At 47.7% G+C, this 70016-nt stretch overlaps 3 protein-coding genes across 9 annotated transcripts in view; 1 reads left to right on the forward strand and 2 right to left on the reverse strand.

Annotated features, from left to right (window-relative positions):
* Positions 1-4184: 4184 nt before the first annotated feature.
* Positions 4185-26977, reverse strand: FXYD1 (FXYD domain containing ion transport regulator 1). Of its 3 annotated transcripts, none has more exons than XM_081869887.1 (8): positions 26764-26977; positions 13462-13526; positions 12436-12480; positions 11244-11318; positions 9490-9526; positions 7340-7389; positions 6490-6528; positions 4185-5391 (listed from the first exon to the last, which is right to left on the reverse strand). In XM_081869887.1, exons 2-7 carry the CDS (start codon positions 13517-13519, stop codon positions 6506-6508), a joined length of 288 nt encoding a protein of 95 aa, XP_081726013.1. In that variant the 5' UTR covers positions 13520-13526; positions 26764-26977; the 3' UTR covers positions 4185-5391; positions 6490-6505. The 3 variants fall into 3 exon arrangements, with proteins under 3 accessions (XP_081726013.1, XP_081726015.1, XP_081726014.1); XM_081869889.1 differs by lacking the exon at positions 26764-26977 and adding an exon at positions 19373-19482; XM_081869888.1 differs by lacking the exon at positions 26764-26977 and adding an exon at positions 19273-19404.
* Positions 26978-41629: 14652 nt separating this feature from the next.
* Positions 41630-57208, forward strand: LOC309345756 (leucine-rich glioma-inactivated protein 1-like). Of its 3 annotated transcripts, none has more exons than XM_081869108.1 (9): positions 41632-42398; positions 44012-44083; positions 46720-46791; positions 47930-48001; positions 48660-48731; positions 50136-50305; positions 52200-52364; positions 53430-54004; positions 55451-57208. In XM_081869108.1, exons 1-9 carry the CDS (start codon positions 42205-42207, stop codon positions 55754-55756), a joined length of 1698 nt encoding a protein of 565 aa, XP_081725234.1. In that variant the 5' UTR covers positions 41632-42204; the 3' UTR covers positions 55757-57208. The 3 variants fall into 3 exon arrangements, with proteins under 3 accessions (XP_081725236.1, XP_081725234.1, XP_081725235.1); XM_081869109.1 differs by having other exon boundaries at positions 53496-54004; XM_081869110.1 differs by lacking the exon at positions 46720-46791 and having other exon boundaries at positions 41630-42398.
* A 2508-nt stretch (positions 57209-59716) lies between these two features.
* Positions 59717-70016, reverse strand: part of LOC309346153 (FXYD domain-containing ion transport regulator 3-like) — a 14217-nt gene continuing 3917 nt past the window's right edge. For 2 of the 3 annotated variants that reach the window (XM_081869882.1, XM_081869883.1), the window contains exons 2-8: positions 65002-65068; positions 64716-64748; positions 64364-64387; positions 63858-63932; positions 61883-61919; positions 61646-61677; positions 59717-59905 (exon numbers count right to left, since the gene is read on the reverse strand). In XM_081869882.1, coding sequence (XP_081726008.1) covers positions 59886-59905; positions 61646-61677; positions 61883-61919; positions 63858-63932; positions 64364-64387; positions 64716-64748; positions 65002-65044 — 264 coding nt within the window. In that variant the 5' untranslated portion in view covers positions 65045-65068 and the 3' untranslated portion in view covers positions 59717-59885. Of the gene's footprint in view, positions 59906-61645; positions 61678-61882; positions 61920-63857; positions 63933-64363; positions 64388-64715; positions 64749-65001; positions 65069-67178; positions 67260-70016 lie in introns of those variants that run through there. The other variant, XM_081869881.1, reaches the window with a different exon arrangement.

A 70016-nucleotide genomic window follows, 5' to 3' on the forward strand; every position in this document is an offset into this window, starting at 1 on the left:
GGGGTCCCTTCCAACTCTATGGTTCTGTGATTCCATGTGAGTGCTGTTATGCTCATATCCTGCTTTGTAGGCTTCACAGAAGCATCTGATTGGTCACGATGAGAACAAGATGTGAGACTAGTTAGGCCACTGGCCTGATCCAACTCTTATACACAGGCGTCCCCCACTTACACGCAATTAATTCACATGCAACCACATATACACACAGCGCCCGGAAATAGATAGAATCAAACCAGGAAATGGCAGGAGACAGCTGGAGAGTCCTCATGGCTTGAGAGGAGACCCTCTCCAGGCCCTGAAAAGAGCTTTAGTTAGGGCAGAGCAAGCCCCAAAGAGACCTGAAGTGCAGAGAGGCTTTGTTTAGGCTGCTCAGCCACCCCACCTAGCAGCTGACATGAGCAGTAGTGCAGCAGCTGTTTTCCTGTGCATCCTCCAGCTAGCTTCAAGTCTAGTTGAAGAGAGAGTTGTGTGGAGAGAGAGAGAGAGAGCAGGAGAGAGCTGGAGAGCAGGAGGGGGCAAAATGGGCATTGAGAGGTTTTTCAGAGGCTGCTCCCCACTTGCCCAATTTTCCTAAAGCATGTAGACCCAGAACGTAGCCCCCACATAAATGGGGGACGCCTGTACACACATACACAGCTGAGGACAATGCTTTATATTGGCTTAATGGTGGAGTTAGATCCACAGCAGCTTTGCCACACCTAATCTATTAGCTTTTCAGGCATCAAAAACCTCTGTTGTTTCTGCTGCGGCAGATTAACACGATTACCTCTTTGGAAGCTGAAACCCAGCTTCGGAGATCCGAGCCCCGGGGAAATGGAAACCTTACATTCCCCTGGAGATTTTTGTTATTTTCCACTCAAGTCACAGAGACAAAGCAGCGTTCAAGGAAGCTGTACAGGGAGCCCCCGAGGGGCAGCTTATTTAAGACTTTGGGGACTTGCGCCAGTCCCTGAGCAAGGCCTAGAGGGACAAGTGGAAGGCAGAGAAGAAAACAGTAAGACACGTGCTTGTTTGATGAAACCGTCTCCCTGTCAACCATCAAGCCTTGTGTGCAAGCTCATGTAGGACTCCTGCCTTCACCATCCTGGTGCCCTCTACTTGTCTGGAACTACAGCTCCCATCGCCATGCTGGCTTGGGTTGATGGGAATTGTAGTCAGAAACATCAAGAAGGCATCAGTATGGGGGAGGTGGCATTAATCAATCCCTTACTTGCAGGCACTTGTGGCCTGGCCTTGTCACATTTGTGCCTTGCAGATTGCTAGTGAATAGTCCCACATGACCACCTGAGGTTTCGTCAACGAGAGCTCATGGTTTAGAGATGGTCTCCTGCCAGCTGAGGCTCTCTCCACGTTTTTGAATGAGATACCCAACGGGCCTCAGCAAAGGTGATGCCATTCCAGCCGAGGAAGCTGGCGCGTGTCAGTGCACACACAAGTGTGGAAGGCAGGAAGCGAGCGAAAGCTTGGGAAGAGACAAAAGAAGTGGAGCTTCCCCCAAAACTTCTCATTGCTCATGGAAGTAGGGGGTACACAACAGTTGCACATCTGTGAGGCTCAGTGTGTTTTTTACATGCAAACCATCTGTCATTTGGATGAAGCAGGCACCTTTGGAACTGGAATCAATAGATGGTACAGATAACAGAGGAAATACTTGGATCCGAACCTAGGGCACTCTTTCCTTACACTGACTCTTTCTCAGCAGGTCGTGCTTTTAACTAAGGCTATGTGCACATTACCAGCTCAAAACACAGCTAGGCATTTCTTTTCCCCCAATAAGCCCACCCTCAGCTGATCCATAGGAAGAACAGGAACTGCGAAAGCTCTGTTGGTAGCACATGAGCCTCTTCATCTTAGGGTCATGGGTTCAAACCCCACTTTAGGCAAAAATATTCCTGTGTTTCAGAGGGACGGACTAGATGGTCCTTGGGGGTCCCTTCTAATTCTACAGTTTTGTGATTCTGGAACACAGAAGTCACGCTATACTGAGTCAGGGACAACGGGTCCATCTAGCTCAGCACCGTCTACAGTGCCTGGCAGACACTTTCCAGCTTTTCACGTAGGGCGTCTCATCTAGCCTTGCTTGGAGTAGGTGAGGAATGAGCCAGAAAAATTCTGCATGCAAAACAGGGGCTCTGGTCAGCAGAGGAGCGGGGTTATTGTTCATCAAATGATCAAAGTGATGACCACAGTGGGAGTGACTTGCAGTCCTATGATGGCACTCATAGAATCAGAGAATTGTAGAGCTGGAAGGGGCCACAAATGTCATCTAGGCCAACCCCCTGCAATGCGGGAACCTTTCAGCTAATGTGGGGCTCAAATCCATGACTCTAGGATCAAATCTCATGCTCTACCGACTGAGCTATCCAGGCTGTGAACCCTAATTTATATTACAGTGGACGCTCGGGTTATGAACGTGATCCATGCAGGAGGCACGTTCGAAACCTGCAGCGTTCTCAACCCACAGCGCCACATCTGCGCATGTGCAGGTTGCGATTCAGCGCATGCACAAAGCGCGATTTAGCACTTCTGCACATGCACAACCACCAAAACCCAGAAGTAACCTGTTCCGGTACTTCCAGGTGTCGGCGCGTCCGTAACCGAAAAAAACACAACCTGAAGCATCTGTAACCCAAGGTATGGCTGTATTTTTGTTGCTGCTGTCAAAATTGAAGGTGTGTGTGTGTGTGTGGAATTGCTCCAGGACCTGAATTAAGCCCCCAACCTAGGTGGCAAGTCACTCCTGCCTTAGGGGAAGCAAAGGCAATTAAACTCACAATGGGGAAATGTGCAGCTCTCCTCCGATCCCTCCACAGCTGTTTGGTACAGCTGTTATTTGGTGAAGGAGATAGGTCTATGTCCGAGCAAGGCGTCTGGGAGTTTGTGTGTGGAAATTCCCGAAAATTCCTGTCTTACTGCTCTCAAGCTTGTTCATGCACATGCACACAGACACACAGAGAGAGCAAAGTCTGACATTTCACCGCAGCTGGAGAAAGTAGCATTTTAATGTCGTGGAAGAGACTTGGCAGACATAAAAGGTCAGAAACGTAGAAAGGGGTCAGCGAAACCAGGGGAACGGGGCTCAGTGGAGAGCTTTCCTAAGGGCCAGCAGCACAAAGAGCATCAGGCATTAAGCTTTGACAGGTGCCACCCACACCTGCTCCTCCTATGCAGCCTAGACAGAACAGAAGCAGGTGGATGTTATGGCACTGCCCTCTGCTGGAAAGAAACCACACTGCGACAGAATACAGGTAACCTCAAATGATACCACAAGCAAGGTTAGCCTATAACTGAGAGTCATTTTTCCAAGCAGGTGAAGGCGGTATAACAGGAGAACTAGCGTACACACTCATTTATTGCATCCTACACACCCAACACTCAGGGCAAAGGCGGGAATTACTTTCTGCCTCCGGGTTTTGTTGTCTGAAGCATCGGCACCTGGGAGTAGATTTCCAGTTCTGGTCTGGATTTTCAGAGCCAGGTTGCATTGCTATGCCACAGGCAAAGATTTAGGCTAAGGATGGGGAAGCCGTGGTCCTCTAATTTGGTGCTGGACTCCCATCAGCCCCAGTTACCATAGGCAATTGAGTTGAGAGTCCTATCACATCTGGAAGGGCTACGGCTTCTGCATCCCTAGTTGGTTAGATCCAGCCAGCTTGCTGGATATTCTGCACTGACTGTAGGAAGTTCTTGGCAAAAAAGCAAGCTTGTAATAAGGCCAGAACTACTTCTTCCTGTCGAAACTGTCACTATTTTTTGTTCAAGAAAGAAAGGCCTCAATTTACTCTCATAAAAGAAAGATCTCATACTCCCTTCCCATTTATAAGAGTGCATTATTGTGCATTTGGCAGGGCTGGGAACTTGCACTCCACCAGACAGGAACAAAATGAACATTCCCCGCTACGTCTTGTGGCTGCAGCTGCTAAATACAACAAATAGGCTCTGGGGGAATTGCAAAATCCTGTTTAGGGAGTCTCACGGTTAGGGCTGCATTACTCATCACCCTCTTCCTGGGGGTAGGGCGGGGTGTTAGGAGAGGGGTAGTACCTCTGATGGGGGACACATTGTGCTCCTTCTGGGGTAGTTTGTTCAGCTTTGGGCCCCACCCTGCACTCAGCTCTCACCTGTGGCTCCTAGAAGCTGTCAGCATATGACAGCAGCCACACTCTGGGAAGTGGCTTAAAGTGGCCGGGTCTCAAACCCTCGGTGAGTTAAGGACTTCCCCTGTATATGAAGACAGGCTCCAGCAGATGGAGTGGATGAGACCAATAGTGGGTCCAATGGTCAAGAAGGCGATTTCTGCACATCCTGCAGAGGGAAGCGAGGGGCAAATGGGGCTCCTCGTCAGCTTGGGAAGACAGCCCATCTAGGAGAAGGAAGACTCAGATCCTAGACATCTGCTGCCTTGAGGGATATCTTCAGGAGAAGACAAGGCTAAGGAGAAAACCCTATGCAAATCTGCAGTTCCCAAGGTGGTTGGATGGTGCCTTGTATGCCTCCGTCCAGCAACTCCTACAGCCAAGCTGCTGTCGAACATATTGCTCTACTTTCCTTTGGGCCACATCAGCAAGGCCGAGAGAGGGGTCTTGCCATCTGGGCAGCCTGGGACCTCCATACACACTGCCCAGGCTTGCGCCTTGGGGAGGTAACTCTGGTGCTCCAAACACAGCAATTAGACTTCACCCCCCCGAGGCGCACTCCATTGTCTCTCGAGACAGACAGGTGTCAACAACTTCTGGAGACAGTGCTCGCCTTCAGCTTTCCCCAAAACAGTGCCATCCAAATGTCGTCGGGACTGCAACTCCCTTCATCCCTGGCCATTGGGCACGCTGGCCAGGTTTGATGGGAATTGGGAGTCCGACGAGATCTGGAACGCACCGAGTCAGAAAAGGCTGCCTTGCACTCTGCACTTGCACCGAGTAACTGAGATTGCACCAAGTGACAATCTGGAAGGCCAAGGAAGCAACCCCCCACTTTGGATGAGCTCCTAGCTTCTCTGGAAGAAGAACACCCCTTCTGTTTTCTTTTCAAGGGCAGAGCTGCCAGCCTTTATGCCTAGATATGTCTGAAAAGCATTTCTACCACCGCTCTTGGGAAGTCTCATCGTAACCGTTTGAGCACCAGGAAGGCAGATTTAGTACCCCCCATTGCCTAGGATGAGGACTAAGCTTGAGCAAAATGTGCCGGACGACAACCCCTTTGTCTCGGAGTCTCGCAGCAAGCTAAGCACTTCCAAGTTAGGCTGGGATCACCACGAAGACAGCAGGCCTGGCATTTTGCCAGGTTTGGTGCAAAAGGCAGGCGGCTTGCTGGGGAGCAGGGAGGCGAGGGCTGTGTGCAGTGCAGAGACAGGAACACTCTGGATCATGGGGGGAACGACATGTCAGGAGCAGCCTGGGAGGAGAAAAAGAAAAGTCAGGCACAGAAGGAGTTAAGTTCAAAATAAATCCAGAAAGGCAGAAGGCCAACAGATGCCCCCCAAAAGCCTCGATAAGGTCACAGTTTCTCCAGATGGTTCTCCATGACATACTGCTCTGTGAGGTGTCCCACAGTCAATTTAGAGGAAAGGACTGTAGCTCAGTAGGAGAGCATGTGTTTGGCATGTAGAAGGTCTCAAGGTGAATCCCATCAGCGCCAGATAGGTCTGGGAGAGACTCTTGCCTGAATCCTGGAGAGCTGACGACTTAGGATAAGGCAGCTTCTTGTGTACTTGCCTTCCAGGCCTCTCTGTAATTGCAAGCCTGGAGGTGCCTGGCTAAATTAAAAGGGACAGGGTTCAACTTTAAAAGCCCTAGGCAGCTCAGGCCCTGGGTACCTCAAGGACTGCCTCTGCCAGGCCCAGAGTTGGCACCCAGGATTCCTGGGTAGCTCCAAGTAGTGGTTGGCCGGTGCCTCTTGGAACTGGTAGGTTTTAAGGCAGGGAGACCGACAGTAGGTGGCGCTAGAGACAATGTCTGGCAGAGGCAACTAATTATTGTTTTCTCTCCATTGGCCTCTTCCCTGCTGAGGATAGGGGGCAGGAAGATGGCAGGTAGTGCCCTGGCTGGAAGTAAGAAGGCAGGCAGGCTGAGTTGATTGAGTTTGGCAAGGGAATGCCCGTTCACCCCAATGGATGAGCCTCCACCGGCTGCCAGGGGTCCCACAGACCCTGCCCTACTGATGGCTACCCCACAGCCCCCTCTTTAACCCCTCCGGGGTTCCAGTCAGCACTATTGGCAGGGTGTGCGAGCCGCCATTCAGCGTTTCCCACAATACCCCTGGATTGAACCCTGGCCACACAGGTCCTAGTCCCAAAGTCTAACCACTGTGACATACTGCCCATTCAGTAGTGTTCACTGGAAAGTTCTATCATCACTTTCAATTTCAATATAGTGTAAACTATGAGCAAAGCTGTTGACTTGATTTTCAGAGCATGCTAGCGGGACCCGGAGCCCAACCAGTCTGTCCAAACCAGTGGTCCATCTCCCCAGTCCTGCGGTATATGCAACTCACCCGTTTCAGGCTTCTTCTATCTCATCCTTGTGGATAAACCTAGCAAGGAGAGTCAGAAAGAGACAGTTTTTAAAAGCGGTTGTTTCCTTAAAAGGCTTTAAGCTTTCTTTCCTTCTTTTTTCCTAATCCACCCCAGGCAGGAACAGTTTGCCCCAGCAGTGTGTCCTGTTACATGACAAATCAAAGCAGTCCCAAAACACATTTTGCCTCACAGCGCAGGATCTAGCAGACGGGTGCGGAAACCTGAGGCCTGTGGATGGAATGAGGCCCTCCAGACATCTTAGTCTGGCCCTTCTCAGGCCACAGGCTCCTCACAGGCCTTTCTTTGTGCCTCAAGTATTTTTGCCTGGCTGGATCCTGTCAAAGACCTACAATTCCCAAAGTTCCCTGGAAAGAAGAATTGATTCACTCAATTGATCCACTCTGGGAACTGCTGTTCTGTGAGGGGAATAGGGGTCTCCTAACAGCCCTCAGCACCCTTAACAAATTACAGCTCCCAGGATTCTTTGGGGGAGGCTATGAGTGTTTAAAGTGGTATGATACTGCTTTAAATGTGTGGTGCAGATGGGACGCAAGTTGAACACACAGTCCTACCACACAAAAGTCCACTCGCTTTCTTTGTTTCAGCCACTCAATTAAGGTGGGCAAAGTCATATCCTGGTTGCTATTGTTAATCACCTGAGCCAGGAGTCCTCACCAATCTATTCCAATGCACGAAATGAATAAATCTGACGTAGGCACAAGGCTCAGCTCCCCGGTTTTCTTTTTAAAGTTTCTAGTCCTCAAGTATGAGGAAAAGAAGGGGGCAGCAGGGGAAAGTAAAGGATAACTAAAGTAGGCTGGATCTTACGCCGAATCGAGCTGCGCAGGGGCCCCTCCTCCTCGTCAGGTTCACCCGTCCTGTAAATAGAAAAAAATATTTGTCATGCTGCGCTTAACAAAAATGCCTTGCTCTCTTCATATCCTGCAGCGATTTCTGTTTTTTAAAAACCACGGTGTTTTGTACAAGAGCAAAGCAATAGCTCCTCCTGTTGACAGATAAAATAACTACTCAGGGCACCAACAGAAATGGTTAATTAAGGTGATGCGAGCCAATGAGCCTTGCCAACTATGGATTTATTCACATTTCCATGGGTCCAAAAGGGTTGACTACCCGTGTTTTGGATTGTGACAGGCTCTGCTCTGCTGTTTGGAGGGCTGGTGGTCTAACTCCTACTGCCAAGGACCCCTCCTTCCAACCCAACTATTGTTGTGGGGGAGCAGGGAGCAGTGGCGTAGCGTGGGGAGGGCCACAGGGGTGACTGCCCCGGGTGCAAAATTGTTAAGGCTGCCAAATTTCAACACCTGGTGCTGTCTCAATACAGTTGCGCAATTCCATTGCTGGGCTCTGTTGAAAACGGCCTCTCCATGAGAACCTGTCCGGGCAATAGAACGACTCTTCTTTTCTTATCTCTACAGCTGCAATCTCTTGGGTGCCGCAGATGCTGTTAGGCAGCTGAATGCGCATGCGTTCTCGGTCTCTGTCTGTTTCCCTCCTTCTCACCCTCGCTCCTCCAGGTAGCCCGGAGTGCTGGCAACCCACGCTATGCCACTGGCAGGGAAGGAGAAGCTTTGCATTTACTTTTCCAAAGCCCCAAGTTTAACAATTTGCTGTCTTGCTACCAGGCCAGATTCAAGTTACTTGTGTTCATTCATAAAGCCCTAAACAACTTGAGGTCCAAATACCTTAAGGACTGCCTGATTCCTTTTGGTCCACCTCAACCACTAAGACTGTCTGATGGATGACTTCTGGCTGGTTCCCAATGCTCCTAAGGTTGGGTTGGTCTAAACTAGGGATTGAGCCTTGAGTGGGGTTATGCCCTGCCCTGCGGAACTCCCTGCCACTAGAGTTCGGCAGGAACCATCCCTTCCTTCTTTAAGATGTCTTTTGAAAACTATATTGTCACGAACCATCTCTTTTTAAGCAATCACTATGTTTTACTGATGTATTTATGGATGCTTTTGGCTGATTTTATCCTTATATGTTGCATACCACCTGGATATGTTTTTATGAAAGTGCCGGCTATAAATATATATATAAAGAAATAAATAAACAAAATCTTGTGAAAGCTCCTTAAGAAAACAAAGGAGGCAGCTTAACAACTGTGCAGTCTTAGCACATGGGGAAGCTTTTGGAAATGAGTGAAGCCAAATGTCCAAGTGTAAATAGTTTTTATCTGGAGGAAAGGGTGTGTGGGAAGATCTTTTTCCGATTGTACTTCTGGTTGTTTTGTACCAAACTGTTTTACTGTACACCTTGGCATTGTTTTAATGAGAAGTGGTATACAAATATTTTAAATAATATTAAATAAAGGGAAGGCAACAAAATCATACACAAGACTTGCAAAGAAAAAGAAAAATCAGCCTGACCTAGTTACATTTTACCTGCTTAAGCAAAGTCTTGGATTTCAGAGCATGTCCAGAGTTCCTTATAGAAGAGAATTTCTGAACGAGAGAATATCTTTGGCCTCCTGATTGGATGGTTCCAAGAAGACAAAGACAGAGCGCAAAGCCTGTTTGTTCACAGAGGCAGATCGGTTTGGGGCCTATTTGCGTAACAGACTACTGGCACATGAGATAAAGTATATTTTGCCAATCAGAATTTCTTTAGAGGTTGATTCCACCTCCTTGATGATTCATTAAAACTTTATTATAAGAAGGCTTAGCTGTTTTTTATTAGATGAGGTACTGCAATAAATGATTATCAACCTCAGAATGCATACTGAAGAATAGAAGACAGGATATCAGTTTGTTGCAGACTTCCGGAGGAATGGTCTGATCACAGATGCTCTAGAGGGCGCTGTTGTCCTGTTCAGGTTATAATGTCACATTCTCTAAGACTCATAATTTGAGTGTGCTACTTTTTTCTCTCCTTGCTAGGTCACCTGTCTGCATCTGCTGTATATAATAGCCCCTCCATCCTAGGTCACCCATTTAAGCTTTTCAGGAGAAAGGCATTACCTCTGTTGCTGGTTGAACTTGCAGCGACAACGTCGACCTGGGAAAGAGAGACAGAAATCCCAAACAGTGAAAGAAAATCAGTGCGGGGACAGACGAGAAGCAAAGACTCTGGGATTGCCAGCATTCTTTTGGGAAGGGAGTGTTGCCCAGTGGTTGGAAGAGAAAGCAGCTCACTCTAATTTAAGGTTACCAGACATCCCTGTTTTCCCGGGACAGTCCCGGGATTTACACATCAGTCCCCATACAAAATCCATTGAAGTTGATAAGTGTCCCCAGATTCATTGAAAAAAATCTGGTAATCTTACATTAGAGGGAGCCCACAGGTCAGTGGCAGAATGCATAGAGACAGTCCCAACTCCAATCCACAAAATATCTAAAGACAGGATGGGAAAGACTAAACGTACGAGCACTGAAGCCAGCCAGTCTTGAGCTAAATAGATCAATAGTCTGAGGTCCACATGGGGTCAGAGACTACAAGTGAGACCTGCAACAAAATGTTGCACAGAGTGCCGCTGCTCGGGGTTCTAGCCAGCCATGCCCTCCTCCCGAAAACTCCATTCCACACTTCCTCTCAATGGCATTCTGAGGACACAAGCAGCTTTCATTGGGTTGCTCTTTTGGTTGGAGAAGATACCCCCTACGCATTTCCCCTTGATGTGTTTTCCTTTTGCAAACCTCAAGGTTCCCCCAAGGATGCCAACACACCCTCCTGTATCTCAGAGGCTCCAATTTATCTACAAGCCTGGTGACACTTAGCAGCTGCATGTGCTGTTAACGTGCTGCAGAAGACCACCAGAAGGTGGCAGTAGAAAGTTATGGCAGAGCACGTAACTTTGCCTGTGGAAGGCCCCAAATTCAATCCCCGGTGTCTCCAGGAATGGGAGTGATGGGAAAGACATCTGCTGGGGTCCCTGTAGAGCCACTTCCAGTCAGAGGAAGCAATCATGGACAAGGCAGGCCAAATGCCTGACTCTGTAAAAGACAGCTTCATATATAAAATCATAGAATTCTAGAGTTGGAAGGGACCACAGGGGTCATCAAGTCCAACCACCTACAATGCGGGATTTTTATTTTTATTTTTTCCCAATGTGAGCCTCAAACCCACAACCCTGATATTAAGAGTCTCATGCTCTACTGACTGAGCCATACGTCCACATGGGCTCCTTGATCCATTTCCCTTCAGTAGTTTCCCCCTCCTACCCCGCCCCCACCAGCTGCTTTTCACTCCTCGAGAGAAAAGGTACAAGTATCTGGTGTGTGAGACAGAGTGTGCAACTGAGCCCCGCTGTGTGGGCCTTAAGAGGAGAAAAAATAACAACTGGACAGTGGTGGCTGGTTCCTATTTGGAACTGGTGAGGCAGGAGGCAGGGAGGTCAACAGTAGGTGGGGCCAGAGCACGCTAATTCTAGTTTTGTCCACATCCGCCTCCCTGATGACTCCTATGACACTGAGATTGAGGACAAGGATAGCCAGTAATACCATATATGCTGGATGTAAATAAGAAAGCATGGTTGGGTCTGGCAGAGTGCAGGCTGAGAGTTGGTAGGGCAGTGTCCCTTTCGCCCCGAGCGATCAGCCCTCTACTAAGCAGGTGTGTGAAAGGAGCCCTTCCTCCCCACATCTGAAGCTTCTGGAGCTGCATTTTATTAAAGTCGCAATGTTGGGGAAATTCAGCAGGTGCCATGGCTCAGTTTGGCTCATTATAAGGCAGGGAATTGTGGGGGCTGGGAAAGAGAGGGAGAGAATCTACTCACTGAGCACAATGAGAATGCCAAGCAGGAACAGGACGACAGCAAAAACCAGCCCCCCAATTCTCAGCGAGTGGTAATCTGAGAAGGAAGGAGAAGGAAGAAGTGGTCATTTCCAGCTGGGAACATATCCCTGACTTGGAATGAGGGGACACTCTTGTGATGCTTTGCATCAGTGTTCCCCAACCTGGTGGGGTTCTCTGGATCAGTAGCAGCTGGTGCCCATTGGGATGTGTAGGGTAAAATTCTGGTAGCCCAAACCGTAGGTGGAGCTCCCAAGGTAAAGGTACCCCTGACCGCTAGGTTCAGTCGCAGACGGCTCTGGGGTTGCGGTGCTCATCTTGCTCTATAGGCCGAGGGAGCTGGCGTTTGTCCACAGACAGCTTCCCAGTCATATGGCCAGCATGACTAAGCCGCTTCTGGTGAACCAGAGCAGTGCCCGGAAATGCCGTTTACCTTCCCGCCGGAGCGGTACCTATTTATCTACTTGCACTTTGACGTGATTTAGACCACAGCGCCACCTGTGTCCCCAAGCCAGTGACAGCAAATGCCAACTAAGGAAAGGAGGTCCCATTCTCCTCGCAGAGCTTCAATTCCCACAGTTCCCTATGGAGAGGGATTGACTGCGAAACCGTGAGGGGAATAGGGGTCTTCTAAGAACTCTCAGAACAACAGTTCCCAGGGTTCTTGGGGAGCGGGGAGAGAGACAACTGTTTAAAGCGGTATCACAGTACCTTTAAGGCACGGTGTAAATGTGGCACAGGTTTCCTCCTCCCTGTTGAGTCCTAGAAGGCCAGCACTGAGACTAAGGAATAGAAAGCTGACAGCCAGAGCTGTCTTGTCAGTGAAGAGGTAGGCAGACATGTGAGGGCTGGCTGGGGACAGACTGATCTTGGTGCAGCAGTGCCCCACTTGCTTGAATGGATGGGTCTCCACTGTGGGGAGCAAGGGAGACATAGGCTGAGGAAAATAGCCTCCACAGGTGGTGACGGAAGGTTAAAAAACACAAAAAAATCTCTCCTTTGCATCAGTGCTGCGCTCCAAGTCAGAGTCATCCACACCTCTTTTAAAGTTGTAGTTTCTTTAAGTTCAAAAACGAGGAGATTGGACAACACGTTTTTTGTTTCCAAAAGTCTTTTAGGGGGGTCTCTGCCCTTGCCATCTATCCCCTGACCCCAGGTAGTAACAACTGGCTCACCATAATTGAATGGGTCGTGTGGAATGTCCTTGGGTTGTGGTGGTTCTGAAAGAGGCAAACACACACACACACGTATATATAGAGGAGATTAATAATACAGTTATCCTTCAATCTTCAATCTTCCCTGCCCCATTAATCAATCACTTTATACTGAACTATTTAGCGTTCTAATAACTTCCCATGATCTTGATAAACCCAATGGGGGGGGGGAATTATTTTTATTATTTATTTTTATTTATATCCCACCTTTCCTCCTCTTTAAATTGCATTTCCTATCCCACCTGGCAACTAAGCGGCATATAAATTAAGAAATAACAACAAAAACAACACCGAAAAGGCCTGGATATATGTGGCACTTTCAGACACCTGCTATTTTGGGGTGACATTCAAGCAAATACTGGCAAGTTCAGGTTTATTTATTTGATTTATTATATTTTTATCCTACCGTCTGCCGCCCCTGCCCCCCACAAGAGGTTTGAGGTAGTGTATATGGTTTTCCCCTTCCCCATTTAATCCCCACAACAATCCTGTAAAGTAGGCTGAGAGGCAGTGACTAGACGAGGGGTCAGCAAATTTTTTCCACTGTCCCTCATACCTTGTGGGGGACCGGACTATATTTTTGGGGGGGAAATGAACAAATTCCTATGCCCCACAAATAACCCAGAGATGCATTTTAAATAAAAGGACACATTCTACTCATGTAAAAACACGCTGATTCCCGGACCGTCCACGGGCCGGATTTAGAAGGCGATTGGGCCGGATCCGGCCCCCGGGCCTTAGTTTGCTTACCCATGGACTAGACCAAGGTCACCCAGTGAGTGTGGATTTGAACCCAGGTCTCCCTGGTCTTAGTCCGAGATTCTAACCACTACACCACCTTGGCTCAACAAGATCCTTTTTGACTATAAGGTGCAGTATATATTTGAACTGGATTTTCTTTTTGTGCAGAGTACAAAATGCCCAAATGTCAGCAGATGTTCTCAGCTGTTTCTCCTCCTTCTCCTCCCTGCCCCTCCACAAGCTTACCTGCTACTGCAGATCCTATCAAGATCCCACACAGAGGCAGAAGGAACCACAACTCCATGACTGTTCTGAGAAGATATAAAAGCAACGAATAGTCAGATTCCTGGCTTGAGCAATGTGCAGGATGTAATATGCTTTAGCTGAGATTCCTGCATTGCAAGGGTTGGACTAGATGACTCTTGGAGTCCCTTCCAATTCTATGATTCTGTGGTTCGATCTGCCCACCATTCAGGCAAGCAAGAATCGTAAGAATTCAAGGACGCATTCCAGCAAGGCAAAAACTCCCAGGAAGAGCACAAAGCAAGGCTGGTGAGGTGTGCAGCCTGGAGGGAAAGAGGTGTGGCCTGGTGAAAGGGGGCGTGGCCTGGAGAGAGAGCTGAGGACCACACAGAGAGTCCTGGAAGGTTGCATTCAGCCCTCAGGTTCCCTACTACGGGGTCCAACTACACATTGTGTTAAGCACACTTTCTAAAAAGTGTACTGTGGTACCTCAGGTTACAGACACTTCAGGTTACAGACTCCGCTAATCCAGAAATAGTACCTCGGGTTAAGAACTTTGCTTCAGGATGAGAACAGAAATTGAGTGGCTGTGGCATGGCGGCAGTGGGAGGCCCCATTAGCTAAAGTGGTGCCTCAGGTTAAGAACAGTTTCAAGTTAAGAATGGACCTCCGGAACGAATTAAGTTCTTAACCCAAGGTACCACTGTACTTAGCCCCAGCATGCAAAGAGAACCCTATTAGGGCTAAACCTTTCTCCCCTATCCTGTTTTCCACCAAAAACAGCTGCCATGAGCTACAAATTCCACCTTTTCAGACATGTTCTTCTTCTTCAGGGCATTTCCTGTTAAGTTGTGGGTGAACATATCAGACGACACAGCGATTCTTCAAACAGCTCTTGTTTATTCATAGGCAGGCCAGAACTGAACTGAAGGGTTCAGCCAGCCTGCTTATATAGAGCTCCACTAGAATGCAACAGTAACCATTTTCTGTAACTATCCAATCACTGAATGTCACTTTCAATCCCTTATTTGCATATGTGGACCTGATTGAAAACTATCTACAGTGGTGCCCCACAAGACGAATGCCTCGCAAGATGGAAAACTCGCTAGATGAAAGAGTTTTCCGTTTTGGAGGTGCTTCGCAAAACAAATTTCCTATGGGCTTGCTTCGCGAGTTCTTGCGAGTTCCTGCGGGGGTTTTTTCCTCCCCCCCCCTTTTTCTAAGCCGCTAAGCCGCTTATCCACTTATCCACTAAGCCGATAAGCCGCTAAAAGCCGCTAAACCGCTAATAGCGCTAATCCGCTAAGCCATCAATGGGTTTGCTTCACAAGACGAAAAAACCGCTAGACTAAGAGACTCGCGGAACGGATTCTTTTCGTCTTGCGAGGCACCACTGTACAATATCCCCCTGCTGGCCCAGGGTGAGAACTTCAGTACATAACATTTCCCCTCTTCATTCCCCCTTTCTTCTACCTCCTCCACCTTTTTCTCCCAGCAAGGTTGCTGCCTTTCCCTCTTGAGACGGCTCCTGCGCTGTCAACGGACGCACCAATCTGAGGCAACCAGCAGAAATTCAACAGGTAATGTTTCCCACATCGCTCGGCATTGCCCTGAAGAAAGATCACAGCCTGTTGGGGAATTCCCACTGAACAAGCAGGAACCCTGAGAGAACGCAAAGTCGGCTACTCTTAAGGATGGAAAAGTAAACAGCTAGTCCACCGGGAGCCAGGGGGGTACGGTTAAAAATAGAGCTTTGCTGAGAAACGTTCCAGAATTCGAGAACGTCCCTCAAAACACAAGCAGGAAACAAAGATGGCTGAGAAGTGTCAGCAAGACGGCTGTGGGGAGAGGGGTGGTTTGGGGGGGGGGTTCAGATCAGCCAGGTGGAAAGGGAAACGGACTGGGAGAGGAGAGGAGAGGAAATGGTTCCTCAAACAGCTGGGGCTGGACCCATTATTTCACATCCTGAAATGGCCTCAGTGGCCCTGTGGAAGCGAGGGCAAAGGCCTGTAACTATGGCAATAGGCTTTTTTGCAGCCACCGAAAACTGCTTTGCAATGTTTGCAAATGATAACCTGTCTCTAGGGCGCTCAGGGACGTTTCAGGGTTCCCCTTCTGCCTGCCTGGCAGGCAATTAAGCTAGCAGCCTTCCGGCAGAGAAAGGTCCTGTCGTGCTCTTAACCAGAACATGCGGATCAAAGTGCATTTAACAAGAAAGAGGGAGAATTCAGCTAAAATTCAGAGTCTCTGTTTGCAAGTGCCCATGGCCTCCAATGGCCGAGGAGGCACTTACGGAAAACAACTGAGGCTTGCAATAAAATGCTGCAGTATATATCAGGCCTCCGACCTGCTCAGCCCTGCTCAAGGATACAGTGGTACCTCAGGTTAAGTACTTAATTCATTCTGGAGGTCTGTTCTTAACCTGAAACTGTTCTTAACCTGAAGCACCACTTCAGCTAATGGGGCCTCCTGCTGCCGCTGTGTGATTTCTGTTCTCATCCTGAAGCAAAGTTCTTAACCTGAGGTACTATTTCTGGGTTAGCGGAGTCTGTAACCTGAAACATATGTAACCTGAAGTGTAACTGTACTCCATTCTGTACCCCTCTCACCCACCCGTTCCTCAGGGGTCCCATTTGGCTCAATTTGCGTCGACATTCATCACGTGACTTCGCTGCTCGGCAATGGTTCAAAAACAACCACCACCATCGGACTAATGCTGGAAGGCCGGCCCCTGCTTCCTCACTTCCTACCCCAGCCCCATAGTGCTCAGACAAACAGATCCTTTCCACAAACATCCTTCTGGCTTGCATGTTTGGCTGCTGCTATCACTAACCGAGCAGGAAAGGGGAATAGGGACACTCCCATGCCTTGGCTCACTCTCTGCCAGAAAGGCCACGCTTTCAACTGCAAACGTCAGCCAAGAGATTTCTCAGTGCAACAAAGAACACCCCAGCTCACACATTTGGAGCTGCTCTAAACGTTAGGTACCACTTTGCTCTAAAAAAATGGGTTTTCAAGGTACAGTGCCACGTGTCTGCACTTGCTCTGCCACCGAGCTATAACACTTCCTTCTTGTATTAGCCAGATTTGCAGCTAGGCAATGATGCCGGCATCGACTGAGAGAGGTGTGGCGGGTAGGAGCAGGGACCTGTCAACCACCTGTCAATCAATGGGCGTGGGAGGGGCTGCAAAGAAGCGGGGGACCTCCTCCTCTGCTAGGACGACGCTGGGGACCTCACAACCACGGCACAAGACCAAAAATGTGGAAGCCAGGCTCTGGCAGGGAGCAGAGTGTCGCCAAAGCCTTGTGGAATGTGCAGGAGACGTTTGGGCCTGCCCAGGCAGCTCGTAATTTTGAGGTCCATTGGACAAGCGTACAAAAGCTTCTCTCCATGCTGGGGAGATTGAAACGGGGGGACGCAGACGGTTAGACTGGCTGGACAATCCAGGGACGGCCAGGTTTAGAGCTGCCTGAATGTTCTTTTGTCGGTTCCTTGTAGCCTTAATTTCCCACACATACACACCCTATTGTTTGTTGCTGTAGCTGCAGAGCAACACCCGCCTGCCTTTCCCTGCTGCTCAGTAACCACCCCAGCAGGGAGCACATTCCTGGAAGAAAGCAAGTTGGCGGCTGGGGTTGCCTCCAGCCGGGCTAGCAATGCTACTGGGCAACAGAAGAAACAGTACTGTATGCCTCTGGCAGCCAATTTTGAACCCCACTATGGGGGCAATAGGGACGTGGGTGGAGCTGTGGTCTAAACCACTGAGACTAGGGCTTGCTGATCGGAAGGTCAGCGGTTCGAATCCCTGCGACGGGGTGAGCTCCCGTTGTTTGGTCCCAGCTCCTGCCAACCTAGCAGTTTGAAAGCAAGTCAAAGTGCAAGTAGATAAATAGGTACCGCTCAGGCGGGAAGGTAAACGGCGTTTCCGTGCGCTGCTCTGGTTCGCCAGAAGCGGCTTAGTCATGCTGGCCACATGACCCAGAAAAAAATGTCTGTGGACAAACGTCAGCTCCCTCGGCCAGTAAAGCAAGATGGTCAGGGGTCCCTTTACCTTTTTTATGGGGACAATATATCTGTCGCCTCTAGGCTGCCTGTTTTTTTTCGGGAGGGATTCGGGCACAGAAAGAAATTTAGGCTTGCAGAATTCCAGTGGGTAAAAGTGCCTAGCTGTTGTTCTGCAACTACAAATCCTAGGTGGAGCAGGGCGGACAATAAACCTTTTTTGTGGTTAGGAAAGCGACAGGGAGACCAGGGTTCAAATCCCCAGGCAGACCTGACACTCGCTAGGTGACCTGGGGCCAGCCACAGTCTCCCAACCTAAACAACCTCACAGGGTTGTTGTGAAGTTAAAAATGGGGAAGGGAGAAAACCATGCACACCACCCTGAGCTCCTCGGAGAAAAGGTGGAGTATAAAACCAATAAGATATACATTAAAAATTAAAGCTAGATATTGCTTAACCTCTGTGTAAGCTGTGCGCAAGCAAATCCACATAAATGCTCAAGAAACAGATCTGCAGGAGTCCAATATTTATGTAGGTCATTCTGCCATGCTCTCAAGCTTTGCCACCCTCTAGTATCCGATGGGCCAGAGGGGCTGCAAAAACAGGAGATCCGATGCATGTGCCAATCTGTCTCCATTAATGAAGCCAATTGCATTATTGTTAATTTGCCCTGATGGGAGCATGATGCAGAGAATTTCGGGTTCAAGCACCCAAACGCCTTGGACAATCTCGTCATTGCAATGCTGAGTTTCAGAGGAAAGGGGGCAGAGAGAGAAAAGAGCCCCCTCACACCCACTGGTGGATCCAGTTAACACTGACTGTACCTCAGCTGGATCAGACCTTTCCTTGGGGGCTGCATGCCCACCAGGGCCATTTTCAACCATTTTCATTTGGGGGGTGCGAGTGGGAGGAGATTCCATCACGTAACCATTTTGCTGGCAGAATCTTAGCACTATGTTGAACACAAGCATGTACCCTTAAAGCCCCTTTCCCTCCCCACAAAGAATCCTGGCAACTTTAATTGAGCGAGGGCGCTGGGAACTGTAGTTCCCAGGGTTCTTTGCAAGGCTGCTTTAAATGCAGAAAGGACGGCTGCACCTTCACAGGGTGAGGCTAGACATCATGGGAGCATGTCACATCCACACCAAAGGTTTATTTCATTTATTTGTTTTCATAAGCTTTTATTTATATATTTCAAAGAGAAAGTTGAAGCAACATTTGCCAATGTACAATCATATTTTTCTAATTTATGCTGCATGCTAGTTATTCCATATCTTACCTTTTCCACAGTATTTTCAAATCTGTATTTTACTGCTGTTTTTACTCTAAAGCCACTTGCGTTTTAGCATGTTTACAATAGTTGTTTTTTAAAAAAACAATCTACAAACTTTCTCCAACCCTCCTTGAATTCTGCCTCATCTTGATTTCTGATTTCATGAGATAAACTTGCCATTTCTGCATATTCCATCAATGTGAAAAATCACAACGTTATTTTTAAAGCACGTTAAAAACACATTGCTTGCCCCACAACGACCACCACAGAATCCTGGGAACTGCAGTTTGTTTTAAAAAACTGGCTTTCCAAGCACTGCTACACACCAGAGAAAAACGCTCGCCCCCTGAGTCTGCCATGCCCCATTCCAAAAAGCCAACACAACAACCTCTCTGGGGAGGAACAGGGACAGCTCCATTACAGCCCCTGGCACAGCTGTCCCTGTTCCTCCTCAGAGAGGTGCCCATTCTGCTGGGCTTAGGCACGCAAGGGTGTTATATTATCTCACCCATAGGCTCACCCTTGTAGGAAACTCACCCTGCACAACAGCAGTGCCCTTGGGGTCGTCTTGTCTTTCCCCAGATAAAGAGTGGGGAAATTGCTTCGCTACCTGCCCCGTGCAGCCCCTCACACCTACCCCTCAGGATCTGTACTTCTGGGCCTCCCTGGTCTTTCGCGAGGAGATAAGGGCTGGTTGGAGTTGAGGGAAAGGAACAAACTTCTTTTTTTTTTTTAATAATAAAAAAAAGAGGGAAGGTACTGGCTAGCGGCAGAGAAGGAAAGATTAGGGGAGCTAAATTAAGTCTGCCTTGGCTCCAGGACAAAGGCTGCAGGGGAACAGCAGTGTGTCCTGCTGACCAGAAGGTGCGAAAGAAAAGAAAAAAAAACCCACAGGCAGCACAGCAGAGGAGACAGCCCGGCTGTGCATACACCATTCACTTAAAAGCACATGGCTTTTAAGAAGCCTGGGAACTGTAGTTTGCCCTTCGCAGAACTACAGTTCCCAGTACCCTTAACAAACACTGGTCTCCGGCTGTTTTGGACTACAATTCTGACCATCCCTGACCACTGGTCCTGTTAGCTAAAGATGATGGGAGTTGTAGTCCCAAAACAGCTGGAGACCCAAGTTTGGGAAGCCCTGCTTTGGGGAAAGCAATGTGCTTTAAATGTATGGGATGCACACAGCCATAGAGGGAGAAGGAGCTGGATCAGGCTAGACTGCCACCCCCAAACTATGGGATGGACTACCAAGCAGGTCAGGACGCGGGTGGTGCTGTGGGTTAAACCACAGAGCCTAGGACTTGCCGATCAGAAGGTCAGTGGTTCGAAATCCTGCAGTGGGGTGAGCTCCCGTTGCTCGGTCCCTGCTCCTGCCAACCTAGCAGTTTGAAAGCACGTCAAAGTGCAAGTAGATAAATAGGTACCGCTCAGGCGGGAAGGTAAACGGCGTTTCCGTGCGCTGCTCTGGTTCGCCAGAAGCGGCTTAGCCATGCTGGCCACATGACCCGGAAGCTGTACGCCGGCTCCCTCGGCCAATAAAGCGAGATGAGCACCGCAAACCGAGAGTCGGTCACAACTGGACCTGATGGTCAGGGGTCCCTTTACCTTTACCTTGCAGGTCTACAGAAGAGAGTGGCCCTACAATTCATGCATTTGTATACTGTGTGCGTGTGTGTGTGTTTATTTTCATGTTTTGAGAATATATACCACAGGAAAGCAAGCTACAAGGACATCAAAATACATGCGCCAATGCAGTATTATTGTTCTTTAATGTTGCAACTGACTGAATCTGACATTCTGCCGAGGACAATCTGTTAACCAAGGGTACATCAGGTTTGGAAACCTTGAAATGAAACCAGCCCTTTTGTTTTCCCCTCTGCGGAGATGCCTGCAAGCTTTGCCATGACTCATGATTCATTCCTTTTAAGTAGCTAGATTGCCCACACAAACTGATGCCACGCTCTTTGGAGAGAGAATGAAGCACCTCTCTTCCCTTTTGCAGACTTACCTGGAGGGGATGCACTTGAGGCTAAACCCCTGCATATAATTTATCGCATTTATATCCCACCTTTTCCTCCAAGGAGATCAAGGTAGTGCACATGGTTTTCCCCCTCCCCATTTAATTCCCACAACAACCCTGCAAGGTAGGTTGGGCTGAGAGGCAGTGACTGGCCCAAGTGAGCTTCATCTGGAGAGCGGCAACATGAGATCGGGGCCTTTTCTGCAGTGGCTCCGTTTGTGGAATGCTCTCCCCAGGGAGGCTCAACTGGCACCTTCACTACATATCTTTAGGCGCCAGGTTAAAACAGTCTTCTTCACCCATGCCTTTGACTAATTAATCTATGGCTTTTAAAACTAAGTATAGGATGTGTGTGTTATTGTTTTATTATGCTATATATTTTTGTGTTTATATACTGTAAACCATCCTGTGATCTTCGGATTAAGGGTGGTATATAAATTTAATAAATAATACTGGCCAAATGGCAATTTGAACCCCAGTCTCCCAGGTCCTAGTCTGGCCCTCTAACCGCTACACCACACTGTCTCTCCCCTAGGCTGCCTTTGATTTCCAAGGCAGGAGTGGGATGGGAGGGGTAGGACTGGGAATGGGGAGTGCAAAGGTTTGACCCTTTCTCTGCGTGCTAGTTAACTCACCCCGCCCGCCCGCCCACTCCGTTGCTTCTTGTCCTTATCGCACGCAAACACACACGCCTGCTATCTTAAGAAGAAGAAAATACACAACAGCAGACTACACATTTAATGCAGACTGCAGTTTGTCTGTTCCCTAGCATAGTTAACTAGACTTTTTGCTGTATGGGGCTATTGGGTCAGTGGTTTGATCCAGGTTGGTGCACTGGGTATCAGAAACCAAAAAAATGGCCCCAGAACCAGCTGAGAGGCATCCTTTTATCATTATTTTCGGTGGAAACATCAATGCACATCTCTTTGCACTTGGAATGGGGAGCATACGGCTTTCCTGATATGGATTAACTCCCAGCAGCAGCATGGCCAATGGTCAGAGATGAAAGCCAAAGGTTCTCCAACCTTACTTCGCTTTAATATACTCAAAACAAAGGAGTGAAAGGAAGACAGATCTCTGCCCCAAGAAGCTGGAAATCTCAATTCCAGCAGTAAGGGAGAATAATGAAGGCAGCCAGGGACACCAACTCTATAAGGCCAAGCTGTCTATGCCCCCCACCGCAACATTACCTGTTGGGAGCAGGCCAAGGTCTTTTTCTCCAACCCCCTGCAACAAGGGAATCTCCTTTCTTGTAACTTGAAGCCGTTGGTTCAGGTACTAGCCTCTGGAGCAAGAGAAAACAAGCTGCTTGCTCCATCTTCCATGTGACAGCCTTGTATATATTTGAAAATGGCTATCCTATCTCCTTTCAGTATCCTCTTTTCTAGGCTAAATACTCAGCTCCTTCAACTGTTGTTCATAAGGCTTGGTTTCCAGACCCTTGTTCATCTCAGTTGCCTTCCTCTGCACATGTTCCAGCTTGTCAATATCCTACTTAAATTGCGGCACCCAGAACTGGACACAGTAAGTATTCCCTTGACTTGGACACTATACTTTTGTTGATGCAGCCTAGAATGGCATTAGAATTTTTTTGCTGCTGCATCACACTGCTGTCTCATGTGAAGCTGTAGTTCAAAACATCCAGAGGGCAGCAGGTTGGGGATGCTTAGAAGATATAAACAGAAAGAGAGGCTTGGTTCCTGCCTAGGACTCGGCCATTCATTGACTCATTGCTTTTGTAGGTTAGCATTGTGAGAGCTGGACCATAAAGAAGGCTGATCGCTGAAGAATTGATGCTTTTGAATTAGGTGCTGGAGGAGACTCTTGAGAGTCCCATGGACTGCAAGAAGATCAAACCTCTCCATTCTTAAGGAAATCAGCCCTGAGTGCTCACTGGAAGGACAGATCGTGAAGCTGAGACTCCAATACTTTGGCCACCTCATGAGAAGAGAAGACTCCCTAGAAAAGACCCTGATGTTGGGAAAGATGGAGAGCACAAGGAGAAGGGGAAGACAGAGGACGAGATGGTTGGACAGTGTTCTCAAAGCTACCAACGTGAGTTTGACCAAACTGCGGGAGGCAGTGGAAGACAGGAGGGCCTGGCGTGCTCTGGTCCATGGGGTCACGAAGAGTCAGACATGACTAAACAACAACGACAACAAAACTGCGAGAGGCAGGGAAAGAAGCGACCCAGCAAGGAAAATTCCTCTTGGGTGTAGCACACGGGAGTTCAGTTAAGCCCTTTGGCCAAGCCCTCTCCCCTGACTTGTTGTTTGGCAGCTCTGTCTAAATATACCCAGGCTAGCAGGATGCTGGAGTTATAAATATCCCCCATACTCGACCCCCATGGCATCCAGCTTCACAGCTCTGCTTGGGTTCATTTCAGTACCAAGCCCTTCCAAAGACGATAAGTAGCAACAGCATTCCACCTTTGCCGCAAGCCTGTTCTCCATTTGCACAAAACTCACAGGCCTGGAGAAGATTGTCTTGGGTTTGTGGGTGGGGAGCAGCAGTTAATATCTCCATGCATTTGCACCCTGGCCTTGATCCTGAGAAGGGTTGTCAGAGCGGCTCACAATTAAAACTATCCATTTAAAACAACAGGTAGCTGCATTTTAAAAAAAGAAGCAGAACATTAAAAACTCGGGCAAATTATAAAACTTTAAAACCCACGTCAATAGTGTTATATTGTTTACATTTTTTTTTTTTACTGTTTTAATAGTTAGAACGTTTTGATTAACTTGTCTTACATTTTAATAACAAATGTCTTCAACTTTTGGATGAAATTGCATTATTGTGCATTTTAAACACGTCTGGATATATTTGTTGCCGTTTATACTTGTAAAGTGGTTAGAAGCCCTTTTGGCAACTCAGCGGTATATAAATAAATAAATAGCTAACAACAACTGTGGGAAATTGCAGTCAAATATAACTAGCAAGCCTAGGGCTAGTTAATGCATGAAGGAGTTAAAACCACAGAATTGTATTCCTAGACTCAGTTAGTTCATGCCCCCTCACCTCTGGTGAAGGAGGATATGCTTAACGTACAAGGAAGATCTAGTAGGAAAGGGGAAATTAATTACACTGTCTCCTCCAAGCTGGTCTCGTATGTTAAAGTAATTAAAGAGACTAAGATTTTTCTTGTTCCTGCCTGCAGAGATTAGGAAACTAGGAAATTTCCCGGATTTGGCTAAAGACACCAAGCTAAAGGTAGAAGATAGGTCCACCAGCATGCAACCTTTTAGAACATACACAAGCACTTTAAAAATTGTACTGTGATTTTCGCTCACAATAAAAAAACCCTGAAAAGTAAGTTGCTATTGTTCCCCTTCTACAGATGGAAAAACCGAACAAGGGGAACGTGTGTTACGTGGAGCCAGTGCCTTGATCCATCTGGCTCAGAATCACCTCCACCAACTTCCGCTGCCTGGTGCAGGCTTCTCAGAGGCATCTGGTTGGCCAAGAACAAGAAGCTGGGGTTTTCAGAACCATTGGCCTGATCCTGCAGGTTCTACTTACATTGTGCAGATGCCTGATTATCGTCTTCCAAAGCAACTACTCTATTCCGAACTTAAAAATGGAAATCGTAATGCTGGTGGTCAACAAAAGGGGTTTAAAGGCAAATCTCAAGGCAAATCTAAACAAATGTAGTATAAACACCGACAACTGGGAAACACTGGCCTGCGAGCGATTCAGTTGTAGAACAGCCTTTACCAAAGGGGTCATGGACTTTGAAGACACTCGAACTCAGGACGCAAGGGAGAAACGTGCTAAGAGGAAGACACACTTGGCAAATCCACACCGTGAGGAACTCCCGCCTGGGAACCAATGTCCCCACTGTGGAAGGACGTGTGGGTCCAGAATTGGCCTCCACAGTCACTTACGGACTCATTGTTAAAACCGTGTTTATGGAAGACAATCTTACTCGGCTACAAGCGATCGCCAGAGAAGAAGACTTATGCTATTATGGTGCTCTCCAGATTCCAGTGGTGCCCCGCAAGACGAATGCCTCGCAAGACGGAAAACCCGCTAGACGAAAGGGTTTTCCGTTTTGGAGGTGCTTCGCAAAACGAATTTCCTATGGGCTTGCTTCGCAAGACGAAAATGTCTTGCGAGTTCCTGCGGGGTTTTTTTCCTTTCCCCCCCTTTTTCTAAGCCGCTAAGCCGCTTATCTGCTTATCTGATAAGCCGATAAGCCGCTAATAGCGCTAATAGCACTAATCCGCTAAGCCATCAATGGGCTTGCTTCGCAAGACGAAAAACCCGCTAGACGAAGAGACTCGCGGAACAGATTAATTTCGTCTTGCGAGGCACCACTGTATTTGGACTGCAATCATTCCTGAGTATTACAAACAGGCTGGTAGAAATGAGAACCACAGAGAACATAAGAAGAGCCCTTGGGGGATTAGTTCGAACAGCATCCTGGAAAGGCTCCTTTGCCTGCAAAAGGTCTCAGGGTCAATCCCTGGCATCTCCAGGTAAGGCTGGAAAAAAAACTCCTGCTGGGTGTCAGCTAGATGGTATAAGAAGGCCACTTCCTGCATTTCCCCCAGTGGCCAGCCAGACACGACAGCATTAGCCCCTTCCCCAGGAACTGGTCCTCAAGAGGCAGGCTGCCTTTGACCTGGCAGTTTGCATGTAGCCCTTCATAAGACACACCCTCCATCCATTTGCCTAACGCCCCCTTCCGGGCCATCTCAGCACACCAAGTTCCATGAAGAAATTCTGTAATTTGCAAAACACTAACACAGCATTCTCGCAAGCCCAGAGCATTTCCCTTAGGAATGTTGCTAAAGGCAGTCAAAGAAATGAGCCATTCTTTGTCCCTTAAAGCCAAGCAAATATTTCTAGTCAACATGAGTCGATCAGGTCACTTGCCATGCTCACCTAACACAAGCCTCCCATTCAACCACCTTCCTCTGGAAATATTTCCAAGCCTTTCCCACTTAGGGTTGCCTGCCAGCCACCTCCACCACCAGCACCTAGGCTCCTGTCTCTTTTTCAAACTGAGCGGCATGCAAAACTTCAACAGGAGAAGCCTTCCCTGCCAATAACGTGATGTGGGGGGAGGGAGAGGTTTCCCCTGTTGAACTTGTGCCTGTTTGCACCACTAGGGAAGACACAGAAGCTTTTCTAATAAGAGTCATGCGACTCTTCGGAGTTATCCTCCCAAACCCCTGGGATTATTTCAAAATAGCGGGTCTTTCCCACAGATTTCAAGATCACCCCGATGACCTTTGCAGGAGGACGGCCTCCTTCGTACGCTGTTAAATTTTCAGAGACCACAACTAATGCAGAGAAACCCAGGCACACGCTCTTCCACATTATCCAGCTGTTTCATGGGGCTTGGGGAAGGAAAACTGTTTATTTGCCCTGTCAATTGAGCACCGAGAGGCACGCATACCAGGAGGTAAAGGACCCCAATAACCAGGGGCAGCAAAGTCAAAGAGAAGAGTCCTGGCTCAGCTGTAGAACATCTGCTTTGAGTGCAGAAGGTTCCAGGTCCAATCCTTGGCTTCTGCAAGTTAGGGGTTGGAGAATTCTCCGGATTGAAACCCTGGAGAAACAGCTGTCAATCAGTGTGGGCAATACAGAACTAGAGGGCCAGCTGGTCTGCTTCCACTCTTCTTAAGTTGGCAAAGGTCAGAGCCCAACCCCCAACCCCCACCCCACCCCAGACCCTAGCACACTAACAAGAGCCCTCTAGACCTGCCACAGTGAGGGGAAAGACTCACCAAGAGGAGTGGGGCCATGGAGAGTATCCTGCCCTCCAAAAACCTGGAGCTGACTTTGCTAGTAGCTCCCAACTTAGATTTAATAGTGAACTAAAGACGGGTGACCACCAGTATTAGCACTTTCCAGGAGGCAAACTCACGCACAAAAAGAAACCCGACCTCCAAAAGGAGGCGATTTCGTGCCCCTTATCCAGATTCTGGCGTCTCTGTTCACTCCGGATCGCACCCACCTCGAAATCAACCCACAACAGCAGACCGTTGCCTTGAACTTACTTGGCAAAGCGCTTTCCCAGAAGTTCAGAGACGCACACAAACACCGGTTGCTTTCTGTCGCCCCCACCTCTTCCTACCCGTCCTCGCTGCTTGCCACGCGGTTCCGGGCCCGATCGGTGGTCCCGACCTTGGCGCGCTTCCCTTGCCGAGCGTCGGAAAGCAGCCTCGTCGCCGGCGCGAACCCGGGTGGGTGTGGGAGGCGCCGCGGGGGCCGGCGGGGCCTGGGCGGGGCGCGGAGCTCGGCGGGGCCGGCCGGGGGTCAGCAGCCGGAGGAAAAGGCCGGAGGAGGGAAAGGGAGGCTGGCAGGCTGCCGTCGTGTTGGCGTGCGCGCACAGCTAGCGCGCCTTGCAGTTGCGTGTGGATGGCGCACGCGGCAGATCCGGGCGTGTGGCTGCTTGACGCGCGCGGACACGCGTGTAGTGAATGAGATCCGTGCCGAAGACCGTTCATGGCAGGCGTCGATTTCTCTTCCCCTCCTTTTTTTACGCGTGTTTCTGAAAAGTGACTCTGAGGAATGCGTGGACGCTCCTCTCTGTCGGGCACACACGCCCCGCCCCCTTAATCACGTTTTTTTCTGGCCGCCCCCCACCCACTCATCCCACGATCGTCCTTTTTCTTTGCTTTCTCGCATTCCTGCAGACTTTGCCAACCCTCGGTAACTACACGGTGGTGTGTCCTCGTGGCTTGGCGTGCGCGTGCGCCCATAGCAACGCTGGGAAGTCCGGGATCAAGTTGCAGGGGTTGAACTGGATTACCCTTAAGGTCCCTTCCAATTTTACAGTTCTATTATTCTATGAAATTTCCACGAAGATCACTTGGATGATCTTAGGCCTATCACCGCCTCTCAGCCTAACTTACATCGCAGGGTTGTTGTGAGGAACGATGGATCGGGACAGAACGACATAAGTCAAAGTGAATTTCTTAGAGGAATAGTGGGGATATAAATGTCATAATAAATAAATGCATTGAAGAAAAGCAACATACGTATCGGTCCACGCCTTACTTTCTGGGCAAGCTTTTATATGATCTCACTAACACGCATTCTTGAACTCTGAACGCCACTTGGCAGCTCTTTCATTCCAGAGTTTAGAGCGCACAGAAGCGAGCGCCTATTCACATGGCCAATATACAGACAGGTGTTCCGGGCTATTTAAATGCGACATTGCGACCGCTACACGCAAGGCCAACGCGCTACTCGGCGCTATTCAGACGTTACTTGGAGCGCCACGTCTGCACGTTCCCTTCCCTCCACCCACGCGATCAAAGTAAAAATCTGAACACTGATAAACCGCAGTTTGATAACCCACCGCATTGTTCTGTGCTCCGGATCCTTGCCATGTTTACTCGGGAGGCAGGGTCATCGATGCAATTGCATTGCAGCCTCGCTGGAAGTCGCAAAACGGCTGTGATGGCGAACTTTTTTATTGGGCTAACGAAACCTGAGGTCAGTTGACCTACCTGTGTGAGTGTTTAAGTGCCAAAAATCGCCCCGCCTGCATTGGCATGGATGCAAAACAGCTTCAGAAAAAAAGGTCACATAAGAGTTGCATATCTGTGAGGGGTGAGGAACGCAGAGCCCTCCAGATATGGGTGGACTACAACTCCCATGACCCCTGACCAATAGCTCTGCTGGTTGGGTATGATGGAAGCTAGACTCCTAACATCATCTAGCTGCTCCCCATCTCTGCTATAGGTATCTCCTGTTTCCATGGCAGGAAAAGTCCCAGAGCAGGGTTTCCCAAACATCGTTCTCTTCCAGTTGTTAGACTACAACTCCCATCATCCCTAGCTAGCAGAACCAGTGTTCAGGGATGATGGGAATTGCAGTCCAAAAACAGCTGGAGACCCAAGATTGGTAAACCCGTCCCAGAGCAAGATTTTTATGGGGCATAGAGTCTTAAAAGAACAGGCCCTCTCTGAGTCAATTAACAACCTAAGCTGCATTTTTCTTGGGAGGAATGCAATGACAAACCTAGACAGTATCTTAAAAAACAGATACATCACCTTGCCAACAAAGGTCCGTATAGTTAAAGCTATGGTTTTTCCAGTAGTGATGTATGAAAGTGAGAGCTGGACCATAAAGAAGGCTGATCGCCAAAGAATTAGTTACAGATAGGTAGCCGTGTTGGTCTGCCATAGTCAAAACAAAACAAATTCCTTCCAGTAGCACCTTAAAGACCAACTAAGTCAGTTCTTGGTATGAGCTTTCGTGTGTATCTGAAGAAGTGTGCATGCACACGAAAGCTCATACCAAGAACTGACTTAGTTGGTCTTTAAGGTGCTACTGGAAGGAATTTGTTTTGTTTCGCCAAAGAATTGATGCTTTTGAATTATGGTGCTGGAGGAGACTCTTGAGAGTCCCATGGACTGCAAGAAGATCAAACCTATCCACTTTTAAGGAAATCAGCCCTGAGTGCTCACTGGAAGGACAGATCCTGAAGCTGAGGCTCCAATACTTTGGCCCACCTCATGAGAAGAGAAGACTCCCTGGAAAAGACCCTGATGTTGGGAAAGACTGAGGGCTCAAGAAGAAGGGGATGACAGAGGACAAGATAGTTGGACAGTGTTCTAGAAGCTACCAGCATGAGTTTGACCAAACTGCGGGAGGCAGTGGAAGACAGGAGTGCCTGGCGTGCTCTGGTCCATGGGGTCATGAAGAGTCGGACATGACTAAATGACTAAACAACAACAAAGCTGCATTTTAAGCTGGTGTTGTACACCAAGTCCCTACTCACAGTCATTAAGATGCTAAAAGATGCAGGTGGGGATTGGCCTTTTAAAAACACCCTTTAGCCCCACTGATGGTCAGCATGACAGCAGGGATAAACAGTGTTCAAGGGCTAATTTGTAATATGCATCAAGTGACCTTGATCATGAGCTGGGCATCAGGCTAAATAGCCTACCAATTAACAAGCACATATCGAAGAGTGCTCTGCAGCTTATCAGATTCCCACATCAAATGTGAGCATTCATTTCTTTTGACACATGTTCAAATTTATCTGCAGGGAAAGCAGTGGGGGATGGGTGAAGAAATGTACCAAGCTTATCAGGATGTGAGTCTTTTAACTTCTGTGTCAAGCATGCAGACACAGTCTTAGCTGCTATTATAGTGGCGGACTGGGAAAGTAAATTAGCTCTGGAAAGGAAAATTAACACAGCTTCAGAAAAGGGCAGCCTTTCTCTCATAAGGACTGCACAACATTCAGTAGATATCCTGTACATATCATATGTTTTGTATCTGTAAAGAGAGGAATGTAAGTTGAGCAGTAATGTGCATAACAACCAGCTATTGTGCATATTTCGCGGTCAATACACATAATCTCCAACAGGCCTTTGGAATTATGCATAAATCAGTTAACTTTTATACATTCCCTGGCCAATATGCATAATCTCCAACAGCCAACAGGCCTTGGGGGATGCACATTTCTGCACATTCTGTGGGCAATATGCACATTCTCCAGTCAGTATGTATGGTCTCCATGCCTTTTTTATTTCTCTTATTCAGAAGGGGGGTTATTGTGTTGTTGTTGTTTTTTTTTATTATATATTTTGATTAATAATAATAAATATTATAATAAATATATATTGTGGTTTTCTGTTCTGGTTTTGCTCTGTGAGCCACCCTGAGACCTCCATGTATAGGGCGGTATATAAATTCAATAAATAATAATAAAATAATAATAAAAGTGTGCAATCTAACCAACCAACTAACTGAGTCTTCGGACTCTGTGTCCCCTCTGCTGCCTCTTGTCTACAACATACCCTCCCAGCTCCCACAGAGCAGCAGGAAGAGGGGAGGTGAATTCATATTGACTGGGAAATGTGCACAATTCCCTGTTCAATGAAGGATTGTGTGCACATTCTCCACAAGGCCTGGTGAATGTGCACAAAGACCAGTTATGCACCTCAACCACTCAACTTACGCTCACGTCCACTGGGTGATTTGACAAATTACCAGTAGGGGGCAACCGATTTCCAGCAATGGGACCCTAAAAGGTCTTTCCAGGAGATGGAGGATGAGTCTCTAGAGATGCATTGTTTTCAGGAACAGTTGTAGAGAATTTGCTGGAGTTACTTCTAGAGTTTCCAACTTCCCCCGCCTGCCACCAGTAGTTCTGCTGTCTCTTTAAGGGCAGCCTAGTCCGTAGAAGTAGAGACATCACCTTGCCAACAAAGGTCTGTATAGTAAAAGCTATGGGCATGGAGACCATACATACTGACTGCAAGAAGATCAAACCTCTCCATTCTTAAGGAAATCAGCCCTAAGTGCTCACTGGAAGGACGGATCCTGAAGCTGAGGCTCCAATACTTGGGCCACCTCATGGGACGAGAAGACTCCCTGGAAAAGACCCTGATGTTGGGAGAGATGGAGGGCACAAGGAGAAGGGGATGACAGAGGACGAGATGGTTGGACAGTGTTCTCGAAGCTACCAGCATGAGTCTGACCAAACTGCGGGAGGCAGTGGAAGACAGAAGTGCCTGGCGTGCTCTGGTCCATGGGGTCACGAAGAGTCGAACATGACTAAATGACTAAACAACAACAACAAAGTCCATAGAAACTTAGCATGTGGAACTTTTCCTGACATGAAAAAGAACTCATAAGAAAAGAGTCACCTTCTGAATTTCTGAGTGTCAGGATGTGGGCAAAGGCACTGAAGCAGGGCCAGTCGAAAACCTGGGAACGCTCGCTATTTCTGTGCTGTGACACAAATGCGTGGGAGAACCTGCCTCCCTTTCATCCATCATTCAAGCAGACACGTTCAAAGCACCAGTACAGGATAGTAGCATGATTACATTATTTAAGTTACAGATAGGTAGCCGTGTTGGTCTGCCATGGTCAAAACAAAATAAAAAAATTCCTTCCAGTAGCACCTTAAAGACCAACTGAGTTAGTTCTAGGTATGAGCTTTCGTGTGCATGCATGTATCAGATACATGCTGTGTATCTGAAGAAGTGTGCATGCACACGAAAGCTCATACCTAGAACTAACTCAGTTGGTCTTTAAGGTGCTACTGGAAGGAATTTTTTTACATTATTTAATGTACACTGTATTTCTCCATTCCTGCAACTAGATTCTCTGGAACAATTTGTACTTAAGTACTGCTAAATCTTTGCAACAGGACTATGTTATGAGGCCACAAGAAAACATAAATGACAAAACATACAAAGGCATAACTGCAAAGGCTGATCTGACAGTTGGTAACCCGGAATGGCTCTCTCATACTTGGTTCCAAGTTTTCGATGGTTCTTGGGAAGATACCACACAAACAGACATCGCTTGCAGCACAGACTTCTCCTGTATGGAACACATGTTCTATGGCAGAGCCATTTTTTGGTGCCTGTTTTGGGGTCTGTCGCAACTTGCAACCCTTGCAAGCAGTAAAATTGTCCAGGCTTGGTAGAATGTTTGTGATAAAGATGATGTTTCTACTCATGCTGCCTTTGCTGATTCAGATGCTCCCAGTTGCAACACACAATTGGCAGGGAAAGATGTGGTAGATGTTTGCAGTGAGCTTTTGCAGAAAGGGCTAAAGGCGATGGAGAGAGACAGCACTACAACCATTGGCACCGGAAAGTGGGTGGTGTTGATGGGAGTTGTAGTCAAAAACATCTGGTGGGCGAAGGTCAGTTTAGTATATTGCTTTTATTTTAACCACTAGGAGGTGGATTTTGATTTTCTGCTTGCGACTCAAAGATAGCCCAGCTTAGACTGTGTCTGTTTGTTTGGAAGAGCTAGACATTTCATTTTCTAAACTTTGCTTTTCCCCATGCTGTCTTCCTGTGCATGTATGTGCATGTGTGTGAGAGAGAGCCATTGTTTCAGTAGTGTTGCAAGGTCACCAAAAATTTGTCGTCTTCTTCCTTCCACTCCTTTGGACAGCAATTTCAGAATGCAATTCTTGTTCCAGGCACTATGAGTTCTTCTGAGTGCTGACTGGATGGTTGTACCTACCCACAAAGAGAGGTATGCAGAACAAGCCAGCATTATTCAGCCTCGGGTCCGTAGATGTTGTTGGTTAAGTTGGCTGGGGACGATGAGAGGGGCAGTCCTACATCACCTGGGGACTCAAGGTTGAACAGCACTCTTCTAACCAGAGCACTGTCCATTTTATATCAATGGAAATGAGGAGGGGCCACCCTGTCCCTTGCATCAGGCAGCAAATTGTTTTGGGTGGATTGGCACTTGGGAAGAGGGCAGATTTGACCCAAGGAATGCCAGTTGCTGATTCCAAATGCATTACACGCCTGAGGCAATGCAGAAGGTACTCCTATGAAATGTATCCCACACATCAGTGATCCCTCAAATTCTTCTCTGCTAACTTACTGAGACAGTGCTGGCAGATACCCATTGGGGCTGGCATGGCAGAAGGAAGGGAGGCCCAACAGTAGCCAGAGTAAAAAAAAAAAAAGCCAATAACAGGCAGTGCCAACTAATTATAACTTTGCCCCCATCTTCCTCCTTGCCTGTGTTGTTTCTGCTGTAGCATTGAACTGTACATGAGTGAGACCTGCGATAACTGTAAGTAAAGCATTTAAACTTACCAAAGTTTGTGGTCTATTCACTCCGAGAGGGGTAGAGGTTGGGGGAGAAAATGGTAAGTGGGACACATCTCATGGTTTGGCAACCTGTATTTCCTACGCTTTGCAAATGCTGCACAGATCTTTGCTTTGAACTCTGCTGGGGGCTGTTTTGGCTGAAGACTGAGTCAAACCCCCTGTGCTATTTTTTAATTCAGGCAGCCAGCCACTTTCCTTTTGCAGTTTCCCACACATGGTGGGATTTCAGGACTAACTTGGTTTCTCCCAAATTATTTCTCCAAGGCAGCAGTCAGACTAAGAAGGAGTAAGAGGACAGGCAGTGCCGCCTTCTGAACCAGGTGGGGGCTGGCTGAGGCCTGGCTGAGGCTGATGGGGGGGGGCAGTATCCTATTCACTCTAATGGATCAGTCTTCACCCCTCCCCACAGACACTCATAAGGGGCTCACGGTGGCATCAATCATCAGAATCTCTGAAAACACTTCCCTCTTCCATTCTGCATTACTCAGGAGAAACTTGGCTGCTACACTACTGGGTGCAAAACAGGGAGGCCAACAGTAGGTGGCGTCAGAGCCAATAACAGGCGGAGCCAAGGCCAATGTCAAATCATACTATTTTTGCCCCCATCCTCCCGCTCCCTGCTCAGTTCTGCAAGGGCAACACTGAGTCTAAGGAGGAAGAAGCTGGCAGCCAGGGCCACCTGCTGGACTTGCAAATAATAATAATAATAATAATAATAATAATAATAATAATAATAATAAATAATTTATTTATTTATGCCCTCCTCGGCCAGAGCTGGGCTCAGGGCAGCTAACACCAACAAAATCACAGTAAAAACATAATGGGGGGCACTTTAAAACACAGGTTAAAATACAATTTAAAATGCAGCCTCATTTTAAAAGTAGCCAATAAATCAAGGTCATAAGGGGAGGGAAACATAAGGGTCAGACTGAGTCCAAACCAAAGGCCAGGAGGAGCAGCTCTGTCTTGCAGGCCCTGCGGAAAGATGTCAAGTCCCATAGGGCCCCAGTCTCTTGTGACAGAGCGTTCCACCAAGTCGGGGCCAGTACTGAAAAGGCCCTGGCCCTAGTTGAGACCAATCTAACCACCTTGCGACCTGGGACCTCCAAAATGTTGTCATTTGTGGACCTTAAGGTCCTCCGCGGGGCATACTAGGAGAGGCGGTCCTGTAGGTACATGGGTCCTAGGCTGTACAGGGCCTTAAAGGTCAAAACCAGCACCTTAAACCTGACCCTGTACTCCACCGGGAGCCAGTAAAGCACTGTAAGAAGGCAGGTGCCTTTGGCTATAACCTGCATTCATCCTGAACAATTGCCCCCCCCCTTCCAGTGGCAACCTCCTTTGCCCTCTCTTTGCTTTTGCCTCATTCTGAACAGCTGCTCTTTAAGACCAGGTCTTCTCCATCCCCTCCCAAAAAGACTTTGGAAGAACAAAGCAGCGCTGTGTGAAGGGAAATGCCGAGGCCTGGGCGGGAATCCCAGCTCTTAGGGCGCTTGGCCAAACAGCTGGACCCATTGTGCAAGTCGGGGGGGGGGAGGGCCCGCGATCTGCGCTGTGCTTTACAGCTTGGCATTTGGGATGGAGGGGTGGTGGTGAGAGAGAGCCAAAAGGCCGGCGCATCGGGGGAGTGGAAACTATTAGAGCTTGTTGGAGCTTGCCGGAGACTCCTGGGAGATGGAGAGAGGGCATCGACCCTGCAAGACTCGCCAGGTTTCTCAAAGAGCAGCTCTCATGTATTTTGACAAAAGGGGGGGGGCTATTGAAGGGTAAAGTAGCCTGTCCTGGACCTGTCCTAAGATGCCAAAACTTCAGAGCAGCAGGCAAGCTGGGAATCAGACACAGACAGTCGTTTTGGATGGGAGTTCAACAAAGAGACACTAACTAAATATTTTAGCAAAAACAGAGGCAGAGTGAGACAGTTCTAAGGAGGGATGGACTGGTACACAACACCAGTGCAGTTAGGGGAAATGTACAAAACTAGTTCAAATGTATGTTGGAAGTGTAAGGAAAAGGAGGGGACATTTTATCATATGTGGTGGGATTGTGAGGTAATTAAAAAAAATTGGGAAATGATATACAACGAATTGAAGAAAATGTTCCATTTAACATTTGTTAAAAAAACCTGAAGCATTTTTATTAGGGATTGTAGGGAAAGATCTGCCAAAAAAGCTGAAAAACATCTTCATGTATGCGACAATGGCCGCGAGAGTTTTAAAAGCACAAGGATGGAAGACTGAAGAACCTCCAACCAAAGAATCATGGCAAGAAAAATTGATGGACTATGCAGAACTGGCAAAACTGACATACAAGCTACAGGACAAGGATAACTGACTTTAAAGATGAATGGTAACCCTTTACAAAGTATTTGAAGACACAACAAAGTGAACTGGACTCCTTGGCTGGTTTTGAATAAACATTCACAAACTTTTTATTGATAATAAGCAGCTAAATAGTTTGAGGATCTATACAACTGTGTAACATGCAGAAAACAGCATTTTTAGAGAAATCAAAGACTGGAACTGAGGGAAGCTGGGGGGGGGATTTGTGTGGGAGGGTGGGGGAGGGAGGAAAAATGGGGAAAAAATAAGGATGATATGTTTCTGGATAATATGTTTTGTTTTAATTTTGAATAAAAAAGTTATTTAAAAATAAAATAAGGAGGGATAGAGAACTTCAGGTGCAGGGGCCCAGGTGTGGCCCTCCATGCCTCTCTATCTGGACCTCAGGCCTTTCTCCAGGGTACATCCTTGCCCCAGTCATACCCCCTCTCCTGGGGCCACAACCCTCACTGGCCTTCCTTCACCCTGTCCCTGAGTGCTTTTGCCTGGCTGGAATGTGTCCCTGAGCTCTCAGTAATGCTTCTTGCTTGCTTGCTTGCTGGAGGACAAGGAGGGGGTGTGCATAGGAACTAGCCTGCTGTACAAAAGTAATATTTACATTCATTCCTCTGCCTGTGTTTGCCCACCCACTGCTGACATGTGGCCTCCAGAAAGTTGCCCAGAAGAGAACATGGCCCTCAAGACTTAAAAAGGAGTTTCCTTAAATGTTGGACTTCATGTCTCTATAGAGAGCCACCTCTTCAGTTGGCAATGCAGATGGCTCTGCTTACTTCTCAAACTGTGACAAGCCAGCATGGCTGAGTTTAAGAATCCCCTCGCTCATTCTGCTGAGTGGACCCATAATTTTACCCTGATGTCACCATTGCCTACAAGATCCCTGCATTTTAGAAGGGGCCCGAGGACTTGCAAGAGCACCGAAAACACTCTAAAAGCAGGGAAAAAACCACACAAAACAAGTTGAGCATCCAGGATGTTTCTTGTATGCCGAGGTCTGCAGTGATTTTGCTTCGGGACTCCTTGCCAACCACATTTCTTTCCTAAGTTTGTAAATAAACAGTTTCACACACAGGGAGAGAAACATGTCCATGTCCAAAACTCTCTCAATGAAAGCCATACTGTAGTGGCTAGGCTGCCAGACTCCGACTGGAGAGAGTGGGGTTGGACTCCCCAAATAGCTCTGAGGATAAATTGGATCAGAAGTGGCTTATCAGATGGGGCAGGATGGGCTGGAGCTGCTAAACTAGTTTATCCACAGATGGATTGCTGTTGCTGGCAGATTGATGTGTTTGCACCATGCTGGCTTCCCTGCCACCCATCCCCTCCCAGGGAGCAACAGTGGCTCACCTGTTGGGAAGCGAGCATAGTAACTTCATAGCATAGTAACTTCACCCCACCCAATGAGCCACTTCTGACCAATCACAATCACTCAGACTAACTGACCTCACAAGGGTGTTCTGCATAGGGTATGGGTGAATCTCAAATTCAGGCCCTTCGGTTTCTCATCTTCCAAACCTTCCATTCAGTTCTCCACATTTCCACATCAGTTTCCAATGTAAAACAAAAACAATTCTGCGTTTTAGTGCATTTCCCCCTAATGTATGCATGTTTGCATGCATATCTGCCTAACATGCACAGTTTTGCAGTACAATTTTATGCAGACTTCACCCCAGCATATGCATTTTAGCACACATTAATTTGTTGAATAACTGTGTTGCAAAATTCAGAGAATTTTGAAGGATGGCTAGGTTTTTGTTCGCATATTGTTTCAGAAAATGTGAATTTAGTAAGTGCATTTATAAATACAAACTAAATCAAACTTCCCCTCCATCCCTAATCATAACAAAGGATTCTGGAGCACACAATTCTTTTTTTTTTTAAATTGAGCTAGCCATATTAAAATAGGAAGTTGTCTTAGATCAGGTCAGTCTATTTGTCAATCCCAGTATTGTTTCACGCTGGCGAACAACAGAGAGAATCATAGAACTGTAGAGTTGGAATGGACTCTGAGGGTCATTTGCCTGGAAATGCTAAGGATCAAACTACCGAAATGTGTGCTTCACCCTGAGCTGTGGTCCTTTTCAATGGCTGGAAGCTTCAAGAGAACCTAGACTTGTGTGCTGCTTCCAGGATGATGGTTATTCACAGATCTTGCCGTGAGTTCTGTTCTGCGGCACTGACACAAAGATCTTCCTCAATGAGAAAGCAGCACCAGCAGAGGGCCTCCCTGCACCAGGAAAAATCTTCAGGGGGCTTCCAGACTGTCACTGTTTTCGGGTTGGATTCAATCAGATACCAGCTAATTCACGTTATGCAATAACAGTTGCTTGGGAAGTCTTGCACAACAAAGCTGCTTCTTCTCCAAATATTGGCCTTTTTGGTGTAATGAATGTGATGGGAAAATGCACTGGGAAGTGAAGGGGTGACACTTGCTTTGGCTCAGTCTTGAGAAGAGTGCAGGTTTCTGGTCCTCATGCCTGGCAAAATTTCATAAGCCTGAAGAGGTTGGGCTGATCAGACAGGGGTAAAAAAAAGAAGTGACGCTTCTGTGTTTTGCATAGTTTCTTTCCCTTTCCTGTGATTCTGTAGTTCCCACAGTGATTATAGAACAATACGATCAATGTAGTATAAACACCAACAATTGAGAAACACTTGCCTGTGAGCACTCCAGTTGGAGAACAGCCTTTACCAAAGGTGCCATGGGCTTTGAAGACACTCGAACTCAGGACTCAAGGGAGAAACGTGCTAAGAGGAAGGCATGCTTGGCAAATCCACATCATAATCAACTCCCGCCTAGAAACATATGTCCCCACTGTGATCTAGAATTGGCCTCCACAGTCACTAATGGACTCATTGGTAAAACCGTGTTTATGGAAGACAATCTTACTAGGCTACGAGTGGTCACCAAAGAAGAAGAATCCCATGACCTTTGCATTATCAGCACCACACTCTAACCAGCTGAGCTAACTGCCAAAGCAAAGGTGTTTATTCCTCATATATTTTCTAGATCATCGAACCCTATGCCTTCTTTGACATATAGAGCTAAGCCACCCTCAATGCACTTGGACATTTCAGTAGAGTCTATATTCAGCTATAACAATACCCTGCTATTTCTCTCTATTCCACCAGGTTTCCAATAAACTCCCAGGAGGCTTCTTCCGTTAGTTGGAATTAGTTCATGAAATGAGCATAGCTCAGTGGAAATCCCAAATTCCATTTAGGGTTGTATCCAACTTGAGTTCTACTCAGTGAAATGAATGGTCCTAAGTTAGTCATATCCAATAATTTCAATGTATGTATCTTGAATAACATTGGATACAAATATTTGAACTTAATATATGTATGTGTGTGTGTGTGTGTGCATGCATGTGTTGTTGTTGTTGTTGTTGTTGTTTTAAATATACATATATCCTTACATGCATATTGCTTTTTTGTTGTTTTAACTGTTTTTCTATACGTAACTGTTTTATGTATGTTTTCATCACACTGGAGGCACCATTTCTGTATACAGTGGTACCTCGGGTTAAGTACTTAATTCATTCCGGAGGTCCGTTCTTAACCTGAAACTGTTCTTAACCTGAAGCACCACTTTAGCTAATGGAGCCTCCTGCTGCCGCTGCACCGCCGGAGCCCGATTTCTGTTCTTATCCTGAAGCAAAGTTCTTAACCTGAAGCACTATTTCTGGCTTAGTGGAGTGTGTAACCTGAAGCGTATGTAACCTGAGGTACCACCGTACATTAACTGTGTATCCTATTGCTACCCCTATTTGAATCACTAAGAACTAAGGATAGGAGGTGGAATTTTGTTCAGTTTGAATTTTAGTGCAAGCCTACCTAATTTGTGCTTTCCAAAACAATATGCAAACCCAAACACAGCCATTGTTTAATATTTGCACTTCTTTGTATACAAAAATGCATACAATAGGAGAAAGGTGCATAAAACTGTATATAATCGTGAAAATAGCCTGGAGTGCCAACTTGAATAAAATATTGGGGAGCCCAGGTAAACCCCATCCCAAATAATGAATCACAAGATGCTGTGAATACCCATCATTTGAATGGCAATGCCCATCAACTTGAAGGGGGTGCTCAAACATTTTATTGGGGGGGCAAAGGGACCTTGGCCCCTAGGAGTTGGCACCTATGAAAATAGAACACACACAAACTGCTTTCAAGAATGCATATATTAGGAGAAATTTGCACTAAAATACTGAGAAATTATCATGAGGATTTTCAAAATGCAAACTGATGCAGAAATGTGGTGACCTGAAGACTGGGGGGGGGGGGGAGAGACAGAGAATCCAAAATTGATATCTTCACACCAATCCCTCCCTAGAACACACTAGAATATTCTGCTAAACATTAGAAATAACTTCCTGATGGTACCAGGTCTTTGACTATGGAGCTTGAAAGGTGGTGGGCTCTCTGCTCGTTCAAAAAAGTTAAGCAGACTCTAGATCAGGCATAGGCAAACTCGGCCCTCCAGATGTTTTGGGACTACAACTCCCATGATCCCTGGCTAGCTAACAGGACCAGTGGTCAGGGATGATGGGAATTGTAGTCCCAAAACATCTGGAGGGGAGGGCTGAGTTTGCCTATGCCTGAGCTAGATGGTCAGCTATCCTTCCAAATACTATGATTGCTTTCAGAGTTGTTAAAGACTATATCTAGCTTGTTCTTTTTTCAAGCAATGTACCCATGGAGTGTTGGACTTAACCTGAGAACAGGGCAGATTGGAGGAGACCCTTGATAAAGTACCATTTGGTGGGGCTGTTCATATGCCAGCTGGTCCCCTATAGATTATCCAGGTGGAAGCTGGAGCATCAGGGATCTGTGTCTTGGAACCTTCATTTAATTTCCCATAATGCCCTTGTTGTAGCATCACTCCAAGGTACATGGTAGACTCAGCCACCTTTTCTAGAGTGGGAAGCAAAAGCAGGCCTCATTGGCGAGTTTTTATGGGTCCCAGGCAGCTGCCTGGGGAGCATGCTAATGCCATGGGGAGACCTGGGTTCGAATCCCCATTGATTTGGTGGGATAAGGTCAGTTGCTAGCCATGTGTGTGTGTTAATCTGCACTTCCGGTAGGGACTGTGAGATACAGACATGTGATTAATAGAATGAACATGGAACTCTTGTTCTGAGATCTAATCTCACACCCAGGAAGATCAGTGTCACCCATATGATTTTTGTGAAGGCAACACCAGCTGTGCAGTTAGATAATTTTACACTCTGGGGATTTAATGCCCCCCCTCTCACTTGTTTTAGGTGGTAATATGTATTCAGAGGGCCAGCCCTACCATTAGGCAAAGTGAGGAGAATGTCCTCAGGTGGCAAATATTGGGGAGCAACAGCAATTCCCTGGTTGTTCATCTTAAGCTCTAGGACCATCTTCCACTGTATAGGCTACATGGCTTGCCCTGCACTGAGCTGCTGTCTTCAGGTGCTGTGTGGAGGACGCTATCCTGACACCAGTGCTGAAGATCCAGCAGCCAGGCTAGTCAACTTCTCAACACAAGAGAGGCCCCTATGTTGTCCTTTGCTTCAGAGGGCAAAACAACTTGGGCCAACCCTGAATTGGGGCCCCTCTTGCTCATTGCAGAAGAGCGTTAGAAGGGCCCTGCTTGAATCAGGCCCGAGACCCAGCTTCTCCATCATCCTATTCTGACAGTGACCAGGCATATGCCTGTGGGAAGTGGAGCTGACACGCAGTCGCGTTGGCTAGTGCTAGCCATTATCCGCCATGAATTAGTCCAATCCTCTCTCGAGCTAGCGGCCATCACTACCTCTTGCGGAAGCAAATTCCAGAGTTTTGATGTGCTGGGTGACAATAATGATTCCCCATCTCCTCCTTTCCCTCCAATCTCATTTGCCTCCCCACTGTAGGTTGGTAGCTGTGCCAGCCGGGAGCTTGCATTCCTATTGGTTGGCAGCTTTCTCTCGCTCTCTCTCGCTCTCTCTCTGGTCTCTCTGTGTGTGCGCGTGTGTACACGCGGCGGTGATGTATCTGCGGAGACAAGAGCGGAGCAGAGAGAAAGGGAGGAAGGAGCGGAGAGGGAAACGGGTGCAACGGGCTGCATGCACTTAGAAGAATGGCTGTTTGGGGTTAGATCTTTCCTATCAGCCCCAAATCGATTAGCTGATTCTATTTCGTTTCTCTCCTAGGTGGAGAAGTCGATTGATTATCTATCTATATATACATACACTTAGATCTTTAGCGATCACAGCAATCAGAGCCGCAGGCAAAGCGGATTGCAAGATCCGCAGGCGGCGGTAACCCGGGAGCTTCTGCGCCGCCGAAAGGGAGTCGAAAAGGGACCCATTGCCGGATCCAGGCGCAGGCTGCGGAGAAGGCGCCTTGCACGCCACCGCGGAGGCCGGCGAGACCATGACTGCGGGAGCGCGGAGCAAGGCGCTGCCGCCTCGGGATTAGGGCCCACGCGGACGCGACCGGTCGCTTTGCGCGAGCGGGGAAAGCAGAGCCTCCGCCGCCGGGAAGGCGCCCCGCCGGCCGGGCTGCTCGCCTGGGGCCCCTGCGAGGCTGGAGGATGGGCTGGCGCCTGGGGCTCGGCGGCGCCGGCGCCCCGCTGCTGCTGCTGCTGCTCCTGGCCGGGCCGGGCAGCGGCGGCCGAAAGTACCCCAAGCGCAAGTGCCCGGGGGGCTGCACCTGCTTCAAGGACACGGCCATCTGCGAGAGGGTCAAGGAGATCCCACGAGACCTGCCCCAGAACCTCTTCTCCCTGTAAGCGACCTTCTCTCCGGGGTGCGGGTGGGGGGGATTGGAGGCGGTGGAGGGGCTCGGGGAATGTCGCCCCCCACTCCACGCAGAAACCCCGCTTCCCTTTCCCTTACAAGCAGGCCGAATACATGCATATCCTCGAGCACCCCTTGCTTGGAGAAGGTGGGCAGCAGGGGGTTAAAAAGGAGATAGATATAGATAGATGGATAGATAGATAGATAGATAGATAGATAGATAGATAGACAGACAGATAGATGATAGATAGATAGATAGATAGATGATAGATAGATGATAGATAATTTGCTTAGGTTTACACTTGATTCAGGGTGGCTCCAGTTCATTGAGGAGGGGCTGGGCTAGGGGGTTCATCTCCTAAAAGTTTGGGGTCAGGACTTTAATAATTTAGAGGAGGGGGTGCTATCTACAGACTCCCTTGACTCCCCCGCCCTCTCAATTTCACCCGGCTCCCCTGCCCCACCAGCCTTCGAAAAACAGCCCCTTAAGGATGGGTGAGGGACTCTCCCAAAAAGAAAGGTGAATGGCTCTTTTTTAACTGCCCTCTCCCCCCACATCGGAACCCTGGACATGGGGCCGCCACCGTGGGGAGGGTTATTGCCTGTGAGAATCAGCAACCAGCCCTTGGGGTGTGCTCTCCCACCCACCCTCCATTTCCTTCCCTGCCAGTAGTTCTGGTTGGATGTTGATTTCCCTGCTTGGCATCGTTTAGCACATTTATTCATTTCTAATTGCAAAACGATTTTTGGCAGCACATAAAGGTGGATGCCCTGCTTCTCCCCTCTCCACATGGCTGTGTGGTGCAGTGATGGTGGATCCTTGGTGGTTAGCTGTGGGGAATCTGGAAGGTTTCGGGGACCCAGCGCTTTGAACCCGTGTGGGGGAGAAGAATCATCTCCTTCCCAAATTGTACTGGATTGGCGAGCCCAAGAATGTGCCCTCGGGGCCTTAGATCCCTTGCCTGTTCCCTAGAGCAACACCTCTAGTGGCTGCTACACTGCCCAGCTGCTACCTCCAGCGGTGGCATCCAAGGGTCAGGACAAGAGTCTATCCAAGGTGTGCCTCAAGCGCTCGCCCCCACCCCATAGACTGGAGAGATAACTTGCAGGTGAAAACATCTGCAGATCTCTCAGGGATTGCTCTGCTGTTGCAGAGATGCAGGCATGCAGCTCCCTGGAGACCCTTGGAAGTGAGTACAGGAACCCTAGGTTTAAACACAATGTGTACTCCAGGAAAGCTTAGAGACATTCCACAGAAACACACAACCACTCTAGCTGCTGCATAAAAAAAACAGAGGCATATTTCAGCTCAGCTCTCTCTGTGCAGCAATGAAGGGGTTTTTTATGGGTGGTGGTGGGAAGACAACAACGTTTGGGCTTTGAAACGCTGTTTTTTTTTTAGAGTTCTGTGGTCAGGATGCTTTGGGGTTTGAGCTCCTTCAAGTCTGGGCAGGCTCAGTTTGGGGCTGACTGTGCCATCCTTCATGGGGCTTGCTGGTGCTGCCAGGCTGCCTGCAGCTGACATCTTTCCTCACATCATCCACTTTCCACCCACCCTTCCTTTCTCTTTCCTCCCCCTCTCGCTCCTTCCTCTCTCTGCAGGTCTCTAATTCGCTCAGGATTCACCGAGATCTTAGCTGGCAGCTTTCAACAGGTGCCATCTCTCCAGCTGCTGTAAGGATTCCTGACACCTCGGTTGTGAGTGGTGTGTGTGGATAGACAATGCCTGGCATGCCTTTTGTTTTCTCCATGTGTGTGAGCCACATGAGAAGCTGTTCCCGTAAACCTCCCTTTCAGCCTGTGTGTCGCCCAGCGACGGTGAATCTCCTTAGGTCAATTTGTACTCTTTCGCTGCCTCTTGCTTTTGGATATGCACAGAGCAGGTGTGGGGAACCTTTGGCCCTCCAGAGGAGACTGAGCTACAGCTGCCATCATCCCTGACCATGCTTGCTGTGTCTGATGGGAGTTGGCACTGTGGTCTAAACCATTGAGCCTCTTGGACTTGCCGATCAGAAGGTCGGTGGTTCGAATCCCCACGACGGGGTGAGTTCCTGTTGCTCTGTCCCAGCTCCTGCCAACCTAGCAGTTCGAAAGCATACCAGTGCAAGTAGATAAATAGGTACCACTGCGGTGGGAAGGCAAACGGCATTTTCGTGCTCTCTGGTTTCCATCACAGTGTTCAGTTGAGCCAGAAGTGGTTTAGTCATGCTGGCCACATGACCCAGAAAGCTGTCTGTGGACAAACGCCGGCTCCCTCGGCCTGAAAGCAAGATGAGCACTGCAATCCCATAGTTGCCCATAGCTCAGCCACATCTGCTGGGCCAAAAGTTCCCCAGAAGTATGTGAGTCTATCCACCTAGCTGCCTTCTCTAGCCCAACCTGGTGGCCTGCAAATGTTTTGCGCTCCAACTCCCATCATCCCTGACCATTGGCCATGGTGGTTGGGGGCTGATGGGAGTTAAACAACATCTGGAGGACAACAGGTTTGGAAGGCTGGTTTAGTCAATTTGTCAGTTAGAAAGGTCATTGGAAGTTAGTAAAAGGTGCTCAGGGAATTTGTTATACACATTTATATTTTTATAAAAGTAACATCGCAAAAGAGGCATTTCCTCCAGTGTAAGAGACATCAGGCGGAATGCCTCTCCAAAAACAATGTCTGTTGCAACCATAGCTGTCAACTTTTCCCTTTTATTAAGGGAAATTCCCTTATTCCGAATAGGATTCCTCGCAAGAAAAGGGAAAAGTTGACAGCTATGGTTGCAACAAATGTGTGCACTGTCTTAAAAAATGCTTCTCTTCAGAACAAAGGTTATCTTTCTGCAAATTAATACAGATTTCATCAACTCATCCATCAGTTAATTGGCTTAAACTTGAACCATTAATCAACAATAGCAGCCCTGAAATTATATAGAAAGGTCCGGTGACTTCTGTTTCAGTGTATCTGAAGAAGTGTGCATGCACACGAAAGCTCATACCTAGAACTAACTCAGTTGGTCTTTAAGGTGCTACTGGAAGGAATTTTTTTATTTTGTTTTGACCATGGCAGACCAACACGGCTACCTATCTGTAACTGGAGCCCTGAAATTGATCAGCCTTATCAGTGACTGTTTGCAGATGCTCCTGTGAGTGTGGATTTCAGGAGGGAACTTGTACAGTTTCACAAGATTGGGCTTGTGGGTTAGTGCCGACACTTGATTTTGCGGTACATGTGATGGTGTCCGTTGGTGTGTCTGTGTGTGCCCCCCGTGAGCATGTCTTTCTCACATCTGTGCAATTGTATTTGTACAATTTTCATGGATACTTGCTTGTGCCCTACTCCTGCTTAAGGGGTGGGTGAGAGAATCTCACGCACCGCAAGAAGAGCCAAGTGGGATGGAAATAGTGAGCAAAGGCCTTCGTTCCAATCTGCGCTGGTGCAGGGCGGAGGAAGTTTCTCATTGGCATGATAGCAGTGCTTAATGAGAGAGAGAGAGAGAGAGAGAGAGAGAGAGAGAGAGAGAGAGAGAGAGAGAGAGAGAGAGAATGTACCCATATGAATCCTGAACCTTTGATCTGGAAGTCCCCTAACTGCAGGTGTGTGGATAGAAATGGCCCACACATGTTCTACAAAGAAATGCATATTCTGTTCATGCTCCAAGTCACTGTTTTCTCTGTCATTCTGTCACATATTCCAACCTTGATCCCTTGGGTTGAAGAGCAGATTTGGGGGCCAAACCCTGCCGAGCCATGGGCGTAGGCAGGGGGCGCAGGAGGGCCAGCTCCCCCCCCCCCCAATCAAGTAAAACAATAGAAATACTTAACTAACTGACCAATCACGTCGGTTCTGCCCCCCCAATAAAAGTCCTGCCCCCCCCAACAAAAATCCTGGCTATGCCCATGTGCTGAGCTCTAGCTAATGACAAGAGCAAGGGTGGGGCTGGTGCAGGATGCTCTGGCATAACACTCTGGGCACCCCACTAGATCTCTCCATTACAGCTAAGGGGTGATTGGCAGGGCCCTTTCCTTCCTGATGACCTTCCAGCTGCGAGTAGACCAAGGTCTTGGTACTAGTGAGATAGCTCCCCACTGAGTCCTCTTTCGCCCACCATAGGAACACCAGATTGTGAGTGTGTTTTAACTCTTTTGGACGGTAGCGACAGTAAGCCTTGCTACCATGCCCTCCCAAACCTAGAGGGCACCTTGATGCAAGATGCAGTGATTTGGGTCGCAAGCCCTGCTCCCTGTCTTCCATCCCAGACTTGGTTACCGTCCCCGTCGTATGCCCCAGTGTCTGACCTGCCTGCTTCTTCCCCCAATCCCCCAACCCCTAGCTTGATCACTTACAACTCCCTGGAACTGATCGGGGACGACGCCTTTGTGGGACTCATACACCTGGAGTACTTGTGAGTGTGCAAGGGGGCATCAGGGGAGGGTTGGGGGCAGCCATGCGCTTTGGGGGTGGGGTGGAGTGGGGCTAGGCATAAATGACCCAGGAGGGTAAGGGGTTGGGATGGATATTTGGGGTAAGCTTGAGTCACTTTAGGAGGTGAATCCATATTAAAAGAGGACAACTTATTAAAGATCTCCCTAGTTGACTACGCTTTAATTTTGTTACTTAATCTTCGCTTAACTTCAAGTACACTTCCATAGACTACAACATCAGTGAATTTTTTTGAAAGGAAACATGCTGTTTTAAATGTGCATAATGGTATGATTTAATAAATTAATAGAAATTATTCATATTTACATAAATAATAATAGGCTAATTAAACAATCTATATGGCCTTTTAAACTGGGGTGTGGGATATTGGTTTTGTTTGTTATTATGGTATGTATTTATGTGTTTTTATATTGTAAAATGCCCTGTGATCTTCAGATGAAGGGTGGTATAGAAGCTTAATAATAATAATAATAATAATAATAATAATAATAATAATAGTGAAAGATAGGTTTGCAACCTCTTTCGGCTAGTTCAGATGTGACCTCAAACCAGATGCGGTACCAAGAATTATGTAAATGAGCCTCTGTGCTCTCACATTCACTACACCTTCCACACTACTCCTCACACTCTCTGGTTTCCTTCTGATGTAGCAGCAATCCACAGTTTGCTGTTACATCCAAACTGGGCAACCTGTGGCCTGGGCAAACCACGAATTGCCTTCAACAAACCAGGAATGCAAACCCGGTCCAAAACTGTGGTTTGTAGGAAAACTGTGGCTTACACCAACCATGGATTGGTCTGGTTCAGGCCACTAAACTATGGTTTGCCACTAAGCCAGAAGCAAGAGAGGAATTCAGAGTGTGAGAGAGATGAGATAGGAAGGTATGAGCCTCTGTGCCTGGATCCAGCACATATAGGTTTTATAGATAAGATTTGCCATTTCAGGCTTCTAACCCCCTTTGCCCCCTGTCCCTGCTCCATCCCTTGAAGCTATGAATATCACCATTAAACTTCTGAGGCTGGCTACCTTGTTTCCCCTTTAGTTGTCCCTCCACTGCTGTCTTCCCGAATTGTGACTTAATTGTTCTTTCCACATGTAGGTTCATTGAGCAAAACAGGCTTGAAGCAATCTCTAAGAACGCCTTCCGAGGTCTCAAGAACCTCCTCTACCTGTGAGTGATTTTTTTGACCCACTCCTAATTCCAGTCTAGCCCTTAACCCAAACAATCTCACTTCCCAACATGGCATCCAGCCGCCACACATCTCCATACTTGTCCTCTCCTGCTCTCCACCTTACACTTCCTTGCATTTTCCCCAAACACCAGATTTCCAAATGATGTTGGATTCCAGCTTCCAGACTGTTCTCATCATCCCTCACTGCTCCCAGCGTCCCCAAATCCAACTCCCATCATTCGTGACCAGTAGCAAAACGTCTTTTGCAGACCCTCTTGGTTCCTAATACACATCCCCTTTATTTAAACTGTGTTTCCTTCACTTCCACTGCAAAGTTCTCCTTCCCCAGCCCCGCAAACTGAGGATGTGTACGTTGCCTTCCTTTTAAGTGCTTTCCCTGCCAGTGTGGTGTAGTGGTTAAGAGCGGTGGACTTGTAATCTGGTGAACCGGGTTCGCTTCCCCGCTCCTCCACATGCAGCTGCTGGGTGGCCTTGGGCTAGTTACACTTCTCTGAAATCTCTCAGCCTCACTCACCTCATGGAGTGTTTGTTGTGGGGGAGGAAGGGAAAGGAGGTTGTTAGCCGCTTTGAGACTCCTTAGGGTAGTGATAAAGCGGGATATCAAATCCAAACTCTTCTTCTTCTTCTTGCCCACAGGAATTTGGCTAACAATAACCTGCAGACCTTACCAAGGAACCTGTTCCAGGGCTTAGATGCTTTGACTTCAGTGTGAGTGTGGGGCTAAGGGGGAGGAGGGTTGTGGGTGTGGAGTACATGGGGGATGTGGGGCACTTCCTGGCAGTCACTAATTTTGGGTGGGATTCAGTTGCTTCCTGGCAAAGTCAGGTTGCCACCATTAGAGTTGGTTGGGTGGTCTTGCGCTATTAACCCCCTTCCCTCAAAAGATCAGACGTCTTGCCATAATAAAAGTGAGGGGGGAATGCATGAGAAAGCACAGGACGATATTTGCTTTGGCACAAGTTCATCTAACCTCACAAACAAGTCAGAAGGAATGCTCTTGAAATAGCTAACGTTGTCTAACAGCTTAACATGAGTCGACAGTGTGATGCAGCAGCAAAACAAAACAAAACAAAACCCCTAATGCTATTTTAGGCTTCCTCATCAGAAGCATAGGGAAGTCATATTCCGCCACACCTGGAATACTGTGTCCAGTTCTGGCGCCACAATTTAAAAAGGATATTGACAAGCTGGAATGTATGCAGAGGAGGGTGACCAAGAAGATCAAGAGTCTGGAAACCAAGCCTTATGAGGAATGGTTGAAGGAGCTGGGTATGTTTAGTCTGGATAAGAGGAAATACGATAAGCATCTTCAAATATATCAAGGGCTGTCATATGGAAGATGGAACAAGCTTGTTTTCTCCTGCTCTGGAGGCGGCACTCGGAACAGTGGCTTCAAAATACAAGAAAGGAGATTCTGGCTAAACATTAGGAAGAACTTTCTGACAGTAAGAGCTGTTTGACAGTGGAATGGTCTTTCCTGGGAGGTTGTAGAGTCTCCTTCCTTGGAGGTTTTTAAGCAGAGGTTGGATGGCCATCTGTCACAGATGCTTCAGTGGAGATTTCTGCATCGCAGGGGGTGGAATCCCTTCTAACTCTACAATTCTTGGATTCTAAAAGCTCATAGTGATTCAGTTACCTCTCCGCTGCTGGCAAGGAGTGAAGTCAAAAGCGCATTGGAGTCTCTTGCAAAGGAAAGCCAAAGAGGAGGACCGAATGTCACAAGCTCTGCGTGGGTGGAGATTAATTTGCTCGGCTAATTGTGGGCACAGTTGCTGAAGCAGCGACAGTTTTCAAAACAGTGCCACCCCAAGCTATGTTCACCATCCTAACCTAATTACAAAAGGATGCCAAAGTTGACTTTTTTGTGTAAGAGGGGAGGGAGCAAGGCTGGGGCGGGACAAGGGAAGAGGGCAGGGATAGCCAACATGGTGCCCTTCAGAAGCTTTTGAACTGAAACTCCATAGAACTGTAGAATTGGAAGGGACCCTGAGAGTCATCTAGTCCAGCCCCCATCAATGCAGGTATCTAATCTAATAATGATAACACTGGCTGGGCCTAGGTCCACATTTCAGCTGCCCTCACCCTAGTGTTGGTCCCAAACTTTCCTGGCAGGGACTTGCGGGGGAACGCTTTCCACTGCGACTGCAAACTCAAATGGCTGGTGGAGTGGCTGGGCGAGACCAACGCCCAGGTGGAGCCCATGGAGTGCCGGTCACCGCCAGAGCTGAACCGCACCAAAATCAGCGACCTCCGCCCTGCAGGCTTCAACTGCATCACTACAGGTAGGTCATCGCTTTCTTCCCTGTGCTTCCCCCACCTGGAAGAGGATCCCCACCACCACCTTCACTCAAGGACGGCCGAAGACATTTTGTACAGAGGTGGAGGAAGGGGGCGCGGTGGGGGCGGGCCAGCCCAGGTGTCACCACTGAGGGGGGTGACAAAATGCTGGGCAGCACTGACTGCAGGGCCTGCAGTGTACCGGAGCCATGCGCCTCTCCGGGGAGTGATGCAGTGGCTTGGGTGCCCGCAGGCTCCACGCTGCCCCAAACGGTTCGCTCGCCGCCTTCCCCTCAGCTGTAGGGCAGCTGAATGGGAGGAGACAGGCAGACTCCTTGGAGGCCCCACGGAGTGTCCTGCCCCGGCTGGCCCCACCCCACAGATGGCTGGCCCCACCCCTGGGCACAGGGCCCATGCACCACCCCAGGGGCCCAATCAGCTTGCTCCGCCACTGATTTTGTAAACCACTTTTGGGTCTCGTCTGATGCAAAGCAGTATATAAATATGCAAAATAAACAAGAACCCCAACCTGCTACAGTTCTTTTGGGATTCCCTGTCCTCTTATTCCAGCCCCTCCAGTCTGTTCTCTTCTGCCACTCTCCTGTCATTGTTTTCAACAGGAGTGCCAGCTTGGCTCCGCGACTGTGGGTACCCGGGGCCATTGATCGTGCAAGGCCCTGGCACCAAAATTTGTGGGTGCCCGGCACCTTCATGGGAATTTTATGGGTGCTCAGGCACCCAGGGCCCCAGGGAGTTGGCACCAATGGTTTTCACATATAGCAGGTGTTTGCTGATTGAGGAGTCAGGTTGCCTGCCCATCAGATGCCAAGAAGATGAAGAACTACACATCTTTTAGAAGACATCTGAAGGCAGCCCTGTATCAGGAAGTTTTTAATGTTTGACATTTTATTATGTTTTTACTTTATATTTTGCTGGAGGCCGCCCAGCCAGATTAGTGGGGTATAAATGTTGTTGTTGTTGTTGTTGTTGTTGTTGTTGTTGTTGTTGTTGTTGTTGTTGTTGTTGTCAGCTTCACCTTGCATTCAAGGCCCTGTTTGTGGGATTCTTAATGTCATCTGTTTTGGGATACTGGACTTGAATACTTGAGGGGTTTGAACCTCATGAGGTTGGTGGACTCCAACTTCCATCAGCCCAGCCAGGATGGCCAGCAGTTAGGGATGATGGGATTTGTAGTCCAGGATCATCTGGAGAGTCACAGGTTCCTCACCCCTGAGATAAGCCTTTCGGTCTGATCTAGGATGACTCCTTTTATGGTTCTTAGGTTCTTCATGGGTGACAAACATGATCAAGAATATACATGGTGTAGGTGGAAAGAGGATAGAGGAGAAGCTTTTCTCCTTTCAAATGACTAGAACAGGGTTTCCCAGACTTGGGTCTCCAGCTGTTTTTGGATTACAGTTCCCATCATTCCAGGCCACTGGTCCTGTTAGCTTGGGATGATGGGAGTTGTAGTCCAAAAACGGCTGGAGACCCATGTTTGAGAAACCCTGCACCAGAAGTTGGGATTGTCCAATTGAATTTTTGGGGCATCAGTGCAGGGCAGACCAAAGGAAACACTCTTGTCACCTGGTGGGATTTGCCACCATGAGATGTGGTGGCCATGGTCTTTTAAAGTTGATTAGAGAGAGTTCTGAGACGCAGATAAAAAAGGTGTCATTCAGCCCTTGTGCCTGAGGGTTTAAAAGCAGTACTGTAAATAAATACAGAGAGCCTATGATGTGGGTGAGTGGGCATTTAAGGCAAGCCTGGGGAACATGCCCTTATTGATTAATAGTGTTTCAGCCAGCTGAGTTGTCCCCACTCAGGACAGTTGAAGCAAATGGAAGTGGAGGAGGTCCTTTCCTGTTCTAGTTCTAACCTCCACCCTCTTTCCTGCAGACCTTGTTCTCTTCGACACGCTACCTGAGCAGTCGCTCTCGGTTGAAACCTTCATGAACAACAAGGAACAGAACTTGGTCATTGCCCAGCCCTTCACTGGCCGCTGTAGCTTCTTGGAGTGGGACCACGTGGCCGGGAAATTCCGCACCTATGCCAGCATTAACGGTGAGCTATGCACCCACTTCCTCTCCTGACTCTATTAGAGACCCTGTCTTACATCCTGGGAAGCAGAAGAGCTTTAGCCCAGTGGTAGGGCATCGGCTTTACATGCCGAAGGTCCCTGGTTCAATCCCCAGCATCTCCAGGTAGGACTGGGAAGGTTCCCTTGCCTGAATCCCTGGAGAGCTGCTGTCAATCATTGCAGACAATACTGGACTAGATGATCAGAAAGTAAAAGCGGTTTTCTATGCTCCTTATTCGTGGGCAAGGTCAGCAGCAATACATGAGTGTGGGAGAAAGCTTGAGAGTTAATATTTGTAGGAAGGCTCATTGTGTCCCAGGTGCAGCAAGGGAAGAACCTCCTCTGATGTAGCTGCTAGTGTTAAATAGGCTGGCTGGGGTTTGAGGTGTGAGGTCAGGGATGGCGAACCCGTTCACACACTCCCAGACATTGTTGGACTCCAATTCCCATAAGCCCTTGCCTGCATGGCCAATGGTCAGACATGGTGGGAGGTGTAGCCTAGCAAGATCTGGGGGAATGCAAGTTCCCTACCTATGTTCTACATTTCACTTGTGTTTTTATCCTCTAAGAAACCGATAAGATCATTAGGGCTGGGTGATATATCAATGTATCATCCACTTTGAGGTCCGTATTGTGACATAGGCTTCATAATTTTTGACCTGCCAATATATCGCGAAGCATGATGTTTGTGTGTGCGCACCATGCAAAAATCGCAATGCAGGGGGAAACCGTGAAGCCAGCCCAATGTCTTTACATAGCTCCATCCTTATTTCAGACATCGTGATGATAGATAGATAGATAGATAGATAGATAGATAGATAGATAGAATAGATATAGATAGATATCACAATGTTTAGCTGGTAATATATCACAATGTTGAAAACCAGATATTGCCCAGCCCTAAAGATCATTCATGTTTCCCTTCTTACGGAAGCCAGAGAAGACTTCCATGTCTCTGTAGTATGACACTGAACACTTGCCCACCCATCCGCCATTTTGTCTGTGTTCCGTTGGGCCTTCTCCATAGCTGCTGTTTCTTTCAACTGTAGCCTCTCTAACATCACGCAAAGGAGCAGGTCACCATTCGTTCTCTCCACACCGTCTCCACTTCCTAGGCTCGTCCACGGTGGTCTGCAAACCCCTGGTGATCGACAGCCACCTCTTTGTGGTAGTGGCTCAGCTGTTCGGAGGCTCGCATATCTACAAGCGGCACGAAGCGGCGGCGGGGGGCTTTGTGCACATGCAGGCCATTGACGGCTCCCGCATCCGCAAGCCCAACGACATTGAGGTCTTCCGCGTAGAGGGAGACTGGTATTTCATCATGGCCGACAGCTCCAAGGCCGGCTCCACTACCCTGTATCGCTGGAACGGGCATGGCTTCTACTCGCATCAGTCTCTGCACCCCTGGTATCGTGACACAGATGCTGAGTTCCTAGAGATTGCTGGCAAACCCCACCTCATCTTGGCCAGCAGCTCTCAGCGCCCCGTCGTCTACCAGTGGAATAAGCAGCAGTTTGTCCGCCGCACAGATATCCCTGACATGGACGATGTCTATGCCGTCAAGCACTTCAAAGTCAAGGAGGATGTCTACGTTTGCCTGACGCGATTCCTTGGTGACTCCAAGGTGAGGCTGGCAGAATCATCACCAAGTCCCAATTTGCTTCTCAGTAGGACAGGTGTGGGGAATCTTTGGCCTTCCAGATGTTGCTACAGCTACAGTTCCCATCAGCCCCAGCAAGCGTGGGCAATGGCAGTTGTAGTTGAACAATGCCTAGAGCAGGGTTTCCCAACCTTGGATCTCCCAAGCTGTTGTTGGACTATAGCTCCCATCATCCCTAGCTAACAGGGGCCATGGTCAGGTAGGATGGGAATTGTGGTCCTAAAACAGCTGGAGACCCAAGTTTGGGTAACACTGGTCTAGAGGGCCAGGGTTTCTTCACGCCTGCAGTGGGGGAATGTGCTTATGCTCAGTGGAAAGGTGTTGAAACTGCCCTTGGTCCACTCTCATGTACAGCACTGCATGTTTCTGAATGTTGAGGTGTGGTGGGTGTTGAACCTGGCAGCCTAGAGGTAAAGGAAGCCCTGAGCAGGGAAGTAGATATGGAGTGCTCCTGAAGTCTGCTTTCAGACACATTAGGCTGCATTAGTAGAACCACAGTTTCCAAGCCACGGCAAAGAAATGCCACTTATTCCACATTAACCAGACCTTATCTGGTGTAAAGTGCCCATTTCTGGGTGCTGCACATTAAGAAAGTAGTAGACAAATTGGTTGCGGTTCAGAGGAGGGCAGTAAAGATGGTCCTGTGTTGAAGAAACTGAGTGTGTTTAGAATGGAGACTATGATATGGCAGCATCTTCAAGCACCTGTCGTGCTTTATACAGAAAAGGACAAAGAGTGGTTCTTTATGCAAGGGAGTAAGGAGCTACCGAGGCACAAGGCCTACACTTGACCCAATAAACCATGGCTTATCAGTCCCAAACCCATCAGTTCCCTACGTGAGACTGCCCACATTCTAGTGACTGGTAAGAAATGAATGAATTTGTTATCCTGTCCTGGTCACGGTCTTTGTAAGTACATCAATCACCCAGTTCTTGGCTCAATTAGAAGTAGGATATGATAATATTATATCATTAATGTTGTTGTTGTTTTATACTCCACTCATCTGGCTGGGTTTCCCCAGCCACGCTGGGCAGCTCCCAACAAAATATTAAAAATACAATAAAGCATCAAACATTAATGTTCCCTAAACAGGACTGCCTTCAGATGTCTTCTAAAAGCCAGATAGCTGTTTATTTCCTTGACATCTGATGGGAGGGTGTTCCACAGGGCAGGCGCCACTACCAAGAAGGCCCTCTGCCTTGTTCCCTGTAACCTCACTTCTCACAGGGAGGGAACCGCCAGAAGGCCCTCGGAGCTGGACCTCAGTGTCCAGGCTGAATGATGGGGGTGGAGACGCTCCTTTAGGTATCCTGGGCCGAGGCCAAGGATATCCAACCCTGTGTTGCACTTTGCTGGAGTCTCCATCTTCCCAAGGGCACCTGAGCTCACGTTGCTCTCTGCCACCCACAGGTGATGCACTGGGACGGCTCCATGTTCCGAGATGTCCAGCAGATGCCTTCCCGCGGCTCCATGGTCTTCCAGCCGCTGAGCATCGCCGGTTACCGCTACGCCTTCCTAGGCAATGACTACTCCTTCAGCAAAGTGTACCTCTACGACCCCGTCACAGGGCTCTTCCAGCACTTCCAAGAGCTGAGCACCCAGGCCCCGCGCTCCTTCGCCCACCTCAGCATCGACAACCAGGACTTCCTCATCGCCTCCAGCTTCAAGGGCCAAACACATATCTACCGGCATGTCATCAACGATCAGAGTGCCTGAGCCTGGCGGTGGTGGGGTTGGGGGTGTCAAGGATAAGAGGCAGCCACCATGGGTGAGAGGAAGGGCAGGAGAGGAGCCAGCCCCTGGAGGAAGTGCAGTGCCAGAGGCAACTACTAGGAAGGCAGGACAGGAAGCAAGACGCTGCTGAGAGCAATTCTCCAGTGGCAGAGAAGGGTGGAGAGGACTGGGTAACAGCTAGCCAGTCGGTGGAAGACAGGCAAACTGAACAGCCACAATTCACTAGCACGTGAAAGTAATGGCAACAGGAACAGTCCACAGAATGCTTTAAACAAAAAACAACTGCTAGAACAAAGGATGTTGGAGATTGCAGGACCAAAAGCCCACAATGCTTTGCAGTGGGGCTAAACTGAGCATCTTCACGGATGGGGGCGTGCATATTTGGAGAAGCAAACCTTGCTTAAAATCAATCCGAATTTTGTTCCTGGTCGTTTCCCCCCGCTTAAAGCATGGATGCTCTCCATTTAAATACCGTTCCCCCTCACTAACGTGGATGAAGGCTTGTGTTTTCCCTCCCCAAGTCAACTTTTATTGTCTTTTTTAAAAAGGGTTCAGTGCAAACCGTTACTCCTTGCTTATTTTCTCTGCTCGCTTGTTGTTTTTACTACAAATTATTTCCCCTCCTTTTCAAATGCATGGTTGTTGTTTTCTAAATAAAATTTGTGCAATCCAGCAAAAGGTAAGCTGCAACCCTATACCCACTTATCTGGGAGCATGACCCGTGGAACTCAATGGGACCTACACCTGGGTCTAGGATTGCGCTATGTCATTGAAATCCGTGACATTTAATCGGCTGCTGCAAAGTCCCATTCTAGGTTTCCATTGAGACAAAATTGCAGAATTCCATGTATGGTTCTATGGAAGCAAGTGTCAATGGCATTCAATGAGACACCTGCAATTATTGACTGCTGGGTTGCAACAAATGTGTTTTTAATGGCCGTTTTCAGTCTTATGGTTTTTTGAATATTTTTAGGCACTACACAGTGTCTGGTTCTTAAAGCACAACTAAAGCACAAGCTTAGCTTTCAAGCACATGAGGTACCCCTGCTCCTTTTGATGTGGGTCAGGGGAGAAAACCAAGGGGGCACAGGGTAGGCTGGACTCACTGATAGGATGGGTGAGCAAAGGAGACTACAGAACTGAGAAAGGCTCCAGGGAGATCTGCCATGCATCTTAAGTACAGCATTTATCCTTTTACCTGTAAATAACCAGCATGTTGTTCAAATCCATCAACCTTCTTCCAGTAGTGGGCAGCACTGGCCTGCAAGGAGTACATGCTCTTACTGGAATCATGAGGATATTGAGCTGGCATCACCTGGGCAGAGGCTGCTTCTCCGACAGAGGCAGACCGCCGCCTTCTTCTGTCTCCCATTCATGACGTGGGGGTCCCACAACATGCGACCAATGTAAATAAAAATAGTATATTGTTCGTGGGCTCGTGAGTAGTATTGTTTGCTGTGCGCCTGCTTCCCAACTGCAACAACAGGTGGGTTGTGCCAGAAATCATATCCAGGAGAGGGGGTGCCCAGGCACAACTGTACTGTGCTGCCAGGGTTGTTGCATGCTAGACTCCATGGGGGGAGCAGGGGAGAAGTTACTCTGAAGAGAGTGCACTGCTGTGTTGCCACGGTTGCATTTTCCAGGAAACTTCCTGCAAGTTCAAGAACATGAGAGCCCTGCAGGATCAGGCCAAAGGCCCACCTAATCCCAATATTGTGTTCCCAAAGTGGCCAGCAAAATGCACTGGTTTCCAGCAAGACATGAGCACAAAAACACTGTCCAATCGTGATCCCTAGCCACTGGCACTGGTGCCTCTGCTACTGGGTACAGCAGGCATAAGAAACCTTTGGTCCTCCCCATGCTGCGGACGACTCACGTAATTCCTGGCTATGGATAGGCTCCCTGGGGTTGATGGGAGTTGCAGTTCAGCAACATCCAGAAGTCACCATGTTGGCTGGAGGATGTACAAAGCTAGAACCAATTCTGAAACGGGAGGAGGAGGAGGAGTTTGGATTTGATATCCTGCTTTATCACTACCTGAAGGAGTCTCAAAGCGGCTAATATTCTCCTTTCCCTTCCTCCCCCACAACAAACACTCTGTGAGGTGAGTGAGGCTGAGAGACTTCAGAAAAGTGTGACTGGCCCAAGGTCACCCAGCAGCTGCATGTGGAGGAGCGGGGAAGCAAACCCAGTTCACCAGATTACGAGTCTACCGCTCTTAACCACTACACCACACTGGCTCTCAGCAGACGCTCATGTTTATTATCGTGATTAAAGTTCAAGGAGCAGTCGATACCTTAAGGTGGACCAAGATAAAAATCGTAATCTTGGTTACGTAATTCCCAGCTTCACAAATCTGCAGTTTCATCAAGCCAAGGCTACACACGCCTTGACCAAACTGGACAGAGAATCCATCCACAAGCCATGCCAAAGTTGCTGACGGCGCCGCTTCTTTTACTTGTGCAAGATCCATTCGAGGCCATCTTTCTAGTGCCTCTGGATTTAATTCTTTGCAGGAATACACCTGCTTCCCAAACCTTCGTATTCAAAGATTTAAGAACCGCAGAGACGCATCCATAAATTGTCAAATGAAGAGAAAGCAGCAGAGATCTACTATACAAAAATATGAAGTCTGGATCCTGTGATGCTAGCGTTGCTTTTCCTTCTACTGGGATCTTTCTTGTAGCCTTGCATGCATACAGGCAGCAATATAAAGGAGAGTTTGCTCTGCACAACATGCTTTATTATTATTCACTTCATTTCTGGATAGCTATATCTTGCCTTTTAGGAAAAAACCCTCCCAAAGTGGCTTACAGCTCAAAGCAATTAAGCCAGAGTACATCGCAGTAAGCAACATTTGGAAGCGCATCAGCTGTAAACATTCAGCCAGCAGAAAATCGTTCAAGAAATGCCTTGCAATTAAGAAACAAAAGTGTTTGGAACCAAAGTGTCCACAGACAGCAAGTCTAGTGGAGATCGCAAGGAAATAAATTCCAGAGGTGCCATTGGGCTGCCACTAAGAGACACGGTGCCTTGGTGATGAACTACAAATCTGCAAAATTGTGAATTGTGTAACCCAGAAATGATTTCAGCTTCCAGGCTCCATGCAGCTTGTAAGACACTAAAACAGGGTGAGGCCCTACAGATGTGATCCTTTCAACTTAGGGAAGGGCTGTGGCTGAGCATCTGCTTTGCATGTTGAAGGTCACAGGTTCAATCACTGTCATCTCTAGGTAGGACTGGGAGAAAGACTGTGTCTGAAACCCTGGACAGCCGCTAACGGAGCATAGACACTGCCAGCCTAGCTGGACCAATGGTCTGAATCTGTACAGGAGTTGTGAGTCCCAACAACAGCTGAAGGCCCATAGGTTCCCCACTCCTGTCTTAGAACATGGGATAGCACTCTTGGAAATGGCCCATGCTTCCTTGCAAGACACAAGCCTCCCTCCCTCCAGTCTCATGTCCTACATGCAACACGCTGACTAAATTGGTGGGAATTTCTACAGGCAAAGGCACCAACCTTTGAAGACTGGGCTTCCCCTCTTTCATGGTGTAGCGACAACAGCTAAATTTAAGTGGTGTGCTTCTGGTCTCTGGACATGCCACCTTAATTCAACCTGAGGGCCACCATATCCCCATTTGGGCAGCCTTCCAAGGATCACATCACATGGGACCAAGGATAAACATGGACACATTTTTTTTTTTGTACAGTAGACTTGTTTCATACACTTCTTTTTGTCCTCCTTCCAGGCTGGCAAGAAGCATTGTTTAAGGTCATATTCCAGCCAGGCAAAAGCACACAAGGTGGATGTGAGGAAAGGCCGGGGGGGTAGCCTTGGGGGAGCAGGTGGCCTGGGAATTGTCCCAAGGGCCAGAGAGAGAGAGAGGACCCTCATTGCTGCCTTAAATCAGAATTATCTTTGCATAGCCCAAGACCATCAATTTCAGGAAAAACACCAGAATTTTATTATATGTCTCTTTTTTAAAAAACCCAACAAAACAAAACCTAATACAGGTGTGAGAGCCCCCCAAAAATTGAAAGATCCAGTGTGTTACATCAATTGACATCAGGTATGGCTGGTATGTTAGTGGGAGCAGTCATTATCTTTACTCAGCATTCACTGGTTTCTCCTACAAGAGAGATAGAGAGAGGGAGAACTAGATAGCACAGCATATTTAAGATACCTTCTCTTGCCAAAACAGAATTCAGAACTGTCTATCTTCCTTTGCCAAAACCTGTGCTGAACAAAGTGTGCACATGAACACACACACACACACCATTTTTACTGGTGTTATTGACACACTTCCCTCAAAAGTTCTTCAATGTTTTGCCTCAGAAAGAACCTCCAAATTTCATTTTAGCTGTGGGTGGGTGAATACAACCCTTGTAACTGGTTACCAGTTCACTTCTGTGCCCAATTCACTGTGCTCATTGTAGTGTTTGAAGCCCCAAACGACTTAGGCCCCTAAATATCCAAAAGACTCCCTCCTTCCCTACAGACCCTTCTCAGGTGTTAAGATCAGCAGAGGAGACCCTCTTGGTCATCCCATGGCCCTCAGAATTGTGTGTGTGTGTCTTATGAGAGGGCATTCTCCAGGGCAGCCCCTAAGTTGTGGAATTCCCTCCCCACAGAAGAGTGCCTGGCACCTTCATTATCCAGCCTTCGTTGTATGTAGCCTGAAGGCATCTCTTCACCCTTGCCTTTGGCATGAGATACATATATTTTGGGACCTCCTCTAGCTCAAACTGTAATTTGTTTCAGAGTGTTTTTAATGTACAGTAGTACCTTGGTTCTCAAACAACTTAGAAACCAAACTCTGCAAACACAGAAGTAAGTGTTCTGGTTTGTGAACGTTTTTCAACAGCCGAAAGTGCTCCGTTTTGAGTGTTATGCTTCCAATTTGAGTGTTACGCTGAGGTCTGTCTGTTTTTGCTATTTATTTTGCGTTTCTGTTTTGCGGCTCTTTTTTGTGTGAATGTGCGGAACCCAGTTCAGCTACTGATTGATTGAATGATTGTGTGACCGCAGTACATTGTTTATTGCTTTCATTTTATGGATCAATGGTCTCATTAGATAGTAAAATCCATGTTAAATTGCTGTTTTAGGGGTTGCTTTTAAAAGTCTGGAACAGATTAATCCTTTTTGCATTACTTTCTATGGGAAAGTGTGCCTTGGTTTTGGAACGCTTTGGTTTTGGAACGGATTTCTGGAACGGATTAAGTTTGAGAACCAAGGTACCACATTGTTGTGACCTGCTCTGGAACTGTATGGCGATGGGCGGGTAATTATTTCCACAGCCGTTGCAAATGTACCTCGGGTTTTGCTTCAGGCCAAAGATCTGATGGCATCTTTCGCAAGCCAAAAAAAGCCTCCTGCTCAGGCAACACTGCAGCCAAGCCAACTCTGCAGCTACCACCAGAGGGCAAAATAGTTAAATGCACCCCTCTGCTCTCCCATCATCTCCCTCACAATACCCTTCTCACAGGGTGGATTCCAACAAGGGACAGGGCACAGCACTTTTTTAAAACTGGCAACACAGGATTGGGATTCTTTACATGACAGTTCTGGAAGTAATGGCCATATGGTATTTCATGCCCAGATGCTGCAAGCATTTTCACGGTTCTCTTTTCTGCTGCAAAAACTATTCCCGCTTAGAATTTTCATTTGGGACCCCTGTCCTCCATTGGCCTGGTGCATGCGATGGAGGCCACTCAGGCTTCCAGGCTGAAGTTGCAGCAGCATCGCATTCCACCCACGATCCGCTTCAAGAAATGCTAATCTTTGCAGTCCCCAGCAGGGGTGAATAATGGCATTTTCAGTAGACTCTCCCCCCCTCCAATCACTTCTCCATCCCCAAAGGAGCAATTACCTGCAAGCGGGAGCTTTTGCATGGTGTGGACACTACAAAGGAAGAGGACAAGTTAATAAGGTTGAAGCCACAGACAACCATGAACATTTCTCCTTCCAGTTTTAAGATCGCGGGAATAGGACTTTACTTTCTTCAAAATCATACCCCTTCAAATTTGCCACCTATTAACTTGCCACCCACAGTGCCTGCCATCGCCCTCCTGCTAGCCTACAACCTATGGGAGCAATTTCATCATACCTGTTTTTCCTCTTAGGTTTGCATTTGCACTTTCCACCTGGGAAGAGAGAATGAAAAACAGCATAAGGATTTGGCAAATTAGCCATCAGCAGCGGCTGACAAAATGCAGGTGTCTTGCATAAGGTTTGCACAGGGAAGTGAGACCTGCCTCGGCCCTCTGGCATCTCAGGGAGCCTGAGATATTTGGAGAGCTGCAGCCACAGAGACTCTAGGCTAGCCTTCCCCAATTGGCTGCCTTTTGGATGTTTTCGACTACAACTTCCATCAGCCACAGCCAGTATGGGGCAGGGGGGAGTTGTAGACCAGGGCTCCCAGTTATAGAAAGCTGCCGTAGGCTACAGAGGCCAACGGGTGATCTGATATATGGTATCTCTGTTTGATGGAGCTGGCTCAAAATGGGACATGTGTTCCCCTTCCCAATACAGTGCCCCCTCCTTTCCAAGTTAAGGTTGCCAGTAGGCAAGGCTGATCAAGTTATTCCACAACTGCTTCTCTTGGTAGTAAAAAATACGACAATAATAAATTAAGTAACTATCCATTTGCTGCTCTGGTTGAAGAGCAAAAATCACTCTGCCAGAGGATGATGGGTTGTATCCAGTGTAGTGGTCAGTTAAAGTCACTTAAAAGGTACACAGTACTTGTTCCACTACAGAAATGCTTTATGCCAGAGCAACTACCGTACTTTTCGCTCTATAGGACGCACCTGACCATAAGACGCACCTTGTTTTAGAGGGGGAGAACAATAATAATAATAAAAAATCTCCCCCTCTCTGCTCAGCGCCCCTTCAGCGAAGCGGCAGGAGAAACTGAGCCCCTTCAGGCTTCAGCGAAAGCAACGCGAAGCCTCCGGAGCGCGGAGGGAGCGCTCCCTCTGCGTTTCGGAGGCTTCGCATTGCTATCGCTGAAGCCAAGGAGCCTGCATTCGCTCCATAGGATGCACACACATTTCCCCTTAATTTTTGGAGGGGAAAAAGTGAGTCCTATAGAGCAAAAAATACGGTATGCTGCACAAGAAAATGCAACAGCAGGTTGCTGGTAACGTCATTGCACTATAGATTGCACAATCCATGGCACTGGATCCCTCTGTTGCTCAATGTTGGAACTCGCCCTTGTGATAGCAGGCAGCAAATATTGGACCCAAGCCATTCTCAGTTAGTAAATACAAAAATAATAGATGTATTGAGTTGTATCCATTGTTAGTCATGCTCATAGCTGACACACTGAAATTAAAGGACACGGTTAACTTGGGTACATTCATTTCAATGGGTCTACTCAGATTTTAACTTAGTTGGGTATTATCTGTAAAAAAAAATCGTGCTGCGGCGGCAGGGGTATTTGGACAGTGAGTGATAAGGTTCTCTCTAAAGCCGAGCCCAAATTGAAGCAGCATACGCATTTCATTTTCTAAAATGATTTTACTGTTGCTGTTACTATGGGTGCAGAATCACAGTGGAAACCATTCTGTCTGAACAGCAGCACTGAAAATATATGTGAATGAACATAAATCAATCAATCAATCAATCAATCGGGTGTTTGCGGCTGAAGCACTTCATACTGCCACCCAGGACTCCTTTTGGAGGAAGGCTGGGGTATGCATTCAATGAATAATAATTAAATAAGAATTCATTGCTATTGTGATCTGCCTTAAGATCTGCATGATGGGCAGTGTAATATATATTTTTTTGCAAATGAATAAAATGCCGCAGGGTGAAGGCACCTATGATTGCATGCTCCTCCACACAGAACAGACCTCTTATGACAGAAATGTTCTAAGCCTAGCTTTCTATAGAATGTGCCAGTTTTCTGCATGGAAGGATAATTGGTGGGGCTCACACATCTCTGCACTGCAGTGGTATAGCCCAGACACAGATTTAGCACCTAAGGGAGAGCGAAGCCAAACTGTATAAGCAATTGCCAATAGCCTCTAAACCAACTCTTCCTCCCTCCCATCCCACAAATTTCTGCCTTCACTTACTCAGCAGGATAACAATTCCCAGAAAGCAGAGTACACCAGCAACGATCAAACCGCCAACACGCAGCGAGTACCAGTCTGCAGGAGGAAAGAGGAGAGGTTTGGTCTTGTCTAAGATACTTGCATCTTCACTTCATTCTCTCCCACTAATCTATAAACCTCTTTCCCACCCACTCAATATCTACCAATCAGGGAAGTTCTGGTGATTTTTATTAGGCAGGGAGTTATGGAAGAGTTGTCTTAAGGAACTACTCAGTGGGAAACATTTAGAAGAACTTGTAGTTGTGATCAGGAGTTGCAGGGGGTAAATACAGAATAGGACTAAGGGTTTAAAGGAGCTGGGGTGGATGTGTTCCAATGTACGATTAGCACTCTTGCACACAAGACAAATGAAACATGGCAATTCCTTCCTATTGTAAACAAGTACGCCATCTGTTTGTGTACAATTGCTCTTGGCCAGAAGATTCAGGATGGATTATACGGTGTTGCCAAGAATGACTCAAACTTACCGTAATAAAAGGGGCTGTTTGGATCTGAAGAGAGAGGAAGAAAGACATTAGAACATCCTATCCTTAGGATTCACACCTCAAAACAGCCCTCTTTTAAGAACCCAGGTGTGTTGCTGATTGTTCTTTGAACACAAAGATCTCAGCGTCTGGGTTGGTTCATATGGAGAGAAATGGTCCTCGAGTTATTGTGTTCCTGAGCCATTCTGAACATTGGCCATGGCAACTGGTGTTGGAAGTCCGACATTTGAAAGTCTACAGGTTCTCCATCCTTGTTAAGGAGCCCCTTTGCCACATCTATAGCAATATATACAAAATAACCAAAAACAAACAGGGGGTACCAACAGCTACTCACCAGTAGGATCATTGGCCCCCAGGACAGGGAATGCTACAGAAGAAAATGAAGAGAGTTATTGTAATTTGATAGCATAACTACAGCTCCGCAGCTTTCAGTTCCCTACTCACAGCTTCCCTTTGCAGTGCAGAAGCATAACATGGTTAGGTTGCAGAAGGGCATTCCACCCACAGCTTTCATTGGCCCTGAACAGCATTAAGATACAGGCACCGGCTTCAGTACCAGTTTCACTGGGCTGGGGAAGGGAAGGGAGCAGAAGATGAGAGGACAATTCTGAGAACTTTACCAGCCAAGAGAAGCAGCAGGATCTCCATGGTGGTGGGTTTCATATTGGTGTGTAGGGATAAGCAGAGCTTTGTGAGGAAAGAAGATGGAGAGAATTCATTTAGTTTTCTAGTTTTTCCAGTATTTATACCCTCCCTCTCCACCCCATGTCTTCTCCCCCCAAACCAAGGCAGCGTACATGTACTTCCTTCTTAAGCAGTCTCCCATCCAAGAACAGGCCCAACCCAGACCTGCTTAGCTTCAGCAAGAGTGGTGGCCTCACGTGTCTTCAGGCCATACCCTTGGGACCAGAATGGAACTGTATATATATATGCCATTCACAAGAACATTTGTTCCATTCGTGCCCCACTTCTCCCAGAAGCTGAGGCGGCAAATGGATTAAGCTTCCCTGCGAACATCTCTCAGCCCTCTCCCTACCTTTAAGAATGTAAGAAGGCCAAAGGCATCTTGTTCTCACAATATTTATTTATTAATAATAATAATAATAATAATAATAATAATAATACCCCGCCCATCTGGCTGGGTTTCCCCAGCCACTCTGGGCAGCTCCCAACAGAATATTAAAAACACGATACAACCTCAAACATTAAAAACTTCCCTAAACAATGGCAAAACTGATGCCTCAGAAAAGCTTGAAAGCTGGACTTGAACACAACTGACCATGAGTGAAGCTGAGGGGGCGGGACAGGGGGCCACTGCCTCCCCTGATTTACAAAAAAATTGAAAAGCATTAAAGTACTCAATTAACTGAGGCTCTGCCCTACTCCAGCAGAAGCTTTAGGGGGCAATCTCCCCCCCCCAAAAAAAAGCTCAGCCAACTTTTTGCCCCACCAACCAAAATCCTCACTACACCCCTGACAGTGAAGATGGAAAAGCCCTATCCTCTGTGATAATGTGCCCACCCCCAAATTCTTAGCAGATTCCATTGCTGGGTTGGCCAGCAACACCACCTTATTTAGCTCAGTGATATAGTGTATGCTTTGCATTCAAGACCAGGCAGTAGGTGATAGGGAAATCATCTTGTGCAAGAGTCTAGAGAGCAGCTGCCAACCAGTCGCAAAGAGATGGGGGGACAGTGTATTTTACACCAAATAATAATAATAATTTATTATTTATACCCCGCCCATCTGGCTGGGCTTCCCCATCCACTCTGGGCAGCTTCCAACAAAATATTAAAATACAGTAATGAATCAAACATTAAAAGCATCCCTAAACAGGGCTGGCTTCAGATGTCTTCTAAAAATCATCTCTACAGTGGTACCTCAGGTTAAATATTTAATTCGTTCCAGAGGTCCGTTCTTAACCTGAAACTGTTCTTAACTTGAAGCACCACTTAAGCTAATGGGGCCTCCCGCTGCTGCCGCACCACTACCACACGATTTCTGTTCTCATCCTGAAGCAAAGTTCTTAACCCGAGGTACTATTTCTGGGTTAGCGGAGTCTGTAACCTGAAGCATATGTAACCTGAAGTGTATGTAACCCGAGGTACCACTGTACTGAAAGAGAGTGAAGCGCAACAAGCAAAACCGGTCTGTACTTGGGTGGCATTCAGAACTCTACAGTTACCCAAGCCAATCAGAAAACAAAATTAGGACAGAACATTCCAAACCGAACATACATTCTTAGCATTGCTTTAGCCCTCCAGGGTGCCCAGAAGGGCCAAAAAACCTGATGCTAGAGATAAGTAAATAGAAAGTGTTTTCCAGTTACAAGTTACTCCGATGTTTATGGATCACAGGGCAGTCAAGCAAGCTACAGCACCAGAAGCTTGGGGACAGGAAGAGACAGAACTGTGAAAAGCAGGTGTAAGTTGGGAGAACAGGGTGATGGTTACAGGATTAGAATCATTTAATCAGATGGCAGCTAGTCCTCAGTGGCATTTAGACTGTCACTCACAGCGTGTGACAGGGAAAGCAGAGTAAAGCAAATACATAAGGGATGGTACTTTACTGAGAAATATTTACAAATTCTTTTGGAAATCGTGAACTGAAGTCAACTGTGTGATGCCAAGACACAGAATGAACAACATTAGTTCCAGCCTCTTTCAGCAAACTCTTTCAGCAAAGCCCAAATCCAGCATTTTGCAGAAGTCAAAAGGTGCTGCCTCTACTTGTTTATGTCAGTGTGCAAGTGCCAAATGTTTGAGGCCTTGGGCTGCTATGTTACTGTTAGTAGTACCTGTCTGGCGACAGCTTCTATGAGGAGGGAAAGAGACAGTGAGTCACCTGGATCAGGTAAACTCATTCTGGTTGGTCTGGGAAATAACAGGCTGTGATTGGCTGGAGGTTCTAGTCAGTGAAGAATGGGCAAGTTAACTGTCAGTTGGAAAAAGAACACCAACTGCTAAAGCTGATGAGGGGTGGGAAAGCTGAGGGAGAAGTGGATAGCTGAGGCCTTAATATTAAGCTGTTGCTGGTGAAGAACAGAAGAAGGGAGCTGGTGGCTGTGTTATGCTGAGAGGGAGCTTTGAGAAAAGCTCTGACCAGAAGATTACGCAACTGTTTTTTAAGAAACAGCTAAACTGTGTCCATGTAGGCAGAAGTACAACAGGAAGGGCTTTGGGGTCAGAGGAAGATTGTCCCCAGTAGGGCTGGGCAATATCTGGTTTTCAGCATCAGCTAAACATCGCAATACACTGATATACAGTCATACCTCGGCTCCCGAACGCCTTAGAAGTCAAACGTTCCGGCTCCCAAACCATCAAAAACCGGAAGTGAGTGTTCCAGTTTTCAAACGTTCTTTTGGGAGCCGAACATCCAAAGGGGCTTCCGCAGCTTCTGATTGGCTGCAGGAGTTTCCTGAAGCCAATCAGAAGCCACATTTTGGTTTTCGAACATTTTGGAAGTCAAACAGACTTCTGGAACGGATTTTGTTCAACTTCCGAGGTACGACTATATCATGATACCGAAATAAGGATGGAGCTATGCAGAGACATTGGCTGGCTTCATGGCCTTTCCCACATCATGATTTTTGCAGAGAACACACAAACAACCCCCATGAATAGTGATATATTGCCAGGTCAAAAATTCCAAAACAAATATCACCATGTGGACTTCAAACTGGTTTGGGACAATATATCGATATATTGCCCAGCCCTAATCCCCAGTAGCAGAACAGGGTTGTGAGTGACTTTGGCTGGAGTGAATGTTTGGGGAACTGAAGGCAAAAAGCCACCTGGAAGTTGGGTGAGCAACAGCTTCTCTCGAGCCCTTTGGAAACTGTCGCCAAGCACGTTTAAGACCCCCAAAATAAATACCAGTGTCCCCTTATGTACATAACATCCCCCTGATAAACCACCTTAGTTAGTCTGACTCCAGTGTTGGTTTCAATCTCACATCTAGGCTACGAGGAGTCTTTAAAACATTCCAAGGGAATGGATGGCAGCAGGAAAGTGTCACCAAGCACAAATATCTAAACTTGCACTTATAAATACTGGGAATGAGGAAAGCGTTTCCCTGTAAGCAGCAGCAGATCTTGGCATCTCAAATTTCAGTGGAGCCCTGTGCAACGACAAAATCCAGCAGCCCCTCCATCTCTCAACTTACACTGGACATCATAGTTGCAGCACCCTAGAATTCCTGTGCCTGGTGCGACCGAATTGGTTGCACTCTGCTAGACCTGTCTCTGCTGTAAGGGGCATAATGACAGTGAGGGGGATGGTCTGAAGGAACATGGGCTGGGGAGAACAAGGGCTGAATAGAGAGGTCTGGAAGACCTCTGGCCTGCTGCTCCCCCCGCCCACACTCTACTCCAGAGTTTCCCAAACTTGGGTCTCCAACTGATTTTGGACTATAACTCCTATCATCTCTAGCTACCAGGACCAGTGGTCAGGGATGATGGGAACTATAGTCCAAAAACAGCTGGAGACCCTGAATCTACTCCATCAAGAGGCACAAGCTGCTCCCAGCAGGGTCAGGACTGGAGTCAGATGCAGGTCAGATGCACGGAAGGCGCAAGGCTCTCTGTTGGCAGTGAAGTTAACTCTTGATTCAAGGAAATGGCACAGAACTCAGCAGCACCTCCCAGTAGGTCTTGCCTCTATAAAGCAGTTTGAGGGTCCCTGCCTTCTATCCCTTCCAAGGCTCCTGGAGGAGTTTCCAAAGCAATCTCAAACTGTGTCTGCATACCTCTGTTCTCTCTTCCAGTCTCCTCATTACCCTGCTTATTATTTCTTGGAGACCAGTGGGTGGAGGAGCTTATCACAGCAGGAGATGGAGACTCCAGGGATTCTCATCTGCTTCAGCCTGCTCCCTGTCACAGGTTCCTCCTGCTCGCTAAAACTTGTTGTCCCTTCAGTATCCAGCACCTCCTCCCCATCGTCCCCCTCTGACCTCTCCTCAGTGTCCTACCACCAATCCCTGGGCTCTGAGCCTCCTTCCTCAGGGACCTCCCTTGGGGGTCCCCCAGCTGGTGCCTCCTGAAGAGTAGCTTCACTGAGGAAGGGTCAAATGTTGAAGATAAGTGCACCTGCAGAGATCCATGCATCAATATGGCCCAGGAAAGCTCCCAGGAACCTGAGAAACTGAGTTGAAAAGCAACTCTGGGGAGAATGTTGGAGCTGGACTGGGAAAACACTTTACCCAGACCACAGAGGCAGAAGGAGCTATGTGCTTATTGTGGAATGGCTGCAAAGAGTAGTCAAGCACCTTTCACATAAATTCTACAGATTCAGAAGCCGCTGAACAGCGGTAACCAACACAATGCCCTCCAGATACTGTTGAACTACAAGTCCCATTAGCCCTGGCCATGTTGGCTGGGAGTGATGGGAGTTCAGTCCAGCAGAAATTGGAGAGCACCAGGTTGACTACCCCTGCCTTAGAACATATAAGCACTAACTACTCGGTACCTACCTTGTGCCAGTGGGATACAGATTAGAGCCGTCACAAATGTGATGCAGGAAACAAATCTCAGATACAAATAGTTTATTAATGGACGGCTCAGGACGGAGAGCAATATTGCAAGGAATACTGGATGTAGCTGCACCTCCTGCGTCCAAATTCATTGGGTGCCAAGGCA

The sequence above is a fragment of the Podarcis erhardii genome, assembly GCF_964252035.2.
Source record: "Podarcis erhardii genome assembly, chromosome: 7".
Lineage (NCBI taxonomy): Eukaryota > Metazoa > Chordata > Lepidosauria > Squamata > Lacertidae > Podarcis > Podarcis erhardii.

What these genes read in the sequence shown, in the direction of transcription:
- FXYD1 (XM_081869887.1), bottom strand. Translation starts at nt 13,519, where the DNA reads ATGGAGTTGTGGTTCCTTCTGCCTCTGTGTGGGATCTTGATAGGATCT. An exon ending in GATAGGATCTGCAGTAGCAG is followed by an intron (nt 12,481 to 13,461) that starts GTAAGCTTGTGG and finishes TGCCTCTTTCAG; the next exon opens with AACCACCACAACCCAAGGAC. An exon ending in AAGTTCAACCAGCAACAGAG is followed by an intron (nt 7,390 to 9,489) that starts GTAATGCCTTTC and finishes TTCTATTTACAG; the next exon opens with GACGGGTGAACCTGACGAGG.
- LOC309345756 (XM_081869108.1), top strand. Translation starts at nt 42,205, where the DNA reads ATGGGCTGGCGCCTGGGGCTCGGCGGCGCCGGCGCCCCGCTGCTGCTG. An exon ending in TTAGATGCTTTGACTTCAGT is followed by an intron (nt 48,732 to 50,135) that starts GTGAGTGTGGGG and finishes CTTTCCTGGCAG; the next exon opens with GGACTTGCGGGGGAACGCTT. An exon ending in GATTCCTTGGTGACTCCAAG is followed by an intron (nt 54,005 to 55,450) that starts GTGAGGCTGGCA and finishes TGCCACCCACAG; the next exon opens with GTGATGCACTGGGACGGCTC.